The sequence below is a fragment of the Glycine max genome, chromosome 13 (genome assembly GCF_000004515.6).
Source record: "Glycine max cultivar Williams 82 chromosome 13, Glycine_max_v4.0, whole genome shotgun sequence".
NCBI classification, from domain to species: domain Eukaryota; kingdom Viridiplantae; phylum Streptophyta; class Magnoliopsida; order Fabales; family Fabaceae; genus Glycine; species Glycine max.
In genome coordinates, this window is record NC_038249.2 from 5,090,835 (window position 1) to 5,155,113 (window position 64,279).

General features: G+C 38.2%; 2 protein-coding genes across 3 annotated transcripts; both read right to left on the reverse strand.

Moving 5' to 3' along the window:
* Positions 1-13,997: 13,997 nt before the first annotated feature.
* Positions 13,998-47,395, reverse strand: LOC100776209 (probable plastidic glucose transporter 1). 2 transcript variants are annotated; one of them, XM_003542271.5, is made up of 11 exons: positions 47,012-47,393; positions 46,732-46,932; positions 46,454-46,553; positions 45,717-45,829; positions 34,866-34,959; positions 34,634-34,790; positions 34,203-34,349; positions 34,038-34,111; positions 26,584-26,672; positions 14,510-14,624; positions 13,998-14,398 (listed from the first exon to the last, which is right to left on the reverse strand). In XM_003542271.5, the coding sequence occupies exons 1-11, from the start codon at positions 47,284-47,286 to the stop codon at positions 14,216-14,218; spliced, it is 1,548 nt and encodes a 515-aa protein (XP_003542319.1). In that variant the 5' UTR covers positions 47,287-47,393; the 3' UTR covers positions 13,998-14,215. The 2 variants fall into 2 exon arrangements, with proteins under 2 accessions (XP_003542319.1, XP_006593888.1); XM_006593825.4 differs by lacking the exons at positions 13,998-14,398; positions 14,510-14,624 and adding an exon at positions 14,641-15,749 and having other exon boundaries at positions 47,012-47,395.
* On the reverse strand, positions 16,948-21,193 carry LOC102670387 (uncharacterized). The gene has a single exon (XM_041008610.1). It carries the CDS (start codon positions 21,180-21,182, stop codon positions 20,256-20,258), a length of 927 nt encoding a protein of 308 aa, XP_040864544.1. The 5' UTR covers positions 21,183-21,193; the 3' UTR covers positions 16,948-20,255.
* Positions 47,396-64,279: the final 16,884 nt, after the last annotated feature.

The window sequence follows — 64,279 nt, forward strand, 5'->3', positions numbered from 1 at the left end:
TGGGAGAGAGGATCATCGTGATTTAGATGATGTTCCCCAGCGGCGAAGGCCTACAACATCCGCACGTAGGCAACGGGATTTAGAAATTTGGGAGGCCTGCTCCTGTAATTGAAGGGCTAGTCGCTGTCACATGATTAAGTCCTTTGATCGCATGTTCAGTGGACACTGGCGATCAGGGACTTATATCCACTTTTGTGGAGAGGTGGCATAAGGAAACGAGCAGTTTCCATCTTCCTGTTGGAGAGGTGACCATCACCCTGGATGATGTGGCCTCTCTGCTTCATCTCCTTATTATAAGCGCATTCCACAGCTTCGAGACTCTTCATGTTGACGAAGCGGTCTTGATGTTGGTGGAGTTACTTGAAGTCTCCGGAGAAGAAGCTAGAGCTGAGACAGTACAATGTCATGGGACACACGTACGCCTATCGTGGCTACGAGATATTTATCAGAGTAAATGTCAGGTCGGACATTGGACTGTTGCAGCTCGTGCTTATTTGTTGCATTTGTTAGATTGCACTCTTTTTGCTAACAAGAGTGCAACACATGTTCTTTTCATTTTTTAGACGCTTTCCGAGACTTGAGTTTGAGTGGAAGCTACGCATGGAGAGCTGCCGCAATAGTTCATATGTATGATAATTTGAATGATGCTTGTAAGAGCGACAACCGATAGTTTGTTGGTTGCATCACCCTATTACAAGTAATTATTGTCAATTATTGTAATTTAATTGTTTTTAAAATGTTATTAATATGTTTTTAATATGTTAATTTGATATTTGTTTTATTTTGATCTAATCTGTGTAATGTTGGATATATGAGCATTTTCCCTCTATTGTCGAGTCTTTGACTGATCTATACTATGATGAGATGTCACCACGTGCCTGCCGGTGAATTTCTACGAAGGCTTCTTCAAAGTCATTACCAGCATCGACGTATCGAAAACGTTTAGATGGACCGACGATTGCTGATGTTTGCTGGATGCCTTACGGTGACCACCGTGTAGTGCGGGATTTTGATCTGATTTCATGCTTTTCAGGTCATATACAATGGGGTCCCATTGTCGTCAGACACCGACCAGAGAGGGTGGTGCGGCAATTTGGATATGTTAAGACCATTCCTCCACAGACTACGGGTTCAATGTTATCATTTGAAGATATTGACGATAGGTTGATGCATTTTTCTAACTATCTTACAGCAGTGGGACAAATTTGTGTTGTGTCAGGACAATGTGCATCTAATTACATCCACTAGTTCTACATGATTTCGCATCCATTCATGACATCGACACAGCTAGGGGATCTGACCATACATCCACTTGTGACGTAGGATGACACATATGTGGAGCCACATATCCCTGAGGTCCCAGTGGCAACAGCAGCAGCTATGGAAGAAACACCTGCACCTGCACATGCCTTGACGACATTTCCGTTTCGTATTTTAAATGTGTACTTATTTTAAATTACGTAATGCTTTAAACGTATCAGTAGACCCTAGTCATGTTAATTTTAACGTAACAGCGATAGTGATAAATAGCTGAATATGCAGTCTAACAATTATATATTAATGTAGGACATTACAAAGTCACAACAACCTAAATGTTCACTCGTCACTTATGTTAACATAGTCTCTTTTCAACATCATCAAATTTCTGTACTGATGCATCCTACTAATATATGGAGTTGGCCACTGCTTTGCCTGAGGATGACAATTCCTAGACCATAAGAATGGTATAGGCGGTAAAGGACAACGGTCTTTTAAATAAAATTGTTATACATGCACAAACAATTTAAAGTTATTATAATACATAATTGCATAAATTTTAAAAATATGGGATTATTATGAATGTACCTGCACAAAATGATTGTCATAGACGTGACCAATACATATTATGCGATGCACAGAAGAATCTGTTGGTGATTGACTTCTAAGAGGAAAGAAAGCCATGCTTTGTTGCAGAGACAAGGATACAAGGATTACATTATACCTTGATGCAATGACATATCCCATCTTAGTTGTATCCATCCACTTATCCATAGTAACTTGAATAAAAAAAATATACAAATCACATTTATCCATTATAGTAATTCTAAAAATACAACACATAAATTACATATCATGGATAATCCATCAGCAAGTAGGGACCTCCTTAATTCCTCGAATCTGTCTGTGCCACCAAAGAGGTTGATATAATCATCTGACCATTTGGAAAGTTCTTTAAGCGAATGGTTCAACACCAAGGACCATTAATCTTCACCCATACCTAATAAAGCAACAATTGCACAATATCCACAATTATCGCCAGGTTTGACATCCACAATGTTTTCAATGAAATCATGAATGAACGGATGAAATTGATCCAACATTGGCATGATCCTTCTTGGAATGGCCTGGTCAGAAGATGATGCACTACGCTTCATTGAAGAATTACTATTTTGCACAGAATGTAAAGCATCAACATACTCCTAGTAAGACGAATCACGCTTTGTTGATCTTTGGTTTATGTTCATCGGTTTCTTTTGTGCACCTTTAGTGTTGACCTTTTCTGGAGGAGGACACATAGAGTTTTGATCAGGGTATGCAATTTCCTGGAGTTTACTTTTTAGGGTGACTTTGCCACAAACATCAAGCTCATCAAATCGCTTGGATATGGTTTCCATCTCTTCCGTTATGGTCGCTTGAGGCTTAGATAACCCTTGGTCTGAAAAACTAAGTCTCCTCCAAAACATATGGATTGAATCAAGTGGGATGCTACCTAGAACATATTTAGATAGCTCACATGCACAAGGAAGACCCTGCGTAATTCTCATCACATACCCACAACGAGAAGGATTCTTCCCAGCATAATGTACATGCTCGTATTCAGCAGTAATCTGATTTAAAGCATACCTTTAAACCATGCCAAGAAGCCTCTTGTATAAGATAACTTTAAAAACATGTCCAACCACATGTGTACTTGTTTCAAAGGATGCTTTAATTTTAGTGTGTTGTGTGACACCCTCTACCCCTCACATATATACTAATAAGGAATAAAAAAAAATTCTAATATTAATTAAAAGTATTTTTAAAACATTTTTTTTAAACAAGTCTTTCAAAGGGGAAAAAGGCTCACATTCATTTTCTTCTACATCATATTCAAACTTGTCCAAATAAATAATAAAGTATTCTCGACTCAACAAGGTCGTCAAAGCTTCATACAATTAATATAGAACCTATATCCTAATGTCACATCCTATCAGAGCGTTGTGTTCCCGTGTCCTCTAGCATGAGGTTCTTCATAGTCATCCACCTATTCATCTGCTCCCCCGAACACAAGTTCAAGATCATCACAGGATCCAAACACAACAACACACAGAGAGTGAGTTATCACATTCCTAGCTAATAGAGAAACAAGACAATTAAATATACATATTATATAAATGAGATACCACTTGCTTAAACATAGCTCACGTAACTTCATCATTTCGTCATTCAAAATTCACTTTTCAATTATCAATCACATTACACAAGAATCGCACACTTCGATCAAGATATAATAACACATCAATTAGCAAGCATATGCAATAGTTATGCTAAGACTCAATCCTATATGCAATGTGGTACCATGTCAGTGAAAAACCACCCTAGGACGCTTAGGAGTACATAACAAGACACACCACACAATGGGTTTGTCAGGTCACTCTCACTAAGTAAGATCATAGGGAGACCAATCAGGGTCACGATGTTTTGCGAGAATGCTCCAACCTTATGGGATCAGCATAGGCTTAAAGGAGCACTCAAACCTGGTGACCCCCAAGGCCTACACTCCGAAGAGTCCGTCAGGGCCTCTCCCTCCTGATTCAGGTCCAACCCCTAAAATAATTTTTTTTACATGCAGACACTGCTCATGAATTATACAATACCCACGACCTTACACTCGTGTTTTAAACACGTTCAACACAATTGCGCTACGATTTAACACTAGTTCCTAAATAGGAAACCTACATTTTCTCTTTAACACTGTGTATCAACGCTTTTCTCAAGATAACGCTGGTCGGGTTATTGTACAATTCATAGCTTACAACACAAGTAATTTCACATCAAGTGTTAACTACACACTTATCCACAAGTAGAACTCATTCACAATTTTCATAGTATCACAATTCACCATCACATGTTTACACGTATCTCACAAATTAACACATGTTGAACTTTACACTTATACTCAATCTCAATAACAATATTATAATCTCAAAGCAACATGTTCTTCTACAATTCATCACATACTCACAATTTGAATCATCATTTCATATCCTCAATATAACAATTTATATAAAAGACTATCACAACATTAGGACTAAAACCCTTAAATAATATTACACAATTATATCAAAATCATAGGTCGAAATATACAAATATCAAGAGCACAATTTATCAAGCAATTTTCATTAGGACATCAATATTTTATTTATAATCATAAAGGAAAAATTGCAATTTAATAAACATCTCAAAATAAAACCCCAATTTAATCCTCTAAGGATCCCTACACATGTTCTCACTAAGCCCCAACTGTGAATAACTCATCCCTTACCTCTGAGCGGACTCACGTGTCTTCAGCCAGCGATAGCAACATCTCTAGCGGTTCCCTGAAATTCTTTCAATTATTCCTCCGACTGCTCCGATAGCTCCGATAGAATTCCCAAACGTCAGAGAGACGGAGAAGAGATTGAAACCTCCACTTGTACTGTCTTCATGCGATTCCTTTTTCTCCCTCCACGAATATTGTCTCGCAAATCCCAACGGTGGAAGTGTGCGGAATTGAATTTTGAACAACATATCCAAATTTCATGAAAATCCAACGGCTAACGAAACTGGGATCGTAGTTTTACCGAGACAGTTTTGGGTTTCTGGGGGAAATTAAAATGCTACAATGCGAAGGGTTTTCCTCTAAACTCAGATATGATTTTGAAATTCCCAACGGTGATAATGTTCGGAATTGGGTTGCGAACATGATACTCAAATTTCACGACGATCCAATGCTGAACAAGTTCAAGATCGTCGTTTTTCTGAGAGGTTTGGTGGGCTGCGGGAAAAAGAAAGGGTTTTGAGAAGAGAAGGGAAAAACGAAAATGAGGCCAAAAAGGAGACAGCTGACTTAACATAATTTATACCTAGGGTACTCAACCTATTATTTGCTCTATATTTATTTATTTATTTATTTTTACTAAAAAGCTTTTTTTAAATTTATTTACGAAAAACTGGGATGTTACATGTTACAGCATGATCATGTTGTTCATGGCATCCCAAACACTACATAGGTCTCTAAGGGTATTCTGTAATATTCTTTTTAAAGCCCAATGAGCAGATTCAACCCTATATTTCAAATATACAAAAAACATTAAACAAATAAAATTATTAAAAACCATCAATTCATCAACCCTAACACAAAAACATTAACATTTTCATACCTGTTTGTTGTTGACTTGTTGTGTTTCCTAAGTGCATCATCTTATTCATCTACGTTGTAACAAATTTTTCCTTATGGGGAATTATCGATGTTTCGTTAACATAGTCAACAATCATGGGCCATGGGAAACAAACAATTTCAAACTTCTTAAAACAATCATCGAACTGATGCTCAGAACGACAATCAACCAAACTAGGCATCCATGGCATACTCCCATGCCTTTTTTGACCAATTAAGGATTTACATTTTGCCTTGACATTCTTGTCGATGTGAAACCTGCACAACAAGTTAGTACACTCAGGGAACATAGTTTTCACTGCATTCATCAATGCTAGGTCTCTTTCGGTCACAATTACTCTAGGGAGGGCATCACGTCTTAGAAAAAGACCTCGAAAATGTTCTAGAGCCCATACCACATTATTAACACGTTCACCCTCCAAATATGCAAAACCAACAGAGAATGTTATCCCGTTGTTGTGGTGGTTGGTTCATCGTTGGAGGTACACCAGGTACGCGGGTTGGTGTTGCTGGTTTCCCTAAGTGAGTTGATCTGTATGTTGAATTTAAAGATACAGATAACATGATCCATATAAAAATCAATTTGATTCGTATGGTTTATACGGATCAAGTTGATCCATATAAACCTTACGGATCAACTTGATCCATATGGTTTATAAGGATCAACCATATAAACCTTACAGATCAAGTTGTTCCATATGGTTTATACGGATCAACTTGATCCGTATGGTATACAGATTTTGAAATTTGTAAAAATTGTTTAAAGTTTTAATTTTTTTTATTATAAATATGTTTGTATGTAATTTTGTAAATAAAAATTATTTATTTATATGTGTATTTGAAATAATTCGTATGTAGATTGATATAGGATTTTTGGTTTTTAATATATATGGTTATGAATTGTAGTGTTTATAAAATGGTATGCAGTAAAAGATTACGTTGAGTTTTGTATGATATTATATGTATAGTGCGATTACGTGTTGTATGTTTGTCATGTGGAGTTATTGTGACTGACAGAGACCTAGCATTGATGAATGCAGTGAAAACTGTATTCCCTGAGTGTACAAACTTGTTGTGCAGGTTTCATATCGACAAAAATGTCAAGGCAAAATGTAAATCCCAAATTGGTCAAAAAAATGCTTGGGAGTATGTGATGGATGCCTGGGAAAGTTTGGTTGATTGTCCTTCGGAACATCAGTTCGATGATTTTCTTAAGAAGTTTGAAATTTCTCGTTCACCCTGGCCAATGTTTGTTGACTATGTTAACGAAACATGGATAATTCCCCACAAGGAAAAATTTGTTATAGCCTGGACGAATAAGGTGATGCACTTAGGAAACATAACAACAAACAACTATGAAAATGTTCAATTTTTTCTATTAGGGTTGATGAATTGATGGATTTTAATTATTGTATTTGTTTATTGTTTTTTGTGCATTTCAAATATAGGGTTGAATCTTCTCATTGGGCTTTAAAAAGAGTATTACAGAATAGCCTTCGAGACCTATGTAGTGCTTGGGATGCCATGAACAACATGATCACGCTGCAACACACTAAAATTAAAGCATCCTTTGAAACAAGTACACATGTGGTTGGACATGTTTTTAAAGTTACCTTATACAAGAGGCTTCTTGGCATGGTTTCAAGGTATGCTTTAAATCAGATTGCTACTGAGTATGAGCGTGTACATTATGCTGGCAAGAATCCTTCTCGTTGGGGGTGTGCGTGAGAATTACGCACGGTCTTCCTTGTGCATGTGAGCTATCTAAATATGTTCTTGGTAGCATCCCACTAGATTCAATCCATATGTTTTAAAGGAGACTAAGTTTTTCAGACCAAGGGTTTATCTGAGCCCCAAGTGACCATAAAGGAAGAGATGGAAATCATATCTAAGCGATTTGAGGAACTTAATGTTTGTGGTAAAGTAACTCTAAAGAGTAAACTTTGGGAAATTGCATACCCTGATCAAAACTCTATGTGTCCAATAAAAATGTTCTTGCAATGTTTCTAGAGTCTTTTGGACCCCAAAATGCCCCATTAAACCTCCTTCATGTGCTTCACAAACAAGCAAGTTTCTTGTAGAACATTTAGGCACACACAATTTGTTTTCTTTGAAAAGAAAGCCTTCATGTCTAAAGAAACCATTTTCTGAAAAATTTTCTCAATTTTTAAAAATTTCTCCAAAAGTTTCATCATTTTCATACATGCTTTTCAAACATTCAAGACCAATCAATTTTGTTTCAAGCATAGAAAGTAATGCATGACGCCGAGAAAGAGCATCGGCTACAATATTACCTTTTCCCTTTTTATGTTTGATAACATAAGGGAATTGCTCTAGGAATTCCACCCACTTCGCATGCCTTTTGTTAAGCTTGCCTTGCCCCTTGATATATTTGAGGGACTCATGGTCACTATGAATGACAAATTCCTTGGGATAAAGGTAGTGTTGCCATATTTTCAAAGCTCGTACTAAGGCATACAACTCCTTATCATAAGTTGAATAGTTAAGGGTAGGACCACTTAACTTTTCACTAAAATAAGCAATTGGATGACCTTCTTGCATCAACACAACCCCAATCCCAACATTTGAAGCATCACACTCAATTTCAAAAGATTTTTGAAAGTTTGGCAACGCAAGTATGGGGGCATTAGTTAGATTTTCCTTAAGAACATTGAAAGCTTCTTCTTGTTTCTCTCCCCATTTGAAACCAACATTTTTCTTGAGCACTTCATTGAGAGGTGCTGCCAATGTGCTAAAATCCTTCACAAATCGTCTATAAAAATTTGTTAAGCCATGAAAACTCCTTACCTCGGTCACGGACTTAGGTGTAGGCCATTCTTGAATAGCCCTAACCTTCTCCTCATCAACTTGCACTCCTTTTGAACTTACAACAAATCTAAGAAACACAACATGGTTAGTACAAAAGATGCATTTTTCAAGATTGGCATACAATTGTTCTTCTTTAAGCACACACAAGACAGATTTTAAATGATCAATATGCAAATCAAGTGATGTGCTATAGATAAGAATATCATCAAAGTACACCACAACGAACTTTCCTATGAACTCTCTCAAGATATGGTTCATTAATCTCATGAAAGTGCTAGGAGCGTTAGTTAGGCCAAAAGGCATAACCAACCATTCATACAAACCATATTTTGTTTTAAAAGCAGTTTTTCATTCATCCCCTTCTCTAATCCTAATTTGATTGTATCCACTTTTTAAATCGATTTTAGAGAAGTAACATGCACCATGCAATTCATCAAGCAAATCATCAAGCCTAGGTATAGGATGCCTATATTTAATGGTGATGTTATTAAGGGCTCTACAATCGTAACACATGCGCCATGTCCCATCCTTTTTAGGGACCAAAATCACCGGGACAACACAAGTACTCATACTATCTCTTACCCAACCTTTGCTAATGAGTTCATCCACTTGTCTTTGAATCTCTTTGGTTTCTTGTGGATTACTTCTATAGGCTGGCCTATTGGGCAAAGAAGCTCCCGGAATGAGATCAATTTGATGCTCAATTCCCTTCAAAGGTGGTAGTCCACTTGGCACATTTGATGGAAACATGTCTTGAAAATCCTGCAAAAGAGTTTTAACACTAGAAGGCACTTCAAAATCATCAAAAGTGTTAGTGGTCAAAATCTGATTTTTGCAAAACAAGATGTATAGTGACTGTTTAGCACGAAACAACCTCTTGACCTCACTTTTTGTCGCTAAATAGCTCTCCCTCACTTCAAGTGTTTCACTCTTCTTTTGTTCACTCTTTTTCCTCTCAAGTGTTTCCCTCTTTTTCTCACTCTCAAGTGTTTGCTCACTTTTTCTTTTTCTCTTTTCTCTTGAAGAAGTTTTTCTCTCATTTTCTTTTGATCCTCACACACTTCTTGTGGACTCAATGGTTTGAGCACAATCTTTTTGTCTTGGTGCATGAAAGAGATCTTGTTGGTGTAACCGTCATGATTGGCTCTTTTATCAAATTGTCATGGTCTCCCCAAAAGTAAGTGACTGGCCTCCATAGGAACATCATCACAAAGTACCTTATCATTGTATTTCCCAATGGAAACGTCCACTTCAACTTGCTGCCTCACTTGCACCTCTCCATCCTTACTAAGCCATTGAAGTTTGTATGGCCTAGGATGTGGTTTAGTAGCTAAATGTAGCTTTGACACTAATCTAGCACTAGCCACATTGGTGCAACTACCTCTATCAATGATCACCATGCACACCTTGCCATTGATTAAACATCTAGTGTGAAAGATGTTTTCTCTTTGGCTCTCCTCCTCATGCTTCAATTGACCACCAAGTAACCGTCTAATCATCAACAAATCTCCCTCCGGAGTCTCCTCTTCGTACTCACTCTCCTCTTCCTCTTCAACATCGGATTCACTTATATATTCTCAATCTCTAAGAACCATGGACCTTTTGTTAGGGTACTCATATGCATAGTGTCCTAGGCCTTGGCACTTGAAACACTTCACATCTCTACTCCTTTTAGAGGGTTCCTCTTGGGACTTTGAGCGAGTTTTTGATGGGGTAGGTGTGGAACTACTAGAAGTACTAGCCCCATCTTTCTTACCTTTTTCTTTCCAACTAGAAGAACCAAAGTTGGTAAAACTCATTTTAGCCACTCCTTTCCTTTTTAATTGTTGCTCTACTTGGATTGCTTTGTGAAGCAAATCATCCATTTCAACAAACTCCTGCAGCTCAACAATATCACGAATATCATTAGTCAAACCATTAAGAAATCGAGCCATAGTTACCTCCTCATCTTCTTCTATCTTTGCTTGAATCATGAGCACATCCATCTCCTTGAAATACTCCTCAACCCCCTTGTTGCCTTGGGTTAGTTTTTGGAGCTTGAATTTCAAATCCCTTGAGTAACTAGCCGGCACATACCGCTTCCTCATGATCCTTTTCATCTCCGCCCATGTATCAACCCTTGGCTCTTCATTTCTTGATCTCTCCTTTTGTAGCTTGTTCCACCACACAAGAGCATAGTCGGAAAACTCCGTGGCGGCATGCTTCACCTTTTCGTCCTCTTAATAGTTGTTGCATGAGAAAACATGCTCTATTTTCATCTCCCACTCCAAGTAGGCCTCCGGATCATTCTTTCCTTTAAAGGGAGGAATGTTGAGTTTAATACCATCAATTCGGTTTTGTCTAGGAACACCATCATTCCCTCTTCTTCTCCTTTCTTCTTCATTATGATCTCTATTCTCCATTTGATCCAATCTCTCATAGAGTGCATCATCTTGTTGTTTCATTAACCTCTCCAAATGTTGCATCAAAGCTTGCATTTGGAATTGCGAAAGCCCCACTCCATCATTAGGATTAGTACCTGACATCTCAAACAAACAAATCAAACGTAACAAGACAATTATAGTTGTTGTTTGAATACCTCACCCACTCAAGTGTATCACACAATTATGGCTTTTCTCTAATGAAAACACTCTTGCCTTTTACCACTCTAATTCCCCTTGAGTTCTTAGGCAATTCAAGAGATTATGGCCACAGCAAAGAACAATTCACCAATATGTGTAAGGTAAGGCTAGAGAGACAAGGAAAAGGTTAACCAAGAAAAAGGCTAACAATGTTTTTAGGCACAATTGAAGGAAATAAAATTTAGAATTTAGGAATTCAAGTAACAATCCTTCATACAACCAATATATTACCTTAAAGAGATTTTTTTTTTTAAAAAAAAAGTTCTTCAAGCATGAACCATTCAGCCCAATTTTGTTTTTTTTTTTGCTTATACGAATTTATGTTTTTTTTTTATGTAACAAAGAGATCAAAAGGCTTAACTTTTGCAATGGTTCAGCCTAAAAGAAAAAAAAGAACATGAACAAGAAGGTAATATAAATGGCAAAGAAAAAATAAAGAAGGATGTTACCCAATATTTCCAACAAAGGAAGTGTTGATCCTAGAACCAGAGCTCTGATTACCAAATGATATGAACCCTCATGGCATAAGGGCTGACTTAGGATCGTCTAGGATTAAACCTTGATGGAAAATGCGGAAATTGATTAAGGAAGGGATGGAAAATAAGGTGGTTAATTTTGTGGGTCTTAATAAGGTGATTCTTGGCATAAAATGGATGAATGGGATGGTAAAACGTAGGTTAAGTGGTGGCTGGACAGAAATATAGAAATGGCAATAACTCAAGCTACGGGACTCCAAATGAGGTGATTCCAAAACAAGGTGAAAGGTCTCGTTTTGAAATTCAATTTAGGCTCAAGAATCACTTAATTTGAGTGCGTAAAATGGGAGTTATGGCCACGAGATAATTCTGGGCAGAAGTGGATTTTCTAGAATTATGATTTGAAAGAACAAGGTTGAAGATGAAAGGAAGGAAAGAATCACTCTTTCCGGCGAGGGCAACACACAAAGGTTGTGAAAGTCCTTTGATACAGTCAGGGTGTTCTTGAATCACTCAAGAATTTAGGAGAATCACTCTCCCTAAGATAAAAGAGATAAACTCTAATTTTCTGAATAAAACTCAACTTGTGTTTATTGATAAAATGGTTCAGCTTATATGGAAGCTTTACATTAGATTTTAGTAATGGCCCACTAACCTAGAATTAAAAGAACTTAATGCCATTAACCTAGGAAATTAAAGAACTTAATGGCTGAGTGTAACTGAAATTGTGGCAACCAAAAGTCACCCCCAACAGCCATCAAGTCAGCCCCCATTTGGTCTCCCAAAAGGCTGATGCCTAGGTTGCCAATTGGGCCCTTATTACAACTTCAACTAAACCTAACTAAAGCCCTTTTAGTTGATTAACCCAAAACATATTTTTGGTCAGCCAACTTTACAAGGATTGGGCCATTATTTAGACAAACTAAACACTCTAAAATTGAGACAAAGTGGTGCCATTTAGTCCTCCTCCATTTGGGTCATGATACAACTCACAACCTTGGACTTCTCTCCTTGAAACTTGGGCTTGTATTCAAATAGTATGGACAACACTTGTTGAAGAGTTTCATTGGTTTTCCTTGCTCTAGCCCTTGTCATAGGTCCTCCAAGTCCTTCAAGTGGATCCTTGCCCTTGCTCTTGGTCATGTCCTCATCAGAATGCGTGAACAGTACTGGGTGTACAAGTTTTAAATTTTAAGTGAAAAGCATTTTCGCCCATTCACTTAAAATGTTGGATGCACCAACAATAATGCTGGATGCACCTAGCATCACCCTTGGAACATAGGGAGAAAACGTTGGTGCGCTGATTAATAATTATTATGCACAAGTCACCAAATTAAGTTGGATGACTATTGAGTTGTATAGGAATTTTCATGTGGTTGAAATGGGTTGAATGGTCCGCTAATTTTGGAGTTTAAAACAATCTATAGTGACAATTATATGTCACTTTTTAAAAAATTTATTCTTTAATATTATAAGTATTTTTAAAATAATAATAAATATAATAACAGTTAAAACAATCCCTATTCATAAAAACCGTCGGAATTTACGATGCTAACAATGTCAATCTAATTTGACGAAAATGACTTATTGAGACAATTTTAAAAATTAATGGACTTGATTGAAGTTTTTTAAAATATCATGATCCAATTACTTCGTACCCCATTGCCCAGAGGCTCTTCGCTATGCGAAGGTATGGGAGAGGGATATTGTACGCAGCCTTACCCTTGCATATGCAAAGAGGCTGTTTCCGGATTTGAGCCCATGACCAACAAGTCACCAAGGCACAACTTTACCGCTGCACCAGGGCTCGCCCTCAAAATATCATGATCCAATTGAACTCTTAAATATAATTAGAGGACCAAATTGAGTATTAAGCCTATATAGTTTTATGGTATTTATTTGAATGTAGCTATAACTTATTTAAATAACATTACAATAATCTATTTTAATGTTTTACTGAAACATTTTATTTTTGTACATAATTTTAGTAATAGAATATATTAAAACGTACAATTAATTGTACTCTTTAGTTGTTTTTTACATGGTTAGTTGTTATATTTTAGTTTGAGGAACTACCGATTTATAGATATTAAGAACCTAGAAACTATCAATTTATAGTCATTAATAGGCAGTTCTACTACCAGAAATCAAGTACACTTCCAACCTTAAATTCAAAACAGTAAAGTTTGATCTCCAGCCGTAGATTCAAAACCTTAAGGAGGAGCAGTGGACAGATTTTATGGAGACCGTGGGAATGAGTAAGTATACTAAAAAGAGATTAAAAAATTCAAAATGAAAATGCTGCATTAAAAAAATATAAGCCAACATATGTAACAAACTTGAAAAATGACCACACATTACCAAGTAAAGGATATAATTGGAAAAACAAAATACCAGTCATATGAATAGTGAAAAAGGTCATTCTAAATTATAGAAGTTATAGATAGTTAAATAATTTATCCCTTGTTAATCACTTCTGTCAATAAATCCCTCTGAAAAATTTAAAAATGACATTAGTAGAAAAAGAAAAAAAAAAATTTCTAAACCCAGTGAAGTTAAACACTAATTACATAGTTTTAACACAATTACTCGCATCGCGCAAAGATAGAAGAATGGGAATAAAATATCAGGATTTCATTATACATTGACTAGATGTAGAAACAGTCAAGGTTGCAAAGATGCAAACTCGTGCAGTTTAGTTGCACTTTTACATTATGAAGGCAGTCTCAAGACATCCTGGTTTTCTTGTCAGTTAAGCTCATAGTGATGCTTAACCTCAAAATAAATCCACCATCTCCATCCTATATACATTGATCAGTAAATCATAAGGTTTAAGCTTTTAGGTTCAAGGATCGTTCAATTTCTTCTAGAGAGCGTCCCTTAGTTTCTACTATGAAGTAATAGGCAAATGTTGCGGCTAACAGGGAAATTGCACCAAAGCTGGCATATACAGGTGCAACTCCAAATTTATCCACCAATTCAAGAAAGAATAATCCCACCACAAAATTACAAACCTGGATACAAGGGACAAATTAAAATCAGTAGCCAGAAAAATTTCATCACAAGTACCAACTAAAAAGAGCTTTCAATAGAGGAAACAGCACATGAGAAGTTTCAATACCTACCCAATGAGTAGAAAAACTGAACCCCATAATCTTTCCTCGTGTTCTGGTGCTGCTAAGCTCTGGTATAATGATACCAGTTACAGGGCCAGCTCCAATTGCAAAAGAGAATATATACCTGTGAAATTGTATAAAGGGAAACATGATCCTTGTGCCAATCTTCCAAACAATATAAAATACAGGAAACTATCTTGGAACATCTTCAGGTTATCATCTATGTTCATGTTGATAAATAATAAAGGAATTATGCTGACATCCTTAAAGTAAATATATAGATCAAATGCTATAGCACATTATTTTGAATTAGGAAAAACATCAAGATATTCCACTGCTAGTGTCAATTACATGTTGGGATGCTACAGCAGGGTTGTGTCGTGACAGGTGGCTGCTATCGGAAGTCAATTACACTGTTTTTATGTTTTGCCAGCAATCATAAAGCCAATATCATGGAAAATCACAGCCACTATGATGCATTGTGACATAAACCCAACTTAGTACCTGTCTTTCTGACTTTCAACCTTTTTCTTTTGGTATTTAAGTCTTTTTTTTTTCTCTTTGTTGAGATATGATTTGTTTCCTTGTTTAAGTTATTATTTCAGTTGCATAGTTACTATTGTTAAGTAATTGATTCAGATTGTTTTATCCTACTATTAAGGGATTCCATTGTTGTTGTATTCAATGTTGATCATTATAAATACACAGCTGAGGGAACATTCTCCTCAGGCATTCAGAATATACAAATCAGATACTTAAGTTGATATCAGAAGGCCATGTCCTGTGGGCCTGTTTATTTCTGCCCTCAACGGAAGTAACTGATGCCACCCTGGTTGTCCTGACGACCACCTCCATTTGAGGTTGGACTGCCGGCACCAGCAATAGAGAACATCGATCTGTCCAATGCTGCACCGGTGACGTCAACCGGGCCCTCATGTGCTCCCACACACCAGTTTCTCTTGCAGATCTGTCAGTGCATGAGCACCACGTGCCACCTTGCCAGCCTCTTTCACCATCAAACTCATTAGGCCTTCCTCTACCTGTTTCAGGGGTTGGTTGTCACTTTCCCCTCCCCAACGGGGTCATTTGGCTCATTTGGCTTTTCTGCTACTTTTCATTCGCCCCTGGTACTGTTTATCCAAACCATCAGATAGGAGGTTAAATGGATGGAACTTGATCTCCTAGAGGAGCAAGAAGCAAAAACAGTTGTTAGATCAAGTGTTGAAGCTGAGTCGTGCTATGGCAGCAGCTGCATGCAAGATTACATGGCTTAGTCAACTTCTCCAACCATGATTATCAAACTTGCAAGTTAAAGTTCACATCCATCTTCCAAGTTAACTCATTAACAAACTGGCTTTTTGGTAATCTAGGAGTAGACTTGCGAGTTTAAGTCTAAGTTTATGGAATTAAAAAATTTAACCCAAAACATTCATGTAATTTACTGCATTTTATTGATTTATTTTATGGATTATCTAAGTGACATTTGTCCTTTTTTAGTTATTTTAAGAACTTATGTTTTGTAACTGTGTGAACTTATTATTATTTATGTGTTATTTGGTGTAGTTTGAACTTATCTAGTAGTGATGTACTACTAAACTTGGTTATTTTAATATTGTGGAATTTGAGATTTATTATTTTGCTTATTATGGTGTTGAAATATTGAATTAGCATGTTATTTATAGGTATTTTATCATTTTTTACATGAAATAAACTATTACGAGTCTACGATTTAAGTTTACGGAATTCCCAAGAGTCTACTTCGTGTTCAATAACCTTGTTTCCAACAACTAAAATTTGGAGACACTCATATACTAGACTGATATTGGACAATCAAGTTGTTCTTCACATTGCATTAGAGATTGACTGTCACTTTGTGAGAGAGAAGGTGCTCACAGGAGACATCATCATTGACTTTGTCAGCTCCAGTGATCAACTTGCTGACATGTTCACTAAATCCCTCAAGGGCTTTTGTGTTGACAGCAACTGTAACAAGCTTTATTCATATGACATATGCTCCAGCTTCAGCTTGAGGGGGAGCGTTGAAGATATGATTTGATCACTTTAAATAGGGAATTATTTACAGCTGATAATTAGGAATTATTCTCATTATTAGTCTTTTTTATGTTTCCATATATTGTACTATTAGTCATTATAAATAAGAATATACATGTGTGAAACACCTCACAATTACAGTTTTAAAGGGTATTAGATTTGTACAGGAATTGTGTCTTTGAGATCACACATGATATTATTTAGGTTTAATTATCCATTTAGTCCCTATAATTTCCAAACTTATCCCTTTTAGTCCCTATAGTTTACATTTTAATTCTCAAAAGGTCCCTGTCGTTAAATTTTTTAACTCCGTTAGTTAAAGAATTTTAACGGCAGGGACCTTTTGGGAATTAAAATGTAAACTTCAGGGACTAAAAAATCCACTTATTAACTATAAGGACTAATAAGGATAAGTTTGAAAACTATAGCGACAATTGGGTAATTAAACCTATTATTTATAATACTCAATAATGATACTAAAAACTTTCTGAATTGTGTCTTAGCAAGATCTCACAACTCTGTATATATAATAATATATTTACTATAAATACAAATAAATGTGATTGTTGATTCTAAGGCTACCCAGCTACTAATTAGAGATTCTATCACTAATTCTATCACTCCCCCTCAAGTTGGAGTATATATATATATCATATGCACCAAGCTTCTCACATATAGTTTCAACCCGAGGTCCTCTAAGAGACTTAGTGTAAATATTAGCCAATTGATCATTAGAACCAACAAAGTGAGTCTTGATTTCACCAGACAACACCTTTTCTCTTACAAAGTGACAGTCTATCTCTATGTGTTTAGTCCGCTCATTGAAGACTGAATTAGAAGCAACGTCAAGAGCGGCTTGGTTATCACAAATAAGCTTAGTGACTTAAGTGTCTCCAAACTGTAATTGTAGGAGAAGTTGCCTAAGCCATGTAATTTTGAATGCAGCAACTTCCATGGCATGGCATTTAGCTTCGATGCTGGGTCTAGCAACTATATTTTGCTTCTTACTTCTGCATGAGAACAAATTTCCTTCCAAGAGTCAGAGGTAGACCTCCTATCTGATGGTGATCCTACCCAATCAGCATCAGAGTAAGAAACAATCTTCGCATTGCCTTTGTCTTCATGTAAGAGTCTACAACCTGGTGCATACTTGATATATCTAAGGATTGATATATCTAAGGATGCGCATGACAGCATCCCAATGGCTATCACAAGGGGCATTGAGGAATTGACTTACCACACTTACTGCAAAGGTGATGTCTAGTCTAGTGATAGTGAGGTAATTGAGTTTACCAATAAGTCTGTGATATCTTCCCGGGTCATTCAGTAGCTCCCCCTAACCCAAAAGACACTTCATGTTGGGGTCCATAGGAATTCCATTGGGGCGACATTCAAGCATACCAATCTTTAAGGATAATGTTTTTTTTTGTAACGACTCGTTTATTTAACTTGTTTTATTATACATGAGGTATTTTCAAACTATTATAATTTTGAAATTTCATATTCTTTTTGGTATATTTTATTACAGATTGTTATTGTAACGACGGACATTATAGAGAACGTCAAAACGATTTATCATAAGTAAAACCCAAGTACAATAGAAAAAATCATTAATAAATGTGACAAAATAGTAAAATCTTAAAGAGGAAAAAACTCAACTAGGACCCAAATATCAGAACGAACTAAAGAAAAAGGGAATGAAACACTTTTAATGGTGCGATGACTATAAGAATGACAAACATGTTTTCCTAACTAACACGACTCACATTGTAATGACTTAAGAGTAGAGAGACTAGGAACCAAAAGATGCAATTTTTCCAAACTGGATGACCAAGATAAATGAAGTGAACGGGCAAGTTTTCAGATGGAAATTAAATTAAAAGGACAACACAACAAATAAGACAAATAGTTAAATGCTGAAGAGGAACGGACTCGACTAGGACCCTGATATCAAAGTGAACTAAAGTAAAAAGGGATGAAACACTTTTATTGACGCGAGGACTATAAGAATGAAGAACATGTTTTCCTAACTAACACAACTCACTATAATAACTTAAGAGTAGAGAGACTAGGAACCAAAAGACGCAATTGTTCCAAACTAAATTGCCCAAGAGAAATCAAGTGAACAGATGAGTTTGTTAATGGAAATTAAATTGAAAGGACAACCTGGAACAAATAAGACAGAATTTAAATAAAGGCTGTGGAGTGGGTGGGTCTGACCAATGTCACAAACTTTAATTTGAGAGTTATCTGCAAGGTAACATAAGACAATGAGTATGAAAAAGACAATTGAGAGGGAATAAAAATTGGTTACTAGTCATATGACCAGAGGCACCAGAATCAAGTATTCAAGGTCCAAGAGAAGAGAACTGGGAGAAAAAGGCTACAGGATTACCAGACTTCACAACAATAACAGGCAAGGCAGGTTGCTTGGCTGCTCAAAACTGGAGGAAATCAATATACTCACTAGCAAAGATAGTCACACTCCTATGTGGGGCAGGTGTGGACTCTAGTTTGTTGTCCCAATCAATTTTTCACAACGAATCAACAGCACATTGGAAAATGTGATAGAGGGGTGGAATCGTCAAAGCCATTGATGGGAAGTTAGCAGTAGTTTAATCTGCAGTTGGATGTCACCAAAAAAGGGCATGACAGAGTCGTCTGGCTGTTGGATATGAAGGAGCAATAGCTAGAAGGGTCTTCAGAGTGCAAGTAGTGCCAAAAACTGGTTGGTAAGGGTCCCCGGAGGGAGGAGTGTTGCCAATGAGTGGGTGTGGCCAAAAAGTAGTTCACGTGCCAAGAAAGGGTCGTGCGTGGAGGCGTGTGTAGAAGCATCTATTGACACAACTTCCAATGCCGAGGTCGTTGGATAGGGTTCGTCGGGATGGCTACCAAACAGAGGCAGAAGTAGCGTGCAATACTGTTCACCGCAAAGAACTCCACGAAAAAGAAAATAGGGATCAAACCCCAATCCGATACCATATTAGATTTGTACAGGAACTGTGTCTTTAAGACCACACATTTTATATTATTTATAATACTCAAAATGATATAATTAAGGGAGGAAATCACTAACGTAATCCAAAAAGGTTATTTAGCCTTTAATTTAAATTACTTTGTAATTCAATTGGTTAGAGAATCTCTCTGATCTAACCAATTCTGCCTATTTATACTCTCATTGAAACTCGTCATCAAACAATGAATAAGAAAATGATTCTCTTTCTCCCAATGAAGAGTTCTGACTTTCTATGATTCCCAATGAAACTATATCGTTTTAACAAGGAATATTGCTCAAAACCCTCTCCAGCATGACCAAACCAAGAATGTAGAAATTGATGGACACTATATAAAGGGAAAGTTGATCAAGGGGTTATTTGCATGCTCTTTGCTCCAACCTCTCAACAGTTAGCAGACATACAAAAAGTCTGTTGAGACCCAACTTTAATTTCTTGCAAGAAAGTTGGGCAAGTTAAATATATTTGCACCAACTTGAGGGGAGTGTTTATATAGTTTTTTTTTTTTTTTTGGTCAGCAAAAATAATATATATTAATAAATGAGAGAGTACCAGAGGTACCGGAAATACTAGAGAATGTAAGTAAGGCTAGTAAATCCTCATATCAGGCTAAATACAGACTGATAGGAGCTTACTAGCCTACTACAAAGCGGCGAAAATAACAAAAACACAGCTGGTGTTACCCTAGATTACATAAAACCAGCTGGTAGATTACTAGACCAAAAGTTGAAATGCATTGTAAAATTTTCCTCCATAGTTCTGAACCATGTCCATGCTAAGAACAGTGCATCTTCCAGCACCTTACTGCCATTGAATGGGGCATTCGTGAAAATAACCTTATTTCTATACTGCCATATAGACCAGTTTAAAGCAACCCACCAACACTTCCACCTGTTGTATTTCTTCCCACCTTTCATCCCATTGCTGTGCTGCAGAAAGTGGAGCCTTGGATTTATAGGATAGGCCCCCGAGGTACCAATCCATGATAGGGATTCCCACCATAATTGCTGTGTTTTGCTGCATTCAAAGAAGAGATGAGATGCAGTTTCCTCCTTAATACTACATAAAGGGCACAGACTGTCATTTATATCAATTTGCCTTTTCCGCAGATTAGACTTAGTCGGTAATCTATCTCTAATTAACCTCCAAGCGAAAATTGATGCTTTAGCTGGGATCTTCAGCTTCCATAAGTCCTTGAATGTATCATCCATGTTTCCCTCCTCTGAGTTCCCTTGCAGCAGAATGTAGGCGCTCTTAGAAGAATAGTATCCATTGGATTCAGGTTTCCATACCCTGCTGTCTGCTGCATATTGTTGGAGTGCAGTGTGTGATATATCTTCCAGAAAACCTACAGCCGAGGCTACCTCATTGTCAAATAGGGGCCTTCTCCAAGAGAGGTTCCATTCCCATGCTGAATCTGTGAAACTCCCCATTTGCAGAATTAATTTTTGTTGCTGACGGGATATCTGAAATAGCCTAGGGTATTTCAGCATTAGTGGTTGACCGCTTCCAGTCCAGCAATCCTCCCAGAAACGAATTTTATCCCCGTTGCCCACCCTCCATACTGTTCCCTGTTGAAGTACATTATTGAATTGTTGGTCATGGGTCACCGCCATCAAATCCTGCCACCACACTGACTCATTATTAACCCTTTTAGCATCCACCAGTGATCTCCACCCACCATACTTAGAAACCAATATTCTGGCCCACAACTCCTTGCTTTGGTGAAACAAATCCCATCTCTACTTCCCGAGAAGAGCTTTGTTGAAGGTCCTTATGTCTTTTATACCTAAGCCCCCTTTATGTTTTGGGAGGCAAATAGTTTCCCATTTGACCCACACTATTTTCCTTTGCTCCGACCCTCCTCCCCATAAGAAGCTGCGCTGGATTCCAATGAGCTTATCTGCTACTTTTCTGGGCAACCTGAAAAAGGATAGAAAATAAATGGGGATCGATGATAGGATGGACTGAATAAGGGTCACTCTCCCCCCAAAGGATAAATGGCGTTGTTTCCATCTAGCTAGCTTCCTCTCACACTTTCTAATTATCGGATCCCACAGCTCACTACGCCTTGGGTTTGCCCCAATGGGGATACCCAAATATTTAAAAGGTAGGGAGAGAATTCTGCAGTTGAGCAGTTCAGCAGCCTCTCTTGTCCATTGTTCAGATTTTCCCAACGCACCAAAACAGCTTTTCGCAAAATTAATTTTAAGACCAGAAGCCAGTTCAAATCCCCTCAAAATTGATTTGATGGTGATGACATTTTGCATAGATGCCTCACCAAAAAATATGGTGTCATCAGCATATTGTAGAATGCTGACTGGAACTCTGTCTTTCCCAACTAGAAATTCAGAAAATAAATTCTTGTTGACCGCCTCTCTCATAAGTCCTGTTAGACCTTCCGCTGCAATATTAAACAGCAAAGGAGCCAATGGATCACCTTGACGAAGACCTCTTTGCGGAGTAAATTCAGAGGTTGGGCTTCCGTTTACCAAAACCGAAACTGAAGCAGATTTGAGACAACCTTGGATCCATTGGATCCACTTACTGCAGAAGCCCATTCTGAACAACATATATAATAGGTAGTCCCACGAAACAGAATCATAAGCCCTTTCAAAATCAACTTTGAACACCAACCTCTATTTGCTTCCTCTATCACTTCATTAACAGTAACCACACTCTGCAGCATCTGCCTACCTTCAATGAAAGCAGATTGTCTTTCATCTATGAGGGTTGGCAATACTTTCTTCAGCCTATTTGATAACAGCTTAGACACAACCTTATACACGCAGCCAATAAGGGAGATAGGTCTAAAATCATTTAGGCTCTGAGGCTCGGGCACCTTAGGTATTAAGGAGATAAAAGAGGCATTACTTCCCTTTGGGAAAATCCCGTTGGCATGGAATTCATCAAGGAACCGAAGGAAATCTGGTTTCAAAAGTTGCCAGAATTGTTTGATAAATTTGAAATTAAGTTCATCTGGGCCTGGACTTTTCTCACAACCACAGTCCCAAACCGCCCTCCTAATTTCTTCCTCATGAAAGCTTTCCACCAGCAGCTGTCTTTTCTGCTGTCCCACAGAATTAAAACTGATCCCATTCAGTTGTGGTCTGCACTAATGGGACTCATTGAATCTCTGTTGGAAGAACCTATGGATTTCCGCTTTCACACTGGCTGGTTCATCAACCCAGGAGCCATCAATAATCACTCCATTCACAGCGTTGTGTCTGCGGTTAGAGTTAAGCAGCAAGTGGAAGTACCGGGAGTTACAATCCCCCTCTTTGATCCATTTTGACCTTGCTTTCTGCCTCATTATTGATTCATATGATTGGGCTGCTGCCCATAGATCCTGTTGCAGCTGTTTCCTTCGTATATTCTCTTGTTCAGTTAATTGCCTGTTAGCTGAATCACTTTCCAGCTTATTCAGTTCGAGCTCAAGGTTCTGGACTTTCTTAAGCGTGTTGCCAAACTGCTCCTTATTCCAGGACCTCAGCCTCACTTTGAGCCGCTTTATCTTTTCTTTTAGAACATATCCTCCCCACCCCCCTAGATGCATCTGTGACCAGCAGTCATGAACTGTCTTTGAGAAAGACTTATCCTTGAGCCAACAGTCAAGAACACGAAACGGTTTGGGTCCCCAGTCCACTGATTTGGAATTGAGAAGAACGGGACAATGATCAGAGAAGTTCCTGTCCAAAATGAATTGTGTGCTTGCTGGCCATTTGGAGAACCATTCAGCTGATACAAAGGTTCTGTCCAGTTTACTCTTGGCAGCACCGTTTGGTCTAAACCAAGTGTATCTTCTCCCCACACATGGTGGCTCTTCGACTTCAAGATCCGCTATCCAGTCGTTGAACTCGCTAATAATTTTGTCATCCACCCCTCTCTGAGAAAGGCCCACCCTCTCTGAAGAACTTCTAACGCTATTAAAATCACCCATCAGGCACCATAAGACATTTGAGCACGAGGTTTTTTGCTGCCTAAGGGATTCCCAGAGAAATCTTTTATTCTGAGAGTCACAAGGAGCATAGACATTAATTATACACACATTCTGGGCTTCGCTGATCCATGTGCCTTCCAACAAAATAAATCCCTTGCTTGTTACTTTTCTTTCTACTTTAAATATTTTGTCATTCTAGATACATAGTAAACCTCCTGCAGTGTTTTCTGCCGGATGCATTTCCCAGCTTACATCATCATCTCCCCATAAAGCCTGACAAATTGATTTGTCAATTCGATCTCTCTTCGTCTCCTGAAGACACAGTAGGTCTAAATTGTGTTTCCTCACCAGCCTTCTGATTGCACTCCATTTAACCCCCCTCCCGAGTCCTCTTACATTGTATGAGAGAATATTCATGAGGCAAATATCCTGTTACCCAGCTTCTCTGCCTCTTTTCGATCTCTGTTCTCCATGGCCCAGAAGCTTTCAATGATGCTGTCCTGATTCATGTCGCAGGTCATCCCCAATTTCTTTACCATGCTCCAATGGTGTTCTGCTTCCTGATGATGGTCTGGGGTAACCACGGGGTAAGTCTCTAAGGCCACTTTGGGTTGCTGAGCTGCTGCATTTGTGTAATTAGATAAGTCCAGATTCATAGGCCCAGTATCGGCAGCATGAGGATCCGACACACACGTGGCCTTATCTACCCATAGATTCCTGTCCATACTATTTAAAATCATTTTCTTTTTGCACCACCTACCTCTAGAGTAAACCTTCCATGTTCCAGGGGTTTCAGACGTCTTTTTAATTGGGCTGGGATATTGTTGTGATATATCAGCAGCATAATCATTGAAATTAGGTAGGCCCATGTTCGAAGGCCCAATATCGGCATCACAAGAAGCAAGTGGTATGTTACAGTCATCAGGACCAGCTTGCTCTCCACGGGCAACACCTGTATTACACAATTCAGAGGATATTGCCAGCTGTGGCCCTCTATAATCACCCTCCTCTAATGCTTGACATCTTCCTATAGGGTCAACATTACCCAAATAGTGAAGATCTCCTACCTTGGTCTGCTCTTCCGTAATCCCGACATCTGAAAACCTTTCTTCTCTGGCTATTTCCACTTTGTCGCTACCCTCCTCTGTCTCCGCATTAGGACTTTCTTTTGAAAGCTTGCCATTTAGAGATCCTGAGGCTGACACAACTAAATGGCTAGCGGTACACCACGTACCAAAGTTATTATCCACTGGTTCAACGGCTGTTATCCGACCGTTGGGATGTTTTCCGCCGGGTAAAAGCGATTTTCCCCTGAACTCTCCCACGACGGCGGAGTTTCCGTCAATCCCTGGTGGAGCTTTGTCGGTACCCAGAGCTCCCTCCTCACTCGGGTTGGTGCCGTCGGTGTCGCCATCAAACGATGATATCTCCTCCGATGAGCCGAAATTGCTACGGCCAGAGCAGGTACACTTTCTGACATTAGGCGTTGCTTCTTCAACTATGTGGACCTGGTGTACCTCCTTGCTGATATGAAGGTTCACCGTGTGCTGAAGTGATGGCCTCCGTGAGGTCCTGATGAGCATCCTCGCCCAGTCAAGCCTTCGAAGCTCCTCCACATCGTCATCCACCTCCACTAGGTCACCTATGGCAGCTACAATCTTGCGGAAATATTCAATGTCCCATGCAACTAATGGGATCCCCCAGCAAAGGGCCCAAGTTAATCTGTGGCCCGTTCTGATATTGGGATTCCATTTCTCCAAAGAGTAAAATGGCGTCGTTCCACTCTGGGCTTCCTCGTTAACCATTTCTTCCGCCTTGGTATCTAAAAGACCAAGGAGTAGGGTCATATCATCCCCTAAGTACTTGGGCACAATCTCTGCTCCTAGTTCCCATGACAACTCGTCCTCCACTTTGTCAAAGCTCGACATATTCTTAACTCGCCCCACCCACGCCTCGGAGAGCCACGGTTTTGTTTCCTCGGGGATGTTAATGTGTGCTGATGATTGGGACCATCCTTGTCCGGAGCTTACATTCTCTACATGTCGCCTTTGCTTTGGGGTTCGTATGTCTCTGCGCAGAACAGTTGCGTACAACGGCGCTGGGGCCCTCTGATGATGAGGTGGTAGTTGAGGTGGTGACAACCGTTGGCTACTGCCGACCTCCTGAGGTATGAACTCTGTTCTTGTAGGCGCTGGTCTCCCCATATCTCTATCGTACTTCGGGACATTCACGAATAGCTTCAGGCCACCCACTACGAGGTTGTCTAGCTGTCTCTCCAGTGCACGAACGTCGGAGACCCCCTTAAACCTCACGAAACCATATCTCCTGCCCATTTTGTTTCTCTTTTTAGAAATAAAGAGCTCCCTAACATCCCCCCATCTTTTGAAATGAAACCAGAGGTCCTTCTCCATAGCGTCCTCAGGAAATCTCGTGAAGTAAAAAGTTGATATGTCATTTCTCTCCCTCCAAGTATTGCGTGCATGGTGGAACTGCTGCGTAGATTTGGTACCGGCGTAGCTTCGCCTAGGATCCGCCCTACCCCGCTCCCACCGTCTCACTTTTCTGGACATGACTCTTACCCACTCGCCATCGCTCTCTCTCTCCCCAACTCTCTCTCTCTCTTTCTCGCTCTCTCTCCCTCTCTCGCCCTCTCTGTCTCTCTCATCTCTTTGTTTATATAGTTTAGATTTCTTTCTTTCAAATTTGAATAGTTTTCTAGAAGGTTGGATAGAAAAAAATCAAATATGATTCTAATTTTATTTGATCCTTGATTTTCTCCCATCTTTAATTTAATTTAAATCATTTGTAATTAGATTGGCTAAACAATCTCTTTAACCAATTCTGCATATTTATACCCTCATTATTTTTTTTGTCAGCATTTATACCTTCATTGTAACTCTGGCAATCAAGGAATAAGAAAAATAAGTATCTGAGGAGAGAAAAATAGAGAGAAGTAAATTAATTTGAACAAGCATCAAGTGATTGTAAACCTAATTTTAATTGGGCATGAAAAAGCTAGGATTTTATCGCAAAAGCAAATGGCACTGGATTCTTAGCAGAACCAAGTAAATGCTTACATGATAGTTCCTAGTATTGATAAGTTGTTGCCGAGTTGCTCGTCCAAAGGAAAGATGATACCAGAGGCCACAAGAAACATTGAAATTGCCTACAAAGATACAGAAGTAAAAGTCATCCATAATAATCTAGTGAGAAAAGACTAGACTACTTACTAGGAGCAAGATTTAAACAAACTGTGCGCCTATGTGCACATTATAGGAACTAGTCAGAATAACCCTGTTTTATTTATAACATCTCTCAATCTTTTCATCTATTGTTGATGAGGAGGACAGATCAGAACAGAATGAAGGGGAAGATACACTGCATAAATGTGAAATAACAAAAAAACAAAAGAAACAACTGTCTCCTTTCCCCATCACTTTTATCTGCCTAACTAATGAGATAGTGTTAGGATATAAGAAGGAAGAGTTAGTTAAGATAGTTAGACTATTAATGAGTTAGTTAGTTAGAGGGGTTTTTTTTTTTTTATCAGCAAAAATAATATTATATAAATTATAATAAAAGCAGTACAAGTGGTACTAGTATATATACTCTTAGATTCTTAAGAATGAGAGTTTAGGCCTAATTCAATCCCAAAAGCTAGCTCAAGGGGTGAGGGTTGCCCCTCACTTATATACTCTTGGCTTTTATCTTTAGCCGATGTGGGATTTGGGTTTTTCCCAATATATACAAGTCAGCACTCTATAATGCAGGAATATGGTTCCATAATACAGACTATACAGCACAAATTAAGGAACCATATAACTGACTGTATAGTTATCATAGATTATCACTGATCTGTACGTTCCTCCTGCACATGTTGTTCTTAGTAGGCAATCTGTCCCTTAATAATCTCCATGCAAAGAAAGCAGCTTTGGCTGGGATTTTTTTTTTCTCAGCAAAAATAGATAATTATATTATACGCAGAGTACCAGGGGTACTGAAAATACATATGTTGATTAGGACCGATGGAGAGATCCTGCAAATCCTCCAGAAAGTTGGCACTCATGACTGTTTCTGATTCCAATAGAAACCTCCTCCACTGCAAGTTCCACTGCCATGCTGCATCTGATAAGGTCCCCATTTGCTGGATAAGTTTGTTCTGTTGGTTCAAGATAAGATAAAGTCTAGGGTATTTGTCCATCAACAGAACACTGTCTTCCTTCCACCCATCCTCCCAAAACCTCACCTTTGACCCACACCCCACACTCAATCTTATTCCCCTTTTGAACCAGTTTCCCTCCCCCATTGACTGACAAGCGGACCTAAGATCTTGCCACCATACAGATTCTGCCAAGTTCCTTCTATTCTCATCTAGGTTCTTCCATCCTCCATACTTAGAGTCCAACACTCTAGCCCACAGCTCCCTTGATGGTGAAACAAGTTCCGCCACCATTTTCCAAGAAGGGCAGAATTAAATTTGGACAAGTCCCTAATTCCCAAACCCCCTTTCTCCTTTTATAGGCAAGCTGATCCCCAACTAATCCAAGCAATCTTCTTCTGCTTTGCATCACCCCCCCACCCCCACCCCCACCCCGAAACCTCCTATGCACCTTCACCAACTTGTCCGCAACCTTCTTCAAAATCCTGAAAAATGAAAGAAAATAGATAGGGATGGAGTTCAGGACTGACTTAATCAAAATCACCCTTCCCCCAAAAGAAATGTTTTTTTGTTTCCACTTTGCTAATTTTCTCTCACATTTTTTGATAATAGTATCCTAAGTCACACTACTTCTTGGGTTTGTCCCAATCGGAATACCCAAGTAAGGAAAAAGTACAAACATCAGGCTGCAATTTAAGTATGTTGCTGCGCTATCCGTTCACTGCTTTTTGCAAAATTTATTTTCAATCCTGAGGCCAACTCAAAACTTCTCAGCATCACCTTAATTGCTTTCACATTCTCCATTGACGCTTCACCAAAGAATATCGTATCATTTGCATACTGCAAGATGCTGATATCCACCAAATTTCTACAAACTGAGAAAGCTTTAAACTGATTTTTCTGCAAAGCTTCTCTCGTCAGGCCAATTAATCCCTCTACAACAATGTTGAAAAGAAATAAGGCTAGTGGATTCCCTTGTCTAAGTCCTTTTTGTGGAATGAATTCAACTAAAGGAGTCCCGTTAACCAATACAGATATGGAAGCTGATTTAAGGAAGCCGTCAATCCAAGTGATCCATTTGGAGCAAAAGCCCAGCTTTCTTAGCATGTATAACAGAAAGTCCCAATTGACTAAGTCATACGCCTTCTCATAGTCAACTTTGAATACCATGCAGCTTTTATTGCATCATTTCACCTCCTCAACCACTTCACTTGCAATGAGAACATTGTGCAGCATATGTCTGCCCTCTATAAAGGCAGTTTGTCTCTCATCTATGATATCAGGCATCACCCTCTTCAACCTTCTGCCTAGCAACTTAGCCACAATCTTGTAGATGCTTCCTATTAGTGAGATGGGCCTATATTGGTTGAGGCTCTGTGGGTCTTGAACTTTAGGAATCAATGCTATGAATGAAGCATTAATTACCTTTGGAAATCCTCCATTGACAAAATTCATCCAGAAACTGGAGCACATCGGATTTGATGACATCCCAAAATTCCTTGACGAATTTGAGATTTGGCCCGTATGGTCCAGGACTCTTGTCACTCCCACAATCCCACACTGCATCCTTTACTTCTTTCTCATGGAATCTCTCTACCAGAGAATCATTTTGTTGCTGGGCAATGACCTTGAATCCAACCCCATCTAATCTGGATCTAGAATTACAGTCCCCTTCCTTGATCCACCTGGTCCTGGTCTTCTATCTTTGCAAAGATTCATGAGGCTGCAGCCACAACTCCTCCTGCAACTGTTTTCTTAATTTTAGTTCATGGTCACTCAGCTGTCTTTGATCCCCTTCAACTTCCAGCACATTCAACTCCCTCTCAACTCTTAATATCTTCTTTTGAGTGTCGCCAAACTGCTCCTTATTCCAAACTTTCAGTCTCTGTTTAAGGCCTTTTATTTTTTCTTTTAGCATATAGCCATCTCATCCTCTTATGGAATTTGCTGATCACCATTCTCGAACCACTTTTCTGAAGTTTTTATCATCAAACCAGCAATCCAGCACCCTAAAAGGTTTCAGACCCCAGTCCACAGAAGTTGATCGCAGCAGAATTGGACAATGATCTGAGAAATTCCTCTCCAAAACAAACTGGGTGCTGCCTTGCCATTTAATGAGCCATTCATCTGATACTAAGATCCTGTCCAGCCTACTCTTAGCTGTCTCATTTGGTCTATACCATGTGTATTTTCTCCCCAGCCAAGGCACATCATCAACTTCTAGGTCAGCAATCCACTCATTGAATTCCATGGCAGCCCTCTCATCTTGTTGTCTTTGATGCTGTTAAAATCACCTAATATACACCAAAGACCTCCCAAGTTAGCATTTCTCAATTGTCTAATTTGATCCCACAGATTTCTCTTCATACCCACATCACATGGAGAGTAAATGTTTACTATAATGACTTTTGCACCATCAGCCACCTAGATTCCTTCCAGGTAGATAAAACAATTGCCATTGAGCTTCTTCTCAAGTCTGAAAACTTGCTCACTCATAAGCACAGGATTCCTCCTGCATTATTACAGGCTGATTGCATTTCCCAGCTGAATTCCAAATCATCCCACAATGCTTGGCACATAGCCTTATCTACTTGTTCCTTCTTAGTTTCTTGTAAGCACAGCATATCATCCACTCTTTTTTTACTAATTTCCTGATAGCTGCCCACTTCACCCCCCTCCCCAAACCTCTAACATTATAAGATATGATCTGCATGTATCCCCTTCCCTGATTCCCAACCTTTGAGCCTCTTCCTTATCCCTTTCATCCATACACATCAGTTTTGAGATCATTGTGCCTTCCTCAAGTTGGCAAGTTACTCTCAAACTCTTTGCCATATCCCAATTCTTTGCTGCTTCTCTTTTCTGTTCAGCAGGTATATGAGCTGGGGTTGTTCCATACACATCTGCATGTATTTTCTTAAAGTATCTCCAAAATGTGTCTTGTTCCACTCCTTGATGCTGACTTTGAGAGCTTTAATTTTCTGTTTTAACACAACCTCCCCACCCTCCTTGATTATTATTGGACCAGGTTTGCTGAACCAGCTTCTTGAAGGACTGATCTTTGAGCCAGCAGTCTAGAATGCGAAAAGGCTTAGGACCCCAATCAATGCTCTGAGATTTGAGCATGACAGGGCAATGATCTGAAAAGCTCCTCTTGAGAGTGTATTGAGATGAAGCAGACCATTTGGACAACCATTCTGGAGAGATCAAAAACCTATCCAGCTTGCTCTTAGCACTGCCGTTTGGTCTGTACCAAGTAAACCGCTTCCCCACCCACGGTGCTTCTTCAACTTCCAACTCCGTTATCCATTCATTAAATTCCCGGATGTTTCCCTCATGCTGCCCCCTCTGACTTGATCCCACTCTCTCTGCAGCTGTCCTTATATTATTGAAATCCCCCAAAATACACCAATAACCTTCAGGATTTTGATTTTTCAGGTGTTTAATGTTTTCCCACAACGACCTTTTTTCTTGGAGATTACATGGTGAGTATATATTAATTACATGTACTAGCTGTGTTTCCTGGCGCCATTTGCCTGTCAGCATTATGAATCCAGCTCCTAAAGTTCTTCTTTCTACCTTGAAATTTTTCTCATTCCATATACATAGAATGCCACCAGCCGAACTGACCGAAGGTTGCAATTCCCATCTGATATCTGGATCTCCCTACATTGACACTACACATTAGGAAACAGGCCACCACGACTGGGTTGCCTTCTATTGACTACTCAGATGCTGACTGGGTTGGCTTTCCCAATGATAAGCGATCCACATCTGGGTATTGCGTGTTGATTGGGGGAAACTTAGTTTCTTGGAAGAGCAAGAAGCAAAATGTTGTAGCAAGATCAAGTGCTAAAGCAGAATACAAGGCCATAGCTTTAGTGACTAGTGAGCTCATGGCTGAAACAACTCCTTAGAGAGCTCAAGTTTGAAGAAGCTACATAGATGACACTTATATGTGACAATCAAACAACTCTACATATTGCCTCTAATCCAGCCATCCATGAGAGAACCAAAAATATTGAAGTTGTTTGCCATTTCATTAGAGAGACGATGATCAAGGGACATTACCACAAGTTTTGTCAACTCTAGAGACCAAGAATTAATTATATTTGTAACAAGCTCAGCACGTTTGACTTATATGCCCTGGGTGAATTGGGGTACAGTTTGACTGCCAAAGGAGAAAAGGGACTTGGGCTTTACTCGGGAGCTGTGGGCACAAGTTCTGGAATCAAAGTATGGGGGGTGGAGGAATTTGGATGCGACAAGAAGGTCCATTAGAGAATCTCTTCGGTGGCGGGATCTTTGCTTTGTTTGTAATCTGTTCGAGGAGGGGAGCTGGCTTAAAAATGGGACAAAATGGAAAGTAGGATGTGGATCAAAGGTCTTGTTCTGGGAAGATGAATGGATGGAGAATGGGGTCTCGCTTAAGGAGAAGTATCCAAGACTATACCAGATTTCTCAACAGCAACATCAACACATCCAGCAAATGGGGACAATAGCAAATATAGGTTGGGAATGGAAGCTTCAGTGGAGGAGGTTCCTCTTGGAGGCTGAAATAGACACTGTTGCAAAATTTATGGAAGACTTACAGCGTCTGACGGTACATGTGCAGCAATAGGACATGTGGAGATGGGAGGGAGATTCGAGCGGTAAGTATATAGTAGGGAGTGCTTACGAATTACTCAATAGAAATTTGTCGTTGGAGAGTCAAGATGAAACGTTTAAAGCACTATGGAAGATAAAAGTCCCAAGTTAAGCAACAATTTTCACTTGGAGATTGATTAGGGAAAGATTTCCTACAAAGAATAACTTAAGAAGGAGGAATGTGGAAACTAATGACATGACCTGCCCATTTTGCAAAAGTCATGATGAGGACAAGGCTCACTTATTCTTCACTTGTGCTAACATCTTGCCACTATGGTGGGAATCGCGATCATGGGTAAATGTAGTGGGTGCTTTCTCGGAAAATCCAAAACAACACTTCCTTCAACATTCCTACTACAATCTCAGCGGACTTAGGCTTCAGTGGTGGCAGACCTGGTGGATTGCTTTGACATGGTGTATTTGGCAGCATAGGAATAGGATGGTCTTCCAAAATGAAAGTTTCAACCGCCATAAAGTGATGGAGGACGCTCTATTTTATTGGTGGACCTGGCTTAAAAATCTGGAGAAAGGATTTGATATCCTGTTTCACTCCTGGTCCAATAACATTAGGGATAGTTTTTGTGTTGAGGGGGGATAGTTTATATAATACAAGTTAGGCTGGTTGGGTACCTAGCGGTTAGCCAGATCTTTGGTTTCCTAATTCAAGTTGGTTAGCATGTATTAGGTCACTACAGTTCTGCACCTTGCAAATGCTAGGATTTTTTTTTGGTCAGCAAAATTAATATATATTGATATAGAACAAAGTACCAGAGGTACTATAGATACAAGAATATGTAAGTAAGGCTAGTGAATCCGCATATCAAGCTGAATACAGACTGATAGGAGCCAACTAATCAACGACTAAAGATTACAAAACCACAGCTGGTGTCTCCCTAGTCTACAGAAAACCAGCTGGTAGATTGCTAGACCAATAGTTGAAATGCATTGTAAAGTTTTTCTCCATTGCTCTGAACCATGTTCATACCAGAAACAGTGCATCTTCCATCAGCCTACTGCCATTGAATGGAACATTCATGAAAATAACCTTATTCCTATGCTGCCAAATGGACCAGTTTAGAGCTACCCACCAGCACTTCCACCTATTGTATTTCTTCACACCATTCATCCCATTGTTGTGCTGCAAAAAATGGTGCCTTGGATTTGTAGGATAGGCCCCCGAGGTTCCTATCCATGATAGGGATTCCCACCATAGATGTTGTGTTTTACTGCAGTCAAAGAAGAGATGAGATGCAGTCTCCTCCTTAATACTACAGAAAGGACACAGGCTGTCATTTATATCTATTTGCCTCCTCTGCAGGTTAGACTTAGTCGGCAATCAATCTCTAATTAACCTCCAAGCAAAGATTGATGTTTTAGCTGGGATCTTTAGCTTCCATAGGTCCTTGAACAGTACCACTTGTACTAATTTTAATGTTCTATATATTATATATATACTTTTGCTGATCAAAAAAAAAAACGTTTCACTTATATACTCTAGCTTGAGGGGGAGTGTTGAGAATCAAAGTACGATATTGTAATAAATGTAGTTATAGGCATAAATCTCTAATTTAGAGGAAATTGAATATCCTCTATTTATGCATAATTAATTCAATAAGCCTATATAAACTCTCAACCGTTGTGTATTGAGACACTGTTTCTGTCCAATGCCTCTATTTCTCCTTTCTCAATATAGCACGAAACTATGAACATCTTGTACACACTCACCATTCCTAAGTAGCTTCCTATTAGAAGCTTTTGTCTCCCTTCCCTATCAATTAAGTATAACGCACACAGTGCACCTGAAGAAAAACAACATATCAAAGCAATCAGAATCAGATACCTAGAAGAAATTTATAGAGATAAAAATGAAAAGTAGTGCAGACTGCAAACCTGCAAAGTTAGTAAGCCCAACAAACAAGCTTGCTAAAGCACTGCTTTCAACTCCAACTTTTTGAAAGGTCAATGATGAAAAATAAAGAACTCCATTTATGCCTGCAAACTGCTGAAGTACAAAAAGAGTACCTCCAATAAAGGCAACTGCAATCATACAAAGAAAATCCACAGCAAATTTTATGCTTCAAACTTTCAAGTGCCATGCACAAGTAATGATTATAAATATGTATTTGTTTATAAAAAGAGAAAGTTTTGTTTTATGGAGCTAAATTCATTCCCCTATCCAGCTGAAACTATTACTTTAATGTACTTATTTTTCTCCTGACATGGTAAGCAATCTATTAGGCAACTAAGATGGGGAAAAGAATTCCAAGCACAGAATGCTGCATATTGTCTAATAGTAACTGCCAAAACCACCTTGACACAACCTCTAGAATGCGGTTCCTCCAAGATCTCTGACCATCTACTGGCCAAATCACTACCATCATTCTTGCTGACGGACTGAAATTCCTCAATTGCACTATCAACTTCAGATGCTCCCCAAAGCTCACGTACTACTGTTTTAGCATCATTTATTCTCCCAGCCTGAGCAGAAATATTAAAGCTTTATAAACAGTGAAAAAGTTGTTAATATCAATTATGTAAATAACAAGCTCCTACCTTGCAAAGCCAGCGCGGACTATCAACAGCAAACTGCATACCAAGTGCAACAAGAATACCTGGGATGCTAGCAATATACAGCATTGTCCTCCACCTGAAATATGTTTCTGTTGGTGCCAAATAGGCATTATTTGGAAAACAATTTTCTGTTTTTAAAGACTATAAACACATAATTGGTGGAAGAATCGCTGTGAATTTATAAGTGAAGGCTTGATTTCAGTGAGCCATAGAGAAGTATGTTCCTTTTACATTAAGTTCAAAACATATCAAAATGAGTCTATCAGCCATTGTTACCAAACAATATTGTCAGCAGTTTTTCTCAATGCTGCAAAACAAGGCTGTGAGCCTGTAGCTCTGGCTCTGCATCCTTGAAGACCAATTTGGAATAACAGAAAATAGGGATAAGGCACAAGTGTGACACAATACAAATATGGCAAGTCCTTCTTGAAAAGTAAAAAAATACAATACTGCAAATATATTTTAATAAATTACTAAAACAATGTACATTTGCATGCATTAAATAAAAAAAATTTAAAAAGAGAGAGAGAGAGAGAGAGAGAGATTATCACACAGAAAATTGCTGTTTAAATTAGTCATTAATAGTAAAAGTCCTAAAAATTTATTCATTCAAATACACCAGCCATTCTTGCTTGGCATTCATGTAAAACCATACATTTAAATCAATCTAACACATAGTTGTCAATCCCTTTATCGTGGCACGGAGCGGCCTACCCCTAAAGTGGGATAGTGGGATGACCGCTATTTAATCTTTTCCTTTACCTACTCTGAAATATATATATATATATATATATAGAGAGAGAGAGAGAGAGAGAGAGGGTGGGAGAGGGAGAGGGAGAGAGAGATGAGAGTAAGAGAGAGAGAGAGTGGGAGAGGGAGAGAGAGAGAGAGCGACATAGAGGGTGGGGGAGAGTTAGGTATAGAGATCAAGCAATTGAGAGAGACAGAGTGAGCTCTAAGGGGTACTCCCAACGGGTAAACCCAGGTAATACGGGGAGACACCAGCATAACAGCATCTCAAACTGGAGGGATCAAAGGGATATATCATCCTTCTACTTCACCCGATTCTCCGACGATATTACGGAGAAGGAGCTGTGGAGTCATTTCAAAAAGTGGGGAGATGTGCGGGAAATCTTCATACCCAACAGAAGGAATAATAACGGAAGGAGATATGGATGTCAGATTCAAAGGGGTCAGAGACACCCATAACCTGGCAAAACAACTCGACAATATCATCATTAGGGGGTTGAAGCTATATGTCAACATACCTAGGTACAACAGGGAGAGACTGGGACAGAGGACTCCAGGAAACAAGTCACAGGACAAAGACGACAACACCCAACACGAAGTTGATTGTTGCAAGAAAAAGAAATACACAAACCAGGGATCATATGCTGAGGTACTGAGAAGAAACATTGGCCCCAAGGGGTCACGGCAGCCTTACCATAGTCACCCCCAAGCACACCACACTACCACATCTTCCATTCATCTTAACATAGAACCTGAAGATACCAATTGGTTGAAGGACGCGTGGGTAAGGAGACTATCAAACCCCGCAATGTTTGACAGAGTGGAGGAAGAGCTGCTATGGGAAACTGGGCTGGACATATCACCCAAGTATATTGGTGATGATCTAATCTTATTGCTCGGACTCACGGACAATGGAGCTAAACACCTCATGAATGGGGGGCAACATGGAGGGACATCAATGTTCTATTCGATGGAGAAATGGAACCCAGGTATTCGCACAGGTTTTAGGTTGACATGGGTCCAAGTTTGGGGCATCCCGCTGCAGGCTTGGGACACGAAGTACTTTAGGCACATACTGGCAGCAATGGGGGATTTGGTGGAAATAGATGACGACACAAAGGAGAAGAGGAGGCTTGATAGGGCTAGGGTGCTCCTAAAAACACCATGGAGACCAACAATCAACCACATGGTTGAAGTCCACATAAGCGATGAATGTTTCAAGGTGTTTGTCGTTGAGGAAACCAGAGGAGGCAGCTTTCATTACCAACGGCGACGCAGTTCGATGGGAGGGTCGTCGGACGATATCTCCTCTAAAGACATCTCCCTCGGGAGCCTTACACTGAGAACCACCAGCCCCCGCGGCCTTGAAGACGTCACGCGACTCTCACCGGCGCAGGTAGGCGGTGACGCTGACTCTGACGGGGGTGGCATAGCGGAAGTCGAGGAAGCCCATCGGGAACCCCTTTTACCCAGTGGGTCTCACGACGGAAGTTACCCACTAGGTAATGCCTCTACCCCGCGTGCGACAGATCAGGTCACATCACAAAGTGCGACCCGAGCCTTAACGGCTAGTTCTGCTCACGACACGCCTCCCAATCATGGCTTGGCACAGTGTACCGAGGGGGTGGGTGTTGCAGGAAGCGGTGTGAAGTTGCATAAGAAAGGAAAGAGTGATGAGGGAGACTCTACAGGGGCAGTAGATGCATTGAAGAAAAAACCAAAAGCAAGTGCTGACATGGCAGCAACAAGCAACGTGGCAGATGAAACAGAACTTGGGTCAACAAATTTAAAAGTTGAGACGGCACAAGTGCAGCAAGTGCAAAACCTGTGCCTGTGGATTTCGACACCCCTAATGTAATTGAGGGAGGGCCCAATACCGAAAAGGAACTTTCTATCTGCACCCCTCTAAAGCCCAAACACACCATGGGCCTTATGTTGCACAATGATAACGGGGATTCCGCAAACAACTGCATGGTGTACTCAAGAAAAAGGAGGTTTCAAAAGAAAAATCCTACGGGTCAGCCTTCAACTGTTAAGATGACACCCACAAGGCTGAGACATTCCCAAACCCAGCACCCCCAAGGTACGTTGCGTGAAGGGCACGCAGTCAGTACCCAACAAGATTCCACAACAGAGATAGCATTAATCAATGAAGATATAGAGGAAGCTTCGGAAACACTAAAATCCCAGGATGTATTCGACATATGGAACAGGGCTACAAAACTAGGGGCTACAGGAGGTGATGACCCGCATCCAATTATAGAGAAACTAAGGGAAATGGAGGACAAAGACATGAATGAAGCAGTGAGGCTGGGAAATAGCAGTGGTTATCCATGAATATAATATCATACAACATCAGGGGGTTAGCGAGGGGTGTAAAATGGGCAGCTATTCGTAGAATGATCAAGAAGGAGAACACGGATATGATATGCATACAAGAGACAAAGAGATAGTCAATTGACAAAACAATGTGTCAATCATTGTGGGGGGATACGGATGTTAGATGGGAGGCACAACCTGCTGTCAACACAGCAGGTGGTATCTTATGTTTGTGGAGCGAACGAACATTTAGATTACAAACGAAAGTTGTTGGCAATGGCTTTATTTTCTTGAGAGGAGAATGGCTGAGGGAAGCACAGCAAATCAGTATAATTACAATTTATTCACCTTGCGAAATGCAGAACAAGAGGATACTATGGGATCAGGTTAGGCAGCTGAAGCACTCTCTAGCAGGAGATTTATGGTGCATCTGTGGTGACTTTAATAGCATCAGGGACCTTGCTGAGAGATTCGGGATCTGCCAAAGGGGATTAGGGACAAATGACATCAAGGAGTTCAACGACTGGATAGATGACTTGGAGTTGATAGAGGAACCATGGCTGGGGAGAAATTTCACCTGGTTTAGACCAAATGGCACATTCAGGAGTAAGCTTGACAGATTCCTGATTTCTCCTGAGTGGCACGACAGATGGCCGGCAAGCACTCAATCTACTTTGCCAAGGAATTTTTCAGACCATTGCCCCGTCATGCTCAGATCGTCATCAGTTGATTGGGGCCCAAAACCTTTTAGGATCCTCGATTGTTGGCTGTCTGAGAAGTCTTTCAAGGAAACAGTCACTAGTTGCTGGACTTCCAACCAGCAACCAGGTTGGGGTGGATATGTCCTCAAAGAAAAGATAAAGAGGTTGAAGCAAAGGCTGAAAATGTGGAATAGGGAGCAGTTTGGAGACACTCTAAGGAGGGTGAAGACGATTGAGGAGGAACTAAACAAACTTGAGGAGGATACGAGCCAAAGACAGCTAACTAATCAAGAACAGCTGAAACTGAAACAACTGCAGGAAGCTCTGTGGTCAGCTGCCCAAGCTCATGAATCACTTTTGAGGCAAAAGGCTAGAGTCAAGTGGATTAAGCAAGGAGATTGTAATTCTCGATATTTTCACATGTTGCTGAATGCTAATCGGCGGAACAATTATCTGAAGGTTGTAATGGTTGATGGAACTTGGTGTCATGAACCATCTAAGGTAAAGGAGGAAGTCAGAGCATTTTTCTCAAAACGATTCCAGGAATCAAATTATCATAGGCCTAGATTGGATGGGATCTGTTTTCAGAAAATAAATCAGCATCAGAATGATATGCTGACTGCTCGTTTCCAAGAGGAGGAAATTAAACAAGTCGTATGGGAGTGTGGGAGCGACAAAAGTCCAGGGCCCGATGGTTTGAATTTTAACTTCATCAAACAGTTTTGGCACCTACTCAAATCTGATATCTTGCACTTCCTAGATGAATTTTATGTTCACGGTGTTCTCCCGAGGGGGTGTAATGCATCCTTCATAGCCTTGATACCTAAGGTGGCTGACCCTCAATTCCTGAATGACTTCAGACCTATTTCCCTCATTGGCTGCATGTATAAGACTGTTGCTAAATTGCTGGCCAACAGAATGAAGAAAGTGATGGCTGATATTGTTGACGAAACTCAATCGGCTTTTATTGAAGGAAGACACCTATTACATAGTGTACTCATTGCAAATGAGGTGCTTGACGAGGCAAAGAGGACTACCAAATCATGGCTTATATTCAAAGTCGACTTTGAGAAGGCATATGATTCGGTATCATGGGATTTTTTGTTGTACATGCTGGACAGGACAGGCTTTAGCTCCATATGGATTAAATGGATAGAGGGGTGTTTGAAATCAGCGTCCATTTCGGTTTTGGTCAACGGCAGCCCTACAGCTGAGTTCCTCCCTAAAAGAGGATTAAGACAAGGAGATCCGTTGGCACCTTTTCTATTTAATGTGGTAGCTGAAGGGTTGAACGGCTTGATGAGAAAAGCTAAGGAGGAAAATCTGTATCAGGCCTTTAAAGTAGGCTTAAATCAAGTGGAGATTAGCATCCTACAGTTTGCCGACGACACAATCTTTTTTGGGGAAGCAAACATGGAAAATGTTAAAACAATCAAAGCCATTCTCAGGACATTTGAACTAGCTTCAGGACTTAAAATCAATTTTGCCAAGAGTTGCTTTGGAGCTTTTGGCAAATCTGATCTATGGAAGCAACACACAGCTAACTACCTGAACTGCCGCTTGCTGGTCCTTCCTTTTAATTACCTGGGAATACCCATAGGAGCAAACCCGAGGAGATGTCACATGTGGGAGTCCATAATACACAAGTGTGAGAGAAAGTTAGCGAGGTGGAAACAGAGATACATATCCTTTGGAGGGAGAGTGACACTCATACAATCAGTCTTATCATCGATACCCATTTACTTTCTTTCTTTTTTCAGGGTGCCCAAATCAGTGGTGGATAAGCTCGTGAGGATACAACGTAGATTCCTATGGGGAGGAGGACCGGATCAAAATAAAATTGCATGGATTAGCTGGGAGACCGTGTGTTTGCCAAAAGAGAAGGGAGGACTAGGCATAAAGGATATCAACAACTTCAATATGGTGTTGCTTGGCAAATGGGAGTGGCATCTCAGGCAACACAAAGGGGAGTTATGGGCTAGGGTGCTGAACTCGAAATATGGAGGATGGAGAGGCTTGGCTGAAGTGGATAGGGTAGGCAACAAATCTGTTTGGTGGAGAGACTTACAAAAGGCCCTCTCCAGCTCACACCAAGGACAGATTATCCAAAAGGGAATGAAGTGGAGGGTGGGCAGCGGAGACCAAATTAAATTTTGGGAGGACAAGTGGACTGGGGAGGAGGAATCATTGGCTGAGAAATATCCTAGACTATACTTAATATCACTACAGCAGCATCAAGTCATAAGATCGATGGGAATACATACAGATGGAGGGTGGGAGTGGAATCTCTCTTGGAGAAGGCCATTGTTTGAAAATGAAATCAATTCAGCAGTTAATTTTCTCACAGACATTGAAGATACAACAATTCAGCAACAAGGCACAGATACTTGGGTGTGGTCTGGAGATCCAGCGGGTCATTATTCAACAAGAACTGCATACAACTTGTTAGGAGAAGAAGCAGCAGTTGGTAGACAGGAGGACTGTTTTGAGAAGCTATGGAAAATAAAGATTCCAGCTAGGATTGCAGTATTTGCATGGAGATTGATAAGAGACAGATTACCAACAAGACAGAATTTGAGGAGGAGACAGGTACAGCTTACAGATTTGCAATGTCCTTTTTGCAGAAATACAGAGGAGGGTGCACCCCATTTGTTTTTCCATTGCTGTAAAATACAACCCATCTGGTGGGACACCATGTCACGGCTGCAGATTAAAGGCGCCTTCCCGTTTAGCCCAAAGCAGCACTTTCTTCAACATTTTGGTGTTCAACTCAATGGACTAAGGACAAACAGATGGCAATACTGGTGGTTAGCCTTAACTTTTTTTTTATCAGCAAAAATAGTTATATATATATATAAATCTGAATAGATACAAGTACCAGAGGTACTATGTACATAAGTAGAGTACCATACACATGGTTCCTTAGTGAAACTGCTACAGTTTGATTAGGAACCAAAATATGGCTACATAAGTAGAACAACTGCTAGAAATTCAAGAAAAGCTACCCCCTACTAATACAAAAATCCTTGTCGAATTTGACTTGACCATTGATTAAAGTGAATGGTAAAATCTTTCTCCATGCTTCTTAGCCAAGTCCACATTAAGAATACAGCATCCTCGAACAACTTGTTGCCATTGAAAATTGCATTTGAGAAGATTTTTTTTTTTAATCGGCAAAGATAAGTATTATATATAAAAAGAAGTACCAGAGGTACTCATAGTACAAAAGAGATCCATATAAATGGTTCCACAGTCAGACTTAAAATTCTGAGGGGGAACCAAACTATGGATACAAAAGCAAATGATTTTACATGTGTCAATGTGAACACTATGCAGTCCCCTGCTAATACATAAAACTCTGTGGTAAGTTAGATGACCATTGATTGAAATGCACTGAAAAATCCTTCTCAAAGCCCCTAAGCCAAGACCAAAGAAGGAATATGGCCTCTTCGAACAATTTGTTAGCATCAAAAGTCACATTAGAGAAGATAATGCTATTTCTAAATTTCCATATGGACGACGTCAAAGCTATCCACCAACATTGCCATCTACTATTTCTCACACCAGCTGGTTGAAGACCCAAATGATGGAGGAAGTGCTGCTTTGGGTTTAAAGGTGAAGCGCCCTTAAGTTGCAGCCATGACATGGATTCCCACCATATGGGTTGAACTTTGCTACAGTGGAAGAAGAGATGGGATGCATCCTCTTGATGGATTCTGCATAGAGGACAGAGAGAATCTGTTAGATGAATCTGTCTTCTCTGCAGGTTTTTCCTTGTCGGCAGCCTATCCCTTAAAAGTCTCCACCCAAACACCAGAAACCTAGCTGGAACCTTCATCCTCCAAAGCTTCTCAAAACATTCCTCATGCCTTCTATCTCCTGCACCCTCTCCAATCAAGTCATAGGCACTACGAGTTGAGTAATGACCCTCTGAATCTGCAGACCATTCCCAACTATCTGAAATCTGTTGTTGGATTTTAAATTCTGCAACATCTTTGAGAAAATTAGCTGCTGAGGTAATTTCACTGTCAAACAAGGCTCTTCTCCACGCAAAGTTCCACTCCCACTCCCTATCTCGAAATATTCCCATGGATCTAATGAGCTGGTGCTGCTGCATTGAAATTGAATACAGCCTAGGGTACTTCACTGCATTTGAGAAGATAACTGTGTTTCGCATCTGCCAAATGGACCAAACTACAACCATCCACCAACATTGCCATCTCTTGACCCTTATGCCATCCACCTGAACATATGAGTGTTGAATGAGATGTTGTCTCGAGTTTGATGGAAACACACTTTTAATATTCATCCAAGACATAGTCTCCCACCATATAGGCTGTATCTTCGCGCAATGAAGGAATAAATGGGCTGCCTCCTCCTTCACACATCCACAAAATGGGCAAGACAAATCCATGATTTGCACTTGTCTCCTCTGCAGATTTTTCTTTGTAGGTATCTTCAATTTCCACAACTCCATAAAACATTCATCATTACTTGCAGCTGCTCCCCCTTCCCATAACAGCTGGTAGGCACTATGAGTAGAATATGTGCCTGATGGATGTCCTATCCATTCCCATTCGTTCCCTCCTTGTTGCTGTATGGTCTTGCCATCTACCTCATTAAGGAAGCTGATTGCTGATTCGATTTCAGAATCGAACAGTGGTCTTCTCCAAATAAAGTGTCATTCCCATCTATTATCCTTGTGAGATCCCAATTGTTGGATAGTCTGCTGTTGCTGTGATGATATGAGGTAAAGTCGCGGATATTTTTCAGCTAATGATTCCTCCTGACCTAACCACCTATCCTCCCAGAATTTGATTTTGTCACCAACTCCCACCTTCCATCTAAATCCATCTTGAAGAGCCCTTCCCTGGTAAGATTGAATTGCAACCTTTTTTAGATCCTTCCACCATGCTGACTCATTGGCTGCCCTTCCTACTTCCTCCAAACCCCTCCATCCGCCATATTTAGATTCCACTACTTTAGCCCAAAGTTCCCCTTGGTTCCGTAGAAGATGCCACTTCCATTTGCCTAGTAGAGCGAGATTAAAAGAATTAATATCCTTGATGCCAAGCCCTCCCCTTTCTTTTGGTAAGTACACCGTGTCCCACCTAATCCATGAGATCTTGCTTTGGTCAGAACCACCTCCCCATAGGAATCTCCTCTGTATTTTCACTAGCTTATCCACCACCAATTGCAGCACCCTGAAAAAAGAAAAGAAATAAATAGGAATTGATGTTCGGACTGATTGTATTAATGTCACTCTCCCCCCAAACGAGATATGTCTTTGCTTCCATTTTGATAATTGTCTCTCACATTTTTGGATAACCGAATCCCACATCTGACCCCTCCTCGGGTTGGCCCCTATGGGTATACCAAGATAAACGAAAGGAAAAGCCAGCAAACTACAATGTAAATAATTAGCCGCATGTTGCTTCCATTGATCTGTTACTCCGAAGGCTCCAAAACAACTCTAATGCAACCTTCAACACTAACTCATTATTTGAAGACGCAATGTTTCTACTTTGGTCTTGGCTTAAGAGTTTCGAGAAAGACTTTACAGTCCATTTTAATCAATGGGCAAGCAGCTTTACAAAAAGCTTTATGAAGCAGCAGAGGATTAAATAGTTAGGAATCTACTTTATGTAAATCTTATACGAAATCAGTATCCATAGAATGGTTCCCTTTCAGAATATTAATGTCTGGCTGTGGAACCACTCGAATGGTCTTTTGTACTATTAGTACCTCTGGTACTCTATTCAATATATATATTATTTTTGCTGAGCAAAAAAAAAAAAATATATATATATATATATAATATATATATATATATATATATATATTTGCTCAACAAAAATAGATATGTTATTAATATGAATAGTACCAATGGTACTAGAAATACATATGTAGATGTAATTATGTAGTTGGTTCGAGTATATACGCAGAACCAAGCTAATGCGCATTCTATTACAGAATTACAGAAAACCCATCCCCTCCTAATTACTGAATGTTTCCTTTAGGTTAGAGGACCATTAGTTAAAATGTATGGCAAAGTCCTTCTCCATGGATTTGACCCACGTCCAGAGTAAGAGAACTGCATCATCCATCATTTTCCTTCCATCAAAGGTCTGATTTTGGAATACTATTTTATTTTTGTGATTCAAAATTGACCATGTCAGAGCGATCCACCAGCATTTCCATCTTGTGAGCTTCTTTCCGTCAGGTATCCCAATTGCATGTTGCATGTAATGTTCCCTAGGGTTTTGTGGCAAAGCTATTGCTAGATTAACCCAAGATAAAGACTCCCACCATAGAGCTAGATTAACCCAAGATAAAGCTATGTCTTATTATTATATGATTTATAATATTTTCATTATTAATCTTGCCATATTATATATTATGTTTAATTTAGTTTATATTACTATTAGTTAGTTGATTATATTTTTTATTACTATAATTTGAAATTTATTTATCATATATTATGCTTCACTTTATTAAATTATATGTTAAGTTTTAAATATTATTTTTATATTTTTTTAATAGTATTATAATTATTTAGTTTATTATATTAACAGTTCACAGATTTTTTTTCACAGCATAGCAGTTCAGGTAACAAATTAAAAAGTGACGCTTATAAAAATATATAGCAGACAGACGGTGGACTTGAGGGCCAATAGATTAGAAAAGAACACCTAAAAGGTTAAAACCCTAAATCTAACCACGTTCTCTGTTAGCTCAGGCCATCACTGTAAAAGTGAAACGTCACGACACTCAAATGGAAGAGAGAGATCAGTGCCAGCACAAAGGAAGTCGCAGAGTGTCTGCCAGCATGGCAGTAGCACCCAAACGCCTCGGAAACGCAATTGCGGCCACAACAACCGCAACATTGAAACGTTCTACAACAGACCTCACCATCGCGCTGGGGGGCCACGCCGCAATCGCGGCCACTGCCACAACAGCCACTATTGACTATATAGATCTAACATGAAAGTCCAAATGAAAATTTGTGATTTAAATACCAATGTCATGAATGTACAAGGAAAAAAAATAGAAAGAAACTCACCAATGTGGATCATTCTCAGAAGGTATTCCAAGAAATAGTGAAGTAATAATGCCAAGGCAAGTGCCAATTTGACATAAGGAACCTAGGGCGCCCCTATATTTTGTTGGAGCTACCTACACCACATGATAGCAAAGAAACATGAGTGAGAAGGACCTGTTTTTGCTGTTTAAAAATGTCTTTCCTCCACATATCAAAAACAAAAAATAGTTAAGTACAAACTATTTTCATTAGAAATATAAATATACTTTCTTCATGGAAGGGGGACTGTTTAGTATAATTAATTATTGTAGAAAAATCAACAGTTAGAACTTGGCCTGTTTTATTTTCATTATAACCGATAATTAAACATCACTTATGGAAAAGTTACATGGATTTGGTATATGGTGTATAAAGGAACTCAGAGAGAAAGATAAGAGGAAGATATTATTGAATCTGTTGTGAGGAATTTCAACCCACAGAGAAAGGATTACAATGCAATTTATTTAGTTGATCCTAACAGTCAACTAACCAGAGTTAGTTGATTACAGCTGTCACACTCTAGTTACTGACTGTAGTCAGTTTACAACTACCTAATAGAAGCTAACGTTGCTACTGAGTTACAGAAGGCAAAAAGATACATATACTATTGTGGTGTAGAGACTACAGTGTAGACTGTAGAGATCAGATAAGTCAACTTAGTACAGTTGGAGAACGAGAAAATGATTATATACAAAACTAAAGTCGATATCAACATGTACCTCGGATATATATATTGGAACAAGAACAGTATTTACACCTATACCAAGGCCAACAAGAAATCTTCCCCCAATTATCTCATTCAAGGAGTGAGCTTGTGCACTGTCACAAATTATAAAGAAGTATGTTAACAATATGACTACCAGCCAAGCAACTACAATCTCAAATGAAAGTGATTGCAATCTGTAGGCAATATGTATTGATGATCAAAAAATTGGAAAAGCCAATCATGTTATAATCATAATCATTTGTACATGAAAGCACAAGAAATGTACAGTACCTTATTATTGCCCCAAGGATTAAGGGTATGCTATTAATCTGAAATGTGAGGCGAGAACCAAGTCTATCTAGCAATGAAGCGGAGCTTATGCTCCCAATAAATGCACCAGCGATAAATATACTGACCACGAGTCCCTCAATGAATGAGTTTCCCTCAAAACCAAGCTCCCGAGCAATGGAAACAATAGGACCATTCATGACTCTGCAATCCACAAGAGGCTAGAAAATCAAAAACCTTATTATTGATTTAAGAGAATACAAAGATAGGGAAACTGACTGACCCAATGTGATACCCAAATATAAAATTAGACATTGAAGCAACAAGAACGTGGGGGAAAGCGGGGAGCCATCCGTTTTGACACAGTGAGAACTGCTTTGGCTTTGTTTCGTTGCTTTTGAGGGCTGAAACTTTTAGCTTATTAGAAAGGTGGCCAGAGGAACGGATCACGAGAGTATAAGGTTTGTCTCTGGCTCTGGAGATGGAAACGAGTTTGGGACTGGGCTCGGAATAATGAACAGACACGATCGCCGCTGAAACAAAATTAAGGGAATTCATCGTTCCAAAATTGGAAAACAACCAACACCCTTATGTTCATTCCTAAATAAATGGATATTGGATATTGTTAAAGGTCACCCAAAGAATCTTTTGCCTTCTTTTTTCTTTGAAGGACAAGATGGAATTCTTATGTCGTACAGGTTTATGTTGTCCATTTATTTTAATTTTATGTAATTGAAAGTTTTTATTAAAAGAATGGTAATAGTCAAATTCATTTGGGAATGTGTGATATATTGATAAATTAAATACGTTAAAAATAAGATAAATTAGTAATAATTTAATTTAAATTTTTTACTTTTTTTAGAATTAATTTGTCAACATCGGAAAATGAATTTAATTATTTATCCTTGAAAAAATACTATAGATTATTTAAAAAAAGTTAAAAGGTAAAAAAAATAGATAACATAATCTTAAAATATTTTAGTAGCTTAAAATTATTAAAAAAGGTTAAAGAATTATATAATAATTAAAAGTTCAACAACTATATTTATTATAAATTATTTCTTAGAATAATTAATTAAACGAGAGCTTTTAAAAGGTATTCTTCAATGTTTTATGAATTTAAAAAAAAATCATCTTTTTGATCTATCATTTTGTTATATTTATTTTTGTTAGAATAAAGGACGTCATATACCACTAAAAAAAAGTTTTGATTAAACAAATAAAAAATTAGTTTTTAAATTGGTAAGATTAAGAGTTTTTAAACTAATAAAACCAACCGGTCATCTTAGTAAGACAATAGATATTGTGCTCGTGTTTAATTTAAAATATAATAATGCAAATATATATTCTTAGGTTTAAATATATTTTTATTTTATATAAGATACTCATTTTTTTAGTCACAATAAAAAATTTAGTTCTTATAAAATTTCAATGATTTCTATTCCTATCAAATTTGGTCGAATTTTCTCTTGTCAGTGCTTTTCTTATGTCTCCTTTATGTGACTAAGTTAGAGGCATAAAGATAGAAGAAAGATATCTAAAATGAGTTCGAGTGAAATTGGTTATCTAATATTGTAACACTTAATCAAACCACACCAAAATAAGAAGGATTCAAAGGTTGTGCAGGTATGAGACTGTGTAGTTAAGGATAGTTTAAAGGAATTAATTGGTACTATCTATACCAACGAGATGCATCTACTTTTCAGTAGTCCATCACTTAAGATTTTCATAGTTAAGTGTGTTTAATTTGGAGCAGTTATGGGACGAGTGACCTTCTGGAAAGTTTCCTAAAAAACGTGTGAGTGAGGACAAAACACGCTGAAAAATCTTGTGTTAGTTTGTTGGGTCAATCATTGATCCTAGAAGCAGGCAGAGCTGATTTCCAAGGTCTTGAAAAGGGTTACCTATAGAGGGTTCTGACCGGTGGAGTATTCTGACTATCAAGGATGTTGAGTGAAGTGTCATCGCGTGAAGTGTCATAGTATGAGAAGCACCGAGAAGTTGAAAATCAAGGATGTTACAAATATCATTGAGGTTGTTTTTATAGAGTTTTTCTCTAGGTCCATGGGCTTAGTTTCCTAATATAAATGTCATCAAATATAAAGAAGATCCAATAGATAAAGATAGAAAATTTATCTATCTCTTCTTACCTAAACTTATATGATCTTTTTTCATCTTAATCTTTTAGGTGGTAAAGATAGACTTTCTCATTTTCCTGTTTTATTAAGTCTTTTATCTACTTGGGAAGAGATATACTTGATCGGTCGCCCTATTGGTGGTGTTCCAAGTTCGAGTAGTACAAATGTCCCTTAAGCTCTGAAACTTGCTGAAAGAGATTAAGTATATTAGTTGCCTCCTAGATTAATGTTGTAATCTACTACTAGACTAATCGTTCTTTACATGGGTTTTGCAAAGTCCAAGTGGTACACATGTCCACTAAGCTTTGCGCTTGAGATAGCTAATGAAGATACTAGTCAACTTATAAAGGCACCTAGCCAAGCTCAAGATGCTTTAGATGCAGGACAGAGCTAAAGACACACAAGGCATGAAGCTGAGATGAAGATGCTCTAGGCGCGAGGCCAAGCTAAAGATGTTATAGGCTCAAGGTGCACGGTTAGGCTAAGTGATAAAGTTAAATATCACAATAAGTGGGGTTGAATTGTGATTTAAAGAATTTTTGTAAACCTTTTTTACAAAGAACGTTATCATCTGATACAATGTAAAGAGAGAGAAAATACTCATAGTTAGATGATAACTAAAAGATTTTGTAAAACACTTTTCTAAAACAAATTTAGATTTAAACGCTTGGTTAGTTCAAGCAGATAAGATAGATAGGTCAACACAAAAGGTTTTATACTAGTTTATCTCTACCATTGAGACTACATCTAATTCTTGACAATCCATTAAGTTTCACTAACTCTTAACAAAGTTACAAGTACTCTTCATAGTCATTTATGACTCTTACAACAAAGTTTATCCCAAGCTTTAAACGACCAACATATTCTTTTACTACCAAGCCACTGTAACACCCTTAAATTTTGACCCGGTAAGTAAACACATAAGCAATTTGATTAGGATTTATTTGAACTTTAATTGTTTTTAATGAGAAAAACGTGTCTTGAGTAATTGCATGTGACTAGTAATTAATCAAGTAATTAAAGAAAAGAATGGAAAATAGAGGAAATTAAAATTTCTTAATTAGGGTTAAGTTCAAGAATTTACAATATACATATATTTTTTGTGATTAATTTCTTTAATTGTTGTTTGTAATTAAATTTGTCTATGATTGAATTATTTGTAGTATTTTAATTAGATATTTATTATAGTGTTTGAAATTAATTGTTTTGTTTGTCGTTGATTTAAATTACTTGAGTTCTAAGTCTCTTCGTTAGTACTCGAGAAATTTTACCTATAAATAAATGTTTACACATAAAATTATAATTCAATAATATAGATTATATTTTTATGGTTAAGCTTTATAAAAACTTAATTGCATCACGGTATAATTACATGGTATAAAATCACACTACATAATTGAACCCTTTCTTGGTGACACCTCATGAGGATATATGGACTCCACTCACTCTCCCTAGTCACAATCACAGTTTCAATTTCCCTCTCTGACTTGCCCACAACTTCACTTCTCTCTCTCTCTCTCTCTCTCTCTCTCTCTAACACTCACCACCACCCACACTAAGAGAAAGCAAAAATCCTCTCCTCCATGATTGGTGCAAGGTTGCTAGAGCTCGGGGATCAACTTGTCATCCTCACCTCTTCCTCTCTTCATTTCGTGTAGCACACCCTAGGTAAGAGAAGGGGGCAGGTCTTTGTGTGGACTCATAACCATGTTTGACCTTGAAGGTTTAGCCTTTGGAATGGTTTATGGTGCTTCCATTGTTTTTCTTTTCTCTTTGCATGTAAATTGGTTGGGTAAGAATATGGTTTTTTGAAAATTATGGCTACTATGTTGCTGGTTGTGCATGATGCATGTGCCATTTTTCTTCATTTTTTTCTTTGTATTTACTTTAGGAGAGCTTCAAATACAAAGGAGACTTTGCCCAAATTTTTTTCAAGATTTTTACAAAAGTTTTGAGTGTAAAATCGTTAGCCACAATGATGGCGAGGCTTGCTGGATTTTTGGGTTCAATGTTTTGATTTTTTCTCAAAATCTACCTGTTGATTTTTTTTTGTAAAATTGGTCTTGAATTAAACTAGACACAAAATTCAACAACTTATATGTTGGCACCTTTGCGAGATGAAATCAAATTGAGGATCATTCATGACATGCAAAATGCACCAACTTTTCTATTGTGCATTTTTACTCTAGCAATATGTGATTTTTCTTAATTTTTACTTTTGTGGTGATCATCTAGAAAATGTTTTTATAGTTCCTTAAACTAGAGAGAAAAATCCTTTTTAACCATGTATATTAGAAAAATTATAAAGGTTTGATGTAGCTCTATGTGGAGCTTGTAGGCCTTGGATTTTCTTCATCAATGGAGTTCTTTGTTTCTTGAAGATCAATGGCAGTAGAATGGAGAAGGAGGAAAGGTGATTGGAGATGCTACTTCTGTAACACCCTGATATATATATCTATATATTATTAGTAATTATGTTTGATGTTTGATTATTTGTTGCATTATTTTCATCCGTAATTATTTTTAAGGAGGTTAATTTAGTTAATGGAGGGGTGTGGATAGATAAGGATCTAACTTCTCAAAGAAGCCTCTTGAGAAAGCTTCTCAAAGAAGCCACGAGGAAGCTTCTGGAGGAAGCCTCTTAATGAAGCTTCTAGAGAAAGCTACATGGAGCTGTCTCGGTAAAAACGCTTCCCAGCCTTCGTTAACCGTTGGATCATCTCGAAATTTGGTCTTCAGCTTCATAAGATACTTTTCCACGATCTGACCGTTGGGATCTTTGAGAATATGTCTGGAGTGTGCTAGAAGCTTCCGATTCTGAGAGCATTTCTTATTTAAGCACTTCAGCTTTTGCTTTCGTGTAGCTTAGGAAAAATGTCATTTCTTCTTCTTTCTTTCTTCCAAAGTCATTTCTAAAGTTCCAAGCACTTTCTCCATCACCCACAGCCACCATTAGCCACCACAAACCATCGTTGTTCTCCACACCGAGAGGAACCCTTCAACCGAAGTGGAATCTTCCAACTTGGCTTGCGGTTTCGGTAGAGAACGAAACCCTAATCTGACCTTTCGTTTTCTTTCGAGGTAACCATGGTTCTACACTTGTTTCTTGTTAGTTTCAGCTTGTCTTTGCATCTTTTCTGACTTTGGAACCGCCATTGCATGTCTTATGCTTCCTTTGAAAAACCTTAGAGAAAGAGACTTTGTAAACGTTATCCTTTCATGAAATGCATGTTATTTTCGTAACCTACATTGAACCTCGGTCACATTGGCATGGTCAGAATTTCCAAATGATGTTCCTTTGTAAAACCCGAAATGCTCTTAGCTCTTTCATGTAGTGATGTGGGTGTTTGACCCAGAGCACTGTTACTAGCTTTGTTTTCTGAAATCCATACTAAGTCTCCTTCGTTTTGGCATAGTAGAGGCTTGCGTGGAATCGAAGAGCAAGGACGAAAAGGAATCTTCAAGTGACGCGACGAGGAATCCACGGGGTAGCTCACGATAGGTGAGAGGAGTTTATTATAAAATTTACAGTTTTAACACCATAGTTAGGGTCAGGGAACCTAGCTATGAGGATATCTGCCTGTCCCTGTTGCATGCTGATTTTTCTTCAAAGAAAATTACGTTTTAACTAATGGGATGCGATATATATATATATATATATATATATATATATATATATATATATATATATATATATATATATATATGTATGTATTGTGATGAATGATATAGTTTTGGTTGTTTGAAATGTGTTGTTTGAAGACCGTGCGTGTGGAAATGATATTGTTGTGTTTGTTTGAATTGTTGTTGATGTTGCTATTGAGGATTTTAATTGATATGTGATGATAATGGTAATTATGATGATATTGATTTGAGATGACGTTGTTAATAAAGACCATGTCAACATGAATTGTTATTATTGATGAATATGTGAATATGAAATGAGGTTGTTGTTGTTGTTGATAACGTCATTGAGATGAGATGATATTTATGTTGTGAATGACATGGAAATGGAATGTTGATTGATGTTGGAAACGCATTGGCATGTGCATGTTGTGTATGTTCGTGGGGGGCACTGTGTACTGACCTTTCAGGGTCTTTGGCACTAGCTTTTGGCCACGTTCATACATTGGATGTTGTGTATGATCGTGGGGGGCACTGTGCACTGACCTTCCAGGGTCTTTGGCACTAGCTTTTGGCCACGTTCATACGTTGGATGTTGTGTATGATCGTGGGGGGCACTGTGCACTGACCTTCCAGGGTCTTTGGCACTAGCTTTTGGCCACGATCATATGTCGTATGGAGTGTATGTCATGGGGGGTAGAGTGCACTGACCTTGTCGGATGGCCCAGACGTGGGTAACTAGCATGGTTAGAGAATCTAAGCATTTCTGAGGGGATGCTTAGGCGTTTTAATTGGTCCATGGTCTTTGGCATTTACTTTTGGCCGTGATCATAGCTCATACGACACAGGAAATAAAGTAACTGTGGCCAAGTGTACTTTGTACTAGGGGTCTGTCACCTGGTAGGAAACACCTTTGGGCTCCCAGGCTGATCACCTATGGGAGGGGGGCTGTTACGTGCACAACCGGGTGGTCTCGACAAACTCAGCACAGTTCCCTAAGTGAGAGTGTCATGTGGACACGCTTAGGCTATTTCCTGAGATTTGGTTGTTGTTGGTACGTACCACATTGCATCTGAGTGTTGAGTCAGGTGCATGCATCATTCTGTGAAGTCTTGATTGGGTCCATGGATGGATGATGAGTAATTGTTGAATGTGGATGATGAATATTTGTTGGATATGAGTGTTGAATAATGATTGTTGTGTATGCTCATCATGTTTGCCTATGTTCCTTGCTAATTATGGTTATTTGGAATTTGTATTGGTTCTTTTTATAATGAACTCACCCTTGCAATTTTGTATCGCGTGGTTGATACCTGTGATGATCACGAACCTTGTTCATGGGAGCAGAATGATAGTCGTAGGGTGCAGGGAGTAAGATTCTGGTGAAGAGCCGCCGAGCCGCCGTGATGACGTTGGCGTTATTTTGGGATAGAGTTGTGTTTTGTAATCAACTCCTTCGTAGTTGGTTTTTAAGTTTTATTTTGTTGAGTTAAAGATGTAAAACTGGGATTTTAATTATATATATGAACAAATTTAATTTTCGTTATGTGTATGACATGTACCAAATCATTGTTTCTATGTAATTATGCATATTCACTTAAGTAATGGCGTGTTGTTGGATGAATTTATGTTGTGACAAAATCACTTCTATTTTCATAAGCAAAAAAAATTAAGGGAGTTCTTTTTATAAAAATAGAAATTATCGAATATTAGAGTGTGGATACCGTAGTGACGAGGCGGGTCGTTACAACTTCAAGGAGAAGATGAGTCAAGAACAAGCTCACCACCATAGGAAGTCATGGATAAAAGCTTGAAGGTAGGAGAAGATGAGTGGAGAGAGAAAGGGGCACGAAATTTATGCCTCAAATGAGGTCTGAACTGTGAAGTGTAATTTCTCAAATAATCAAAGTTAAAAACATACACACACAAGGCCTCTATTTATAGCTTAAGAGTCACACAAAATTGGAAGGAAATTTGAATTACAATTTAAATTTCACTTGAATTTGAATTTGTGGAGCCAAATTTGGAGCCAAAATTTCACTAATTATGATTAGTGAATTTCAGCTATGGTTCAGCCCACTAATCCAAGATCAAGTCCAAGATTCTTCACTAAGTGTGCTTAGATGTCATGAGATATGTAAAGCATGAAGGATATGCACAAAGTGTGACTATAGGATGTGACAATAGAATGTAACAAGCAAATGCTCACCTCCCCCTTAAGATGGTCCAAAATTTAATTGGATTGAGCTTCTCCTAATTCAATTAAATTTCTCTCTCAACACACACATCAAATAGTGCACTTAATGCATGTGAAATTACAAAATTACTCCTAATACAAAAACTAGTCTAAGTGCCCTAAAATACAAGGGCTGAAAAATCCTACATTACTAGGGTACCCTCCCTACACTATGGAGCCCTAAATACAAGGCCCTAAAATAATGAAATCTTAATCTAATATATACAAAGATAAGTGGGCTCATACTTAGCCCAAGGATGTAAAATCTACCTTAAGGCTCATGAGAACCCTAGGACCTTCTCCTGCATCTCTGGCCAAATCTTCTTGGAGTCTTATATCCAATACCCTTGGGGGGTAGGATTGCATCAAGGCTACCTTCAAAGTTTAAAAGGTAAAGCAACATAGAGTAGTTGTTGGAAGATTGTTTTTGGAAGTCAAGAAAAAGATCTCGAATGAAATTTTATTAGGAATGGAAGAGAATGAATTTTGAAAAAGTTTTAACTTGTCGAAAATATCTTTTTGTTAGCTTCAATCAAGAAAAAGTACCATTCAGTTTGGTTTGGGAAGAGGGAGAAAATTATACATCTTTGAACTGTGTGAAAACTATAAACAACTTTGTCTTGTAGCCTTGTGGAATTTTAAGATTTTATGTAGATTTTTTCTAATCATTTGGAATATCTTGCTAGAAAATTGAGAAAAATATCTTCTATTGTATGTAAAAAAAATTGTGTATAAAATCTTTAGCTAAATTTAATTGTACCATGATTTTGCTTGTTTTCAAGGACTTAGGGTTTTGGGGTGTTGTGCATGCTTTGAGATTAATTACTTATTGTTGTGCAAGTGTTGGATTGATGAAATTAATTATTGATATATATGTACATGTTCAGTTTTGAGTTGTTTTCAAGATCCGAGAAGTGTGAATTTTGGGCAACTATTATTGTTATGTGTGCTATTTTATTTGGAGATTTGTAGGTGTGATCGTAGGCACTGAAAATGCATGCGATTATTGTGTGATACGAGTGGTTTACAACCGTAGTGAGTGATTACCCTGTGTGTTAGATGTTATTGTGTGGTAGTTATAGGGACTCGAGCACGAGCCTTGGTGTGCTAAAACTTTGTTTTAATGGGCATTGCATGTCTTGAAAGACGTGCATTATTGTTGTTGGGAAGATTCAAAAAATAATATTCAGATAGGGAGAAGAGAGATATTACGCAAAATTGTTAAGTTTATTATGAATAACATAATTTACAATTAAATGGTTCAAATCTCTCTCCAACTCTTTAAATCTAGAATATAGAGCTCCTTACAAATAAGGTTACACATAATTGTCTAAACGAAAATAGTTACAACAAAAAACAATCATAACAAAACTTATGCCAATGAACCATCGAGCTGGACACTCCCTTCTATGTAACTGGACGCTCCACCAGATTATAGAAGATTGGACGACCTATTCAAAAGACAAGAGTACTAGACTAAACAACCAACACTATCATCCACCCTATCACTATTGTACATCGTCCAACAATCAACAATTGTGTGATAGTTCACAGGGACTCGAGCACAACTATCGATCTGACTAAGACTTCATTCTAGTAAGATTAGTGCACTTGAGAGATGTGCAAGTGGATGCAAATATGCAGTGGAATGCAAAAAGTACAAATTGAAAAGAGTCGTGTGGGGCATCATGCAGGAAAGTTGTCAAAGCTTGCAAGACGACATCCAATTGGCAGTTTTCACACCATGAAATCAAATATATGTTGTTAGAGTTGGGGCTTCGCCTTAGACTCGGTTTGCCATTTGATGCCATTCAATACCATGTGCAATGGAACCCCTTAACTACGAAGAATGTAACACCCTAATTTCTCAAAATGTAATTATACCTTAATTATTTTATTTCTTTATTTTATAAAGAATATTGATGAATTTAAGTTCACAATTATATAAACTTGGGAAAAAGTGAACCGGAATTTTATTGCGTAATAAATAAAACAACTTCATATTTTCAAAAGGAAAGCATAATGCAGTTTTACTTAGAAGCTTACTTCTTCAATTTAAAGTGGAATAGAAGAAATGGAACATATCTAAATTACAAAATATAAATATGTGTGTGTGTGCACGCATAACTATTTCCCCAAGTAAAGTTACGAGTACAACCTTAAGGTACACTGTATATGATGATAAAGAAGATGGCTGAATATACAAAACAAAAGTATTGAAGCCTAGGCTATCCAAATCAATTACATATAAAAGGAAAGTTCATAAACTTAGAGTAGTTGTCTCTAACACCAAATTGTATGTGGAAACTACACAAAAAGCATAACTCAGCAGACATCTGTGTATAGCAGAGGTACCTATGGTCACATCAGGTATCCACCACCTTCAAGTGCACTCAGCCTTAAGATGGAGCGTCGACTCCTCACCTTCCATCTAATCCTTAACAAAAATGTTTTGAGGCTTGTCAATAATTATGTTATTAGTTGAATAGCATGATAACGTCCCTAGAATAGGCGATTAATTCAATGGCAAATCGAGTGAGACTTGATTGTGAGATTCATTGAACAATGAAACACTATTCTAAAAGCATTTGTAGTCAAGTATTATTGTTGACCAGGGCAACAATAATGCAATGAGACTATTGTGTGAGTAGATTGATGACCACGTCTCACAGGTCATTTATATGAGATATCAAGTCGACATGCAGGTATAAAAATTAGGAGTAATATTTATATTGGATAGACTCACTATGAGAAGGTTTCATATAGTTATGTAAGTGTCATAAGTGTTTCTCATGGCAACCATGAGGTGATAGTAGTCCTTCAACTTAAAGTCACTATGATTCCTACATGTAGGAGTTGTAGGTTTTAATGCTATCAAATGTTGTCCATAACAGGGTGATCATAAAGGTAGTACTTGAGCTTGCAATGAATCATGTTGAGGGATGTGAGTGATGTAGATACAATTCGTCCCTCCTACAAGTAGGAGTTATGTCTACGGGCCTCTCAATAGAGAAGGGCGAGTTGTATGCACGACCACGCAAAAATGGGTCAATATGAGATATTAGATTTGTTTGTGTTTACACCTCCACTTGGGTATCAAGAAATTGATGATCGAACTTAACGAGGATGACACTCTTATGGCTCATGATCGATCAAGACATTTGGATGAATGGACAAAGGCTACACGATGGAAATGGTTGTAGTAAGGTTGAAATCAAATCATCGATTTTTCTCACAGGCTAGGTGGCTGCGATGCATTGCTAGATGTCAATCATTGTCTATACTATTATATGATAATATTATTACGAGTCTAGTAGCAACCTATAGGGTCACACACATAGAGTAATCAATTGGAGCAAATGATTAAATTAAATGTGATTTAATTTAGTTAATAGTTAATTAATAAAATAAGGTTTAATTAATCAATAATATATTTAATTAAATAATGTTTAATTAAATAAGATGCAATCTAATGAGATAGTTAATTAGATATGATTAATTAGTTATCTATATATATCTTATAAGATAATTATCTATAGATTTAAATCAAATAAGATTTGATGAGATTAAATAAAATTTGATAAAATAATTATTTGTATCAAATAAGATATGATAAAAATAAGATTTAATTGAGATTTGGATAAAATCTCTCTCCTAAATATATGAAAGATGTGAAACTAACACATTACAAGAAATTCATTATTCACTATTGAGAGAGAAAAGTGTGTCACACTAAATTCCTACACATTTACAATCGGCTAGTACTCGGATCCCACACGGAATGTTGCTCACATGGACAATGGTAAGGGGTTGTACTTTTGATGCTTGGTGATCAAGAGCAACCCATTCTTTGAAAGCATGCTACAAAGGTATGTTCTGATCCCTTAGTGATTCATGTGTAATGCATGGTCCATAGGATGGGATTTACTTTCCGCTCAGAGTCTCTTAGATTTTTTTTTTTAAAAAAAATTATAGACCATGAAACTCCAACATTTTCTCCCCAGTCATGGCTTATTACATTAAATTTATACCCTTAAAGCTCATGGTGACAATTTTGGAAGTACATTAGCAACGTGATTTATTCCATCAAGTCAGGTTATCATATTGCCGCATGATCCTACTTCTGTTTTGGGATAAATATTAACTTTATGCATCATGGATATGTGACACAAAACATAGACACATGAAGACCGACTAAGGATTACAAGCTAGCTATAGGATCAAGAAGTCAACTAAAATAAGAAATACCCTAGTGGCAAGCCGACTCTAGGCACATCAGATATAACTTTTATAATAGGATACTTAACGCAAATACTTGTATAAGCCACATAGATGGTAACACTATGCAGGCATACACTATAGATATGCATCTTGTAATCACATTGGGGGGGGATGAAACATCATAATTTCAATACTATGAATATCTCAAACTCTCTTTGAATTCTTTTTCACGTTCTCTCTTTCTCGTTCAATTTGTCCAACGTTGCATGAGTCAAATCACACTGTGTCCTACACCATAACACTTGGAAGATAGTTTGGAGTGTTGAGTGCAAAAACTTGATCTAGAGAGCATGCTCTAATATCCTACAAGTGAGCAAAAATCTAGCAAATAAAGGATAGGAAATTGATCATTGTTGGCTGCTATATGGTGAAGATGGCGAGATAGTTTTGCGCGTTTTGCTTACTTGCCCTCTACTTCAAAGAATTTGGTTCGAATGTCCAATTGGATTCATAATTTATGTAGCCAGATTTGGAGATTTCCAAGGATGGTTGAACCAATATATGTACCAACTAGAAAATGAGACAAAAGAAATGGTGTTGTTTACTTTGGCAAGGGCTATTTGGTATGCTTGTAACCAAATTGTGTTCCAAAACAAGAAGATGGAGTGCAATCAGATTCTAGCAAAATGCTTAGCAACTTGTGGAAATATAATATTGTAGCCCATGGGACATCCTCGCATGAAACAAAAGAAATGAGGTGGAAAACACCATCATGTGGGTCGTATTATGTTAATTCTGATGCCTCAATCAAAAGGAATGTAGGCACAGGGTTGGGGTTGATTACACGAGATAATAAAGGCAAAGTCATGGTGGCTGCAACTTACTTTATAGATGCTAAGATGGAAGTTAGGGAGGTAGAAGTCTATGCATTCAGGTGGGAAATCATTAAAGTAAATGAACTAGGTTTGCTAGGAGCTTAATTTGAAAGTGATAACTTACAATTTTTTCAATGTTGGAAGAATAAATAATTAGGTGGGGGGGAGGGGATTTATTCCATGGATTATTGGATGATTGTAGGCATATCTGGCCAAATCAATAGCTTCAAAACATTACCTTCTGTTAGAACAAAGCAAACAATGGGTGAAAGTTTGAAAAAAAAAACTTCAAGTCCCACATCGCTTAGGGTAAACACTTGAATAGTGTTTCACTCCCTATATATAGAGAGTTCCTTTCTTCATTTTTCCTTGTCCCAATTGAGAAGTATTTCCTCAACTTTTCTTTCTCCCTTCCAAATCTCAGCCGATGCATTTCCGGCAAACTTCTCCCTCTTTCTTTCTGTCGCACTAAATTTTCGGTTGGCTATTAGAGTGACTTTTCAAGTCATATTTTCGGTTGGCTATTAGAGTGACTTTTCAAGTCATTTTTTCAGGTGGCTTTAGAGTGACTTTTCAAGTCATACAAGAGGGTGTAATTCTAGAAAGGTTCCCTCTGTGCAGTGGGAATCTTATACAGTGATCTGCACTATTTTATCCTGGGGACTTCGTGGTTGATAGTCTGCTTGCATAATTTTTGGCAGTGCCACGAAACGTCTTAAAGAAAGCGACATTGTCCGCGACTCAACCAGTAATTTTTTCAGTTTGCCATAAATTATTTTTTCAACAATTTTAAGACGAGTTTTGGTTCTGCCATAGCTACCGTAGATATTACTGGCTCGAACAACAATGACCTCAACAAACCTTTTAAGTTTGAAGGGTATCATTTCAAACATTGGCAACAAAAGATGATGTTTTCTTTAACTATGAGAAAAGTTGCATGTGTTTTGAACATTGATATTCTAGTGGTACCTGAAGATGCTGAGAAGGAAGTGAAGGATAAAATGACTATAGAATTAGTTCTCTGGAATGAAAATGACTACCTATGCAAGAATTTCATTTTGAATGGGTTAGCTGATGATCTTTATGATTATTATAGCCCATATAAGTCTGCCAAATTAGTTTGGCTGGCTCTAAAAAAGAAGTTTGATACCGAGGAAGCTGGGACTAAAAAGTATGTTGTTAGCCGCTACCTTAAGTATCAAATGACTGATGATAAATCAGTAGAGTCTCAATCCCATGAGATACAAAAAATTGCTAATGATATCATATCAGAGGGTATGGCTTTGGATAAGCAATTTCAGGTTGCTGTCATCATAGACAAGCTGCCTCATGGCTGGAAGGATTTCAAAAACCTTCTCAGACACAAGACCAAAGAATTCTCTTTGGAGTCTCTGATCACACATCTGCGCATTGAGGAAGATGCACACAGACAAGATAAAAACGATGAAGTGTTGGCTATGTCTCACAACAACACTAAAGGGAAGAACACATGTGCAGTTCTGAAGCCTACTGGCAAAAACCTTAAGAATCAGAACCGCAATGTGAACAATACCTCCAACCGCAACAAGAACCCCCCAAGGGTCCAACATGCTAGACAACATCCACCTGCCAAGAATAATCTTGGTGAACCATTCCTCTACTACAATTGTGGCAAACCAGGACATATAGCACGTAAATGCATAAATCCTTCAATGACAGGTGCTCCCCAGGCTAACATGACTCAAGAGCCATACATAGTTGTGATTGTTGGATCAAGTGGCCTAAGAATAAATAAGAAGGGGGGGTTGAATTAATTATTAATGTGTCTTGACTAATTAAAAATTTATCCTTCTTAATATTACTAAATTCAATTAGGCTTTACTACTAAGTTATGAAGAAGTAAAGAACAAAAAACAATAACTTAGACAAAAGTAAAGCGAAAATAAAAGAACACAACGGAAAAGTAAAAAGAGTAGGGAAGAAGAAGACAAACACAAGATTTATACTGGTTTGGCCACAATCCGTGCCTACGTTCAATCCCCAAACAACCAACGGTTCTTGAGATTTCTTTCAACCTTGTAAAATCCTTTACAAGCCAAAGATCCACAAGGGATGTACCCTCCTTTGTTATCTTTGAACAACCAAGTGGATGTACCCTCCACTTGAACTGATCGACAAGAGATGTACCCTCTCTTGTTCTCAGTACAACAACCCAAGTAGATGTACCCTCTACTTGTGCCACAAAGGATGTACCTTCCAATGTGTTAGGACAAAGGATTCTCAGGCGATTAGTCCTTTGAATCTTTGTAAGGGAAAACAAAAGATATCTCAGGCGGTTAGTCCTTTGAATTCTCTTGGAAAGAGAGAAGGGAGACACAAAAGAATTCAGGCGGTTAGTCCTTCTATTCTTTTGGCAAAGGGATAAGTGAATGAAGAAGAAGAATAGCACAAGTTTTTTGAACAATGAACTTTTCTTGGAAAAGAAAGTATTGAGCAAAAATTCTTAGAAAGAAGTTGAGAAATGAATCAGAAATTTCTGTAAAAACTTGTTATTGAAATTCATGCCATGGTCACATATTTATAATCATTTGATGACTCAAGTTAAAGTTTGTGACTCTTGGCAATTTTTTAAAAACTAATCACTTTAAAAGATTGTGACTCTTTTGAAAACTAGTCACTTAAAGGTTGTGACTTTTGAAAAATTCTTCAGAAACAAGTCAATTTAAGAATTGTGACTTTTGGTAATTCATTTTTCGAAATCAGTCACTGGTAATCGATTACCATTAAGGTGTAATCGATTACACATCAACAGATGTGACTCTTCATGTTTAAATTTGAAAATCAAAACGTTTAGAAACACTGGTAATCGATTACAAGTATTGTGTAATCGATTACACAAGTTAAAAATGATTTGAAAAGGTTTTATTACTAGTTGTGACTTTTAAAATTTGAAATCTAACGTTTTAAACCATTGGTAATCGATTACATGCTCATGGTAATCGATTACAGCTTTGTAAATTAGTTTTGAAAACAATGTTGGTTACTGGTAATCGATTACTACCTTATGGTAATCGATTACCAGAGAGTAAAACTTTTTGGTAAAGATTTTGTGAAAAATTCTTGTGCTACTCAATGTTTTGAAAAAAAATTAGTACTTATCTTGATTGAGTCTTCTCTTGATTCTTGAATCTTGAGTCTTGAATCTTGATTCTTGAAACTTGATTATTCTTGAATCTTGATTCTTTGAAACTTGATTCTTGAAGCTTTTTGACTCTTGATTCTTTGGGACTTGCTTAACTATTGATTCTTTGGCATCATCAAAATAATCTTGGAAGGCATTGCTTTCACAGTGATAACTGAGATCAATATGATTGGAGGATCAGATGGATGGTGGGTAGACAATAGCGCCTCTTGCCATGTCTACTATGATTATGCTATGTTTAAAACATATACGAATGTTGAAAATAATAAAGTAGTGTTGGGTGATTCCCACACCACTATTGTTGCTGGAACTGGAGATGTTGAATTGAAGTTTACCTCTAGAAAGACTTTGATCCTAAAAGATGTGATGCATACTCCAGAGATGAGAAAGAATCTGGTTTCTGGTTTTCTTTTAAACAAGGCTGGGTTTACTCAGACCATAGGTGCAAATTTATTTACTTTGACCAAGAATGGGGTATTTGTAGGGAAAGGGTACGCCACTGATGGCATGTTCAAATTGAATCTTGATATTAATAAAGTTTCTCCTTCTGCTTACATGCTGTGTGATTTTAATATCTGGCATTCTAGACTTTGTCATATAAATAGTCGTTGCATATCTAACATGAGTAACTTAGGTTTTATTCCAAAGCTATCTTCAAATCACTTTAAAAAATGTGTTTTTTGCAATCAATCTAAAATAACTAAGAAATCACACAAATCAATAGTTAAAGAATCTGAGCCATTGCATTTAATACATTTTGATATATGTGAATTTGATGGAACGTTGACCAGAAATGGAAAACGATATTTTATCACTTTTATTGATGACTGCTATGATTATACATATGTATATCTTATGAAAAATAAAATTGAAGCGCTTGACATGTTTAAGTTATATGTAACAGAAATTGAAAATCAATTCAATAAGAAAATTAAGAAACTTCAAAGTGATAGAGGCATAGAGTATGATTCTAGTTTGTTTAATGAGTTTTATAATTTGCATGGAATCATACATGAGACGACTGCTCCATTTTCACCTGAAATGAACGGTAAAGCTGAAAGAAAGAACAAAACTTTTACATAATTAGTTGTAGCTACTATGTTGAGTTCTAGTGCAACATCTTTTTGGTGGGACAAAATTTTATTAACTGTTTGTTATATGCTAAATAGAATCCCCAAATCACAAAGCAAGACATCTCCCTATGAAATACTAAAGAAAAGACAATCAAATTTGTCCTATTTGAGAACTTAGGGATGTCTGGCCTATGTAAGGATCC

Coding starts and splice junctions, on each gene's coding strand:
- LOC102670387 (XM_041008610.1), bottom strand. CDS start 21,182: ATGGCGGTGACCCATGACCAACAATTCAATAATGTACTTCAACAGGGA.
- LOC100776209 (XM_003542271.5), bottom strand. CDS start 47,286: ATGAATTCCCTTAATTTTGTTTCAGCGGCGATCGTGTCTGTTCATTAT. Junction 34,960..45,716: donor TCTGAGAATGATCCACATTG/GTGAGTTTCTTT, acceptor AACATATTTCAG/GTGGAGGACAATGCTGTATA. Junction 14,625..26,583: donor TCAATACTAGGAACTATCAT/GTAAGCATTTAC, acceptor ACAATTTCACAG/GTATATATTCTCTTTTGCAA.